We start from the raw sequence: 72,089 nt of genomic DNA on the forward strand, positions 1-72,089 counted from the left end.
GAGTTCAGCCAGTATGGCATGCAGAATAGACACCAATACCTACATTCACTGGTACCACCAGCGTCCTGGACAGCCGCCGCAGAGGATTCTGTATGTTTCAGGACAGACACCTACATTTGATGACAGTGGCAGTAGCTGGAAGTTTAAGGTTCAGAAACATCCTAGTGAGCCCGTCTATACTCTCCAAATAGATTATTTAACTCCAAAGGATTCTGGCGTTTATTATTGTGCCTATTGGTTTTATCAAGAATCACAGCATCAGAAGGGTAAAGATAAGCCGTACAAAAAGCCATTTTGCACTCTGAACCACAAGCTCTGAACTGTGCCAAAATGCAGTTACTTCCCTATTCCTCCCCTCTCAAACTGCTGCCTGCAGCGGCATAGGAAAAACAACAACTTCTCATTGCTGCTTTGAAATAGGTGATGTTAATAATCAGGACAGTACTGTGATGCTTACAGAGATCCGTAACGTCCAGAAAATGGAGAGTCCCTGTGACTTTAGGGCAGATATATGGAGCTTAGCTGTTCAGATGAAGACTTGATTGTATGGAAAGTATTCACGTGGCGTGAACACAACATGTCTGTGTGTGTGAACAAATGTTAGTTGTAAAAGGACCACTTTCCCGTCATGATGAGAACCCCTGGTGCACGGAGAGAAACATTTCTCCATGCCCTCAGTATTTTGCCCTGAGAAAAAAGAAAGATAGGGAACTAAATCAAGGAGAGAAGACCAGATGATCTTGCACATCCCCTCTCTTCCACATCCTCCCTCCTAGATTTCTCTTGTCCTCCTTTCCTTTCAGTCACTACAAACTCCTGTAAGCATCCCAGGAAGGCTAATTTCATTGACACGATTCCTCACCAAATGTGTCCAGAGAAGAGCTTCATTCCCCGTCCATGGGCAATGTCTCTGACAAGTGGAGAGTCCCTGGCACTTCAGGCCTAATTAATCCTACTTCTTTGCCATGGAATGATAGGTTTTTTTGATGTTAAAACATCATGTTTAGAAGACTCTTTTCTCACACTTTGGATTAGCAGTCAGGATTTTCAGGGGTGCTAGAGTCATGATGTGGGTGTTCTGGTGACTCCTTCTTGACTCAGCATGAGAAGTGCTCAGTCCTTGGCCAGATGGATCCTTCAGCCACAAGCCAGTGGAAATCAGTGGAAGAAAGCCTTACCTTGGTAGGCCTTGTATTCAGCCAAGGGACAACCACAGGGCTCTCCCATACGTGCTTCAACTCCTGCTGGAGTGAAAGTGACCGGCTTTGCCTGTAGCTGTTTGAAGCTCTCAAGAAAGGGCAGGATTGACTCCTGAAGGCAGCAGGCTCTTTAGGATTGACGCGAATGATGAAAGGATCAGCCGTGAATTCCCTCAGGTGGGTTGTTACATCCAAGCACCTCCCCTGGGAGTGTTAATTTTGAATGTGTATTTCTCCCATTCCTGCTTAGGTACTGGGCCCCACTTTCCCTATCCACCTTTGAGAACTGCTGCTCTGGGGCTGTGGTATTTCAACCCAAGTGAGGATTATGAGCCACTCATGGTTCAGTACCAGGAGGATTTTGCATTTGCTGCAGAAGGGAAGCAGCCTGCAAAGCTGTGGGATAGCTGAAATACAGGGTGCGGAGGAGACCTGTCCTTCTTTGAGACGGCAGCAGTGTCCCAGATAGGGCTAACTCCCTGTCCCCTGACCTGACAGGTTCGCTGAAAGCCCCCATCTGTTTGTTTTGGGGGAGAAAGCCATGTCTTTCCCTGCCATGCACCCCTCCCAAGCTTGTTCTTCTTGGAAAAATAGCAAAGCTGACTGTCCTGTCTCCTCAAAAAGCTGTCAGTTTTGAGTAAAGGAAAAAACCAGCTCCAGAAGTGAATGTTGTGTCAAGGTACAAGCATCCGCAAGAAGACCATTAGAAGACAGTCCTCATGTTACCATCGTTATTATTAATCACTTCAAGTAATTACTGAACATGTGAATGTATTTAGATTCTCTTCACAGTTGCTGTGATACATCTGTGGACAATGCAGAAAGTACTCCTATACTGTTAACTTGAGATTTCCTCGCTAAAATCAGACGAAAGAACAATGTTTAATTCGGTTCCTTGTATTCCATAGCCCTGACCATCAAAGGCTCAAAAATTGTTCCAGGAGGCTCAGAAAAACTTTGTGCTAGCTCTCTCTGCACTGAGCTGGATTACACCAGTCAACATTCAACTTCCTTGTGGACAGACAAACCTGTACCTCATGGGTGAGCAATGTCATTTAATGCTATCACACTGAAACAGTTCTACAAAACTCCTGATGACATTATGATTTTATATCATGTAGGAGAGAAACCCTTGGTACAGTCTTGGGTTTGGAAGAAGGAAGAGGCAAGATTCTTTTGTGTGAAAGGTGACTGATTGGTTGGTTTCCTTAGCAGAAACTCTTTTCTATTTAACTGATTTCTACTTCAAAAAAGAAGCCCAATAGCACTGGTATGAGTGAAGTATCATTCTAAAGCTGATTTTTCAGACATTCTGCATGAGGAAGCAGCTGGAAATGAGATGTAAGATCACCATGGGAAAGGCCCATTAGCAGGTGTTCAGACCTCAGAGCTGAACTTTTTTTTCAATGACACTCCATCTTAAAACAGATCTTAAAACAAATCTTAAAAATGGCTCACTAGCAGGTTTAAGAACATGAGAGCATGCAAATGAGTGTATTACTAGTGATGTCCTGCAGATGTCATGTGAGTTTCTCCTATTTAGCATTGCCATCTGGTCTAGGAGTGAAGGCTGTACTCCAGCCCGATGGGCATGTCACAAAGCGATTTCCTTAATGCTACGCTGTAGTTGAAACAGGGCTTGATTTTGGAAGCTGCTTTGGGTGGTGGTGTCCATTTGCAGGAGCTGTAGTCCAGGGCTGGAGGAGAGCTGCTGTGCCCCGTAATAGGTGGGGGCATTTAGCAAAGCTGCCATTGGTGCCTGGGGCCGGAGTCACTCGTTTGCTCTCATTAAGCACCTGCTCCCCCAGGCAAGGACGGATCCTTCTCCTGGCCAGTTCTCCGAGGCGGGCTTGACATCTTCCAACGTACATGTGGCTGCTGCAGGTTTTTCTTGCTGCTTCAGCCTTTTGTTCTTGTGAGTTGTGCTTGTGAGTTGCGGATCTTGTGAGAGTCACACTCTGTGAGCCTGGGGATTCAGTCAGTGCTGTCATGACAGTGCCGTTCTCTGCTTTTCTTTGCAGATGGAGCTGCACAAGGCCTCAGGCAGCCGCAACCTTCCATGAACAACAGAATGCGAACAACTGCACGAATTAACTGCCATTTTTCCGGCTCAGACTTCAGGAATACCCCCATCCACTGGTACCAACAGAAACCCAGTGAAGCTCCAAAGCGCATTTTGTATATGATAGCAGGAGACCCTGTTTTCGATGAACAGGCTGATAAAGAAATGTTTTGGGCAGAGAAGAAGATGTCGCTTTCCATCTGTACTCTGACAATAAAGCGAATAACAAAGCAGCAGGAGGCAACCTATTATTGTGCTTACTGGGACTACACAGCCACAGAAAACCATTAAGCAGTCTATACAGAAACCTCCTCAGGGCTCTCAACCACAGGCAGGCGAGGGTTTGAAAGCTCGCCAGATGCCACAGGCCCGTGTCCCAGCTTGTGCTCATGGGCAGGAACTCTTATGGCACCAAGATGTAGCAAATAACACCTGCCTGCTGCTTGGCTGTTTGAGGTCACTACCTTCTGCTGCAGGGCAGCAGAGAAAATGATGCTTGGGAATGCTTTCTGCAAGGCTTTGGAGAAACCTGCCAGCAGATGGTGGCAGGCGCCAGGGGAGCTGGAGGCAGAAAGACAGTGGCAAAAGAGGGGTGGGGAGGGAAAGGCAAGAGGCAGCCACAGCTCTGGACTCAGCTGTTTCTCTTTCAGCCAGGGCTTGCACCTCATGGCTTTTTCCAGGTGGCCGGCTGCTGAGGAGGGGAGATGCCAGGAAGAAGCAAGGGTCAGCCTGGGCGGGCTGAATGGTGCCCCCAGCCCAGCTCTGCCTCCCACAGCAGGCAGCAGCGGGCGCCTAGAGGAGACTGTAACAACAAGTGGACAGCAGTAATTTCCCAAATAAACTCCTTGATTTATGTGATGGAGAACCACAGCTCTGCCTGCTTTTGAGGGCTTAAAAATCTGGATGGGAAGAAGTGACTCTGAAGCTAACACACCTTGATCGTATCTTGAGAAAAAAGGTGACCCTTTACTCATCATGTAAACCAATCCCCTGGCCAGAAAAAGAAAAGAAGAAATGTTTGCCTCAGGAGTGGGCTCTGTTCTTATAAGGGAATTTTTTGTTTGTCTCCCATTTCAATTTTATTCAAAGGAAATTGTTTATGTTAAGTAAAAGGCCCATGAATACTTATTTAATGCATCTGCAGCCAGCATGGTTGCATTGGATGGTTCTAAAACAAGTTATTTCCACCCCTCCGGTGGGCTTTCCCACTGCTCAACTCTGATGCTGAGGTTGCTTCGATGAAGCTTGAAGGAGGGCAGTGAGAATGTGGCTGCTGAGAGTGTTTATTCTCGTGGCTCTTTTTTCTTGTAAGCGCCCTGCTCACCCTCCTTTCTGCATGCTCTTTTGTGGCCAAAAGGGAAGATCTGTTATTTCTGTTTCACATTTCACATTTTTTTTCCTTTTTTTCTGTGTAGGTGTTTGTGCACAAACCTTGCAGCAAACTCCAATATCCATCACCAAGCCAGAAAGTAAAACAGTGCTAATCAGCTGCCGTGTGTCAGCTCCTGACTTTGCCACTGCTTTTATTCACTGGTACCGAAAGAGGCTGAATGCAGCTCCTGAGCACATTGCCTACATGTCATCCAGGCTCTTCCTTGCAAATAGCTCTGATGATGGGAAGTTCAGTATTGAGAAGGATCTCTCCCAATCTGTCTGCACCCTGACAGTGAGCAAAGTAATGCCACAGGATGCTGCTACCTACTACTGTGCTAGCTGGGATGCACAGCAGTAGAAAGCCATAGGCAACCTGCACAAAGACGTGCACTGTTGCTCAACCAAAAATACCCTGGAATATTTGAAAGCATGTGGGAACATCCCCACTCATTCACCCACCAGCCTCCAGTCAGACACAGCTGCTTCACTTTAACAGCAAAAAGGGAGTTTTTGTAGGTATGGCTGGATTGCCTCTGGGCATGATTCCAGGATGGCAGGGTGGGCTAGCTAAAGGAAAGAAAAATCTTTCTAGCTACCCTTCAAGTGACATCATCTGAAGAAGACCCCCCCCCCCCCAGTTGCATTCTTCATGTGGCAGTATGAAAGGATGGAAGTGAAAATGAAGTGAAGCACTGCTCAGGGCTGCAGGTGCAATCTACCCCTTTAATGCTCCTCTGCTGGTAGAGAATCTCCTTTTATTTTCAAATTGTTTTCAGTTTGGAGCCAATCAAGCCTCCACTTATGTTACAGCACAAGTCTCTTATTCGATTTCAGTGAGGTTTCTCCTCTAACAAGGCAGCAAACCTGCAAAACGAGCAGCGACTATACAACAGATATTTATGCTTCCATTCTGCAAACAGAAAAATATCAGTTTTTATTTCACACCATTTTCATTTGCACCAACGACCAATTGTTTATATCAGAAAAGCACAGCGTTCTGGTCTGAAAGACCCCAGTGTAACTGGCCTCTGATGCCCCTTCTCCAGCACCCATTTAGCATTGGGATGTTGGCTGCAGCTCACAGAAGTGTGAAAGATCACCTTCCTGTCACAACAGTAGAAGAGCAGATGAACAAAAAGAACAACTGGCTGACATCAGCAAAATAAGAGTACAACAACAGTGGAGTAGGAATTGGTTTAATTTTCTTTGCAAGGAAAACAGCAGTGACTGGAGTGGCCTCTTAGGGTTGACTATCAATCAACTGCATAGAATAAATTCTGTATTTTGCTCTCCCTAATCATCTTCCTTTTCAGCTAAACCTTTCTGGGCTGCAAACCACATCTGTTTCTTTGTATAATAGCCAGCATTTGTAGATGCCACCCTGGGTGTAGGGTCACAGTTGCCTGTGACCAGAAGCAGTAGCAAGAGCAGCAGTACTGCTGCCAAACTCCCAAATGGGTGCAGTGTATTTTTCTGGCCTTTGGCATTCAGCTTGCATAATGGGCAGTAATTTGAGAACCTTAAATTCATTGACCTCCATGTTGGTTTTTTGTCTTCCTTTTATTGGCAGTGGACCTGAGGAAAAGTACCTGACACTGGACAGCATTTAGAAGCCTTCCATGAGCCTAAATGTAGTGATCAAATTAGCTTCAGACTCTACAATTGCTTTGTAAAGGAGTTGAACTGATTCTGCATCTGTGTGTGTGTGTGTGTGTGTGTGTGTGTGTGTGTGTGTTTGTGAGGGAGAGAGCAAGAGTGAGAAGAGGTGAATTTGTGCAACTTGTGTAAAACCTCTGATCAGACTATTAAATTTATCAGGGTTGAATCATGCTACTTTATCTCAAAATCCCCCCTGCGCCCGGAGACCCTCTCTGCATGACACTGAAATGAGTCACTTCCTTTCCTGGGCCGCAGCTCTCCGTCCTGGCAAGGAGAGCGCTCATGTTTCTGCTGAGGTGGCAGCAAGCAGGAGCTCTCAGGATGCTGCTGCTCCCGGTCCTGGCCCTGGCTTCAGCCTGGTCTCGTATGTCCCTTTTTTCACAATGGGGCAGCAGTGAGCAGTGCCAGGAAGTGCTTCGTGTTTACGCACAGGAATGAAGAGCAGGGTATGATTCTTTATTCTCATTTCTTTCCTTCTCTTCTTTCTAGATGGAGAGGCGCAAGTGCTTCTGAAACAGCACCAAACATCTGTTACCCAAGGAAAGACCAAAACAGCACGGATTGACTGTATAGCTGAGGGCATATCCAACTTCCAGGCTGCTTATATACACTGGTACCGGCATATTCCTTCCAAAGGCCCCGAATGGCTTCTATATATCAAATCTGCAGAAGAAGTTGGTTATGATCAGGACTCCTATAAGAGCAAGTATTCTGCTGCTAAGAAAGGAAAAAATGTCTGTACTCTCTCAGTAAATGACATAAATCCTAACGATGAAGGCACTTACTGCTGCGCCTACTGGGAGTCTCACAGAACTAGCAGACCATTGATAGCCTGTGCAAAAAGTCAATAAACTCCACGCTTCTGATATTTTCTCTTTCTTTGGTTGCAGACATGTCTACACAAAAGCACCTGACACCAATTTCTGCATCTATCACAAGGCAAAGAGACAGAAACAAAGAATTTACTGTACTATTGCTGGCACGAGATTTAGCTGTGTACAGTGTTATCAAGAAAGACCAAAAGGAGATCCAGAGGGGATTCTCTCTTTTGGATGAGAAGATCAGCAATCAGATTCTGGTGAAAACAAGTTTGCTGTTGTGAGATCTCCTGAAAAATGAGGCACAAGATGTTTTTATGCAGGACAAGTTTTCAGCAGTGTGGCAGGTAATAGATTTAAAAGTGCATCCTCCAGTATCCAGTAGCAGTGAGACATGCAGCACCTCCTCTATTACGTGACCAAAACCAATGTTCCTGGTAGGGACTGACCAAGAATGTGGTAATTGCCACAAGACAGAAGAGTTTCAGGAGCGAATTGCAGGAAAAGATAAAAACAACAGTGTGTCTTTCAAGGTGGTCCTGAGCCCACAGCCAAATGTAATGTTAGTAATGAGAATCACAGTGAAGCAGGTTCTTGCTTTGTGACTTCCCTGCTAATAGCATCTGTGCTTTTCAACAGCAGTCAAGGCAGACCTAACCTTGCTCCTACTTAAGCTGATGGGATCTTTTTTATGGGCTCCAAAGGAAGAGCCAAGCCGTGATCCAAGGCAATTTGGGATCCTTTGGATTTAACCAGGTACAGTAATGACAGGGCCAGCATTCACATGTCGTTGCTTAGTCATAATCTGGCTCTCTCATTCACCACTTCCCATCACTGGTGTTACCCTCCCGCAGCATGCTGACAAGTCCTCCTGTGTGACAAAGTCCCAGTGTAGCCCACTGTAAATGGCAGCAATGTCATGTAGCATCAGCTTCTCTCAGATTTTCCGTGTGTGTGTGTGTGTGTGTGTGTGTGTGTGTGTTGGGGGGCCGAGGGAAGTTTCTAATGTGGTTTTCCCCTTGTTTTCCCCTTTCTCTCCTTGTGACAAAATGTTGATTCTGATGAGTCTCATACATGTCTGAGCCACAAAGCAGCACTGCTAGTAGTGACTGAAGGCAGGAATGCTTTCTCTCGAGACCCTCCTGATTTGTCTGGCCTTAATAAAACAGTCACCACAGGACAAAACAGAAAGGCCTTAAGCCTCCCTGTATGTGGCTTCCCAAATTCTGCTGTATTTGCTGAGTCCTGTCCATCCCTGCCACAGATCATGACTGTCAATGCATCTGGTTTTCTTTCAGCTCTCAGCCTCACATGCCAAATGGCCATCAGATCTGTCTGTGGCTGCAGCAGAAGTGAGTCTCTGCCTCTCCCCAGCTGCACCTACCTCTTTCCACGTAAGGAGCTGCTGATAATTCTACACCAATTTCAAATCCAGCCAGCTCAATCAGCAGGCTACTCTTGCCATTCCTCACCCTGACTTGGATTTTGTGTTGAAAGCCCTCCTCCCTGCTTGGATTCTCCCTGCTGAGAAGAATTAGGCATGTTCCTGATCCACCTGGCTTGGGCTTGGTGGTACTCTTTTTCTCTTTTCAGTGGCAGTGAGTATGCACATGTGTACCTGAACCAAGAGCAGATATCCCCAGCAAGACCAAAAAGCAACGCCGTCTGCACCTACTGCAACGTTGCCAGAATCACTGGGACCTTTGACGGTACTGTTACACCCTCGGAACAGATGGTATCGGACAAAGCTCCAGAAAGAATTCTCTACAGTACATCCAGAAAGTCTGTTTGATAAGCAGGATGGAAAAACCAAGTGTTCAGTAATCTGAGTGGCTAGAAAATCCCTGTGTACTTTCACAGGAAAAATCCCATGCTGAGAGGAGGCCATTACCTCCTACTGAGCCTGCAGGGAAGCATACCAGCAGCGAGTAGAAAAAGCCCAGACTACAGGCTTTCAGGTGCACCAGACCACAAGCACTTTGCTATTCCTTTCTCCCCACATAAGGTTGGCTGCAGAAATGCCTAATGGCAACCCGAAGCCCTGTTCCTTGTTGACTTGGCATGTACCTAAGTCTTCTTGGGAAGCTGGAAGTCACGCAGGAGAGCGAGTGCTGCCCAGCTCATGGAAAGGAGCATGCTGCAGTGTGGCCCCTGCCAAAGGGAGCATTTGCCATGAAGTCTTTACAGGGCCCCCACCAAGATCTTCTCATCTCGGCAATATTCCCTCTGCAATCGAGTGGGAGACCAAGAAGCAAGGGCAGCAAGGAGCTCGCTGGGAGACATTCCTGCTTCAGCCTGGCTTTGTCACAGCAACCTGGGCTCTGTTGCTCATGAGCATCCAGCTGCCTTTTCCCAACTAAAGGGCTCTACAACCCCATCACCAAGGAAGGCAGGCAGCTAAACACGAGGTGTGCCCAGGCACCTGGCTGCCCGCAGGACATTACTGCCAGAGGAATTGACCCCCCAGGAGCTGGCATGCTGTCCCAGAGGGACGCCCACGCAAGAGAGAAGTCAGCTTGCTGATAGACTGACTGTCATGTGAAGTAATCTATTACTATCTGCTTTTGCCACCAGCAATCCCATTTGTGCCACAAAAGCAGGCAGTATTTGTTAGGGCAGGCTGGTGAGAAGTGCTTTCAGGAGAGTCTTGGGGTGTCTAAGGAGAGGTGGACATCTTTGGGAAGGGTGGGACTGGACATTTGGAGCTGCTGTGTGTGTGTGCTTAGCAGGATTTGCATGTAAGTTGGAGAGGAATGTGGTAGAGAGCAGAACAAAATGGATTTCAGGTTGAGTATTTGAGCACCTCTCTACACCATTCCCGCTGTGTTTTAGCTTGTCAGTAGATGTAACCCTCCGTGGCAACAAGTTGGAGAACTGCCATTAGATGTACCAGATGAGTCATTTCCTCCTCCCAGTTGCTCTGCTCTCTTTCTACCTAAAGGGCTTTACAGTGTTTCTGCCTTGAGTTCAGTTCTAGGTTTAACCCCCCGCAGGCAGCATGTTGCTGCTGCCAGTCCTTCTGGTAACTTCGTTTTGGTCCCGTAAGTCCTTTTTCCCTTCTCCTCCTCTTCGCATGTGCTCAGTTCTGAGAAGAGAATCCTCGTTCCAAAATCTGGCATCTTCATCCCATCACCCAATTTCTCCACTTTCTCTTGTAGGTGGAGATGCACAAGCAATCCCACAACAAAGCCCGGAGCTGCTGAGCAAGGTGGAGAACACCTCAGCCAGTATGGCATGCAGAATAGACACCAATACCTACATTCACTGGTACCACCAGCGTCCTGGACAGCCGCCGCAGAGGATTCTGTATGTTTCAGGACAGACACCTACATTTGATGACAGTGGCAGTAGCTGGAAGTTTAAGGTTCAGAAACATCCTAGTGAGCCCTTCTATATTCTCCGAATAGATGATTTAACTCCAAAGGATTCTGGCGTTTATTATTGTGCCTATTGGTTTTATCAAGAATCACAGCATCAGAAGGGTAAAGATAAGCCGTACAAAAAGCCATTTTGCACTCTGAACCACAAGCTCTGAACTGTGCCAAAATGCAGTTACTTTCCTATTCCTCCCCTCTCAAACTGCTGCCTGCAGCGGCATAGGAAAAACAACAACTTCTCATTGCTGCTTTGAAATAGGTGATGTTAATAATCAGGACAGTACTGTGATGCTTACAGAGATCCGTAACGTCCAGAAAATGGAGAGTCCCTGTGACTTTAGGGCAGATATATGGAGCTTAGCTGTTCAGATGAAGACTTGATTGTATGGAAAGTATTCACGTGGCGTGAACACAACATGTCTGTGTGTGTGAACAAATGTTAGTTGTAAAAGGACCACTTTCCCGTCATGATGAGAACCCCTGGTGCACGGAGAGAAACATTTCTCCATGCCCTCAGTATTTTGCCCTGAGAAAAAAGAAAGATAGGGAACTAAATCAAGGAGAGAAGACCAGATGATCTTGCACATCCCCTCTCTTCCACATCCTCCCTCCTAGATTTCTCTTGTCCTCCTTTCCTTTCAGTCACTACAAACTCCTGTAAGCATCCCAGGAAGGCTAATTTCATTGACACGATTCCTCACCAAATGTGTCCAGAGAAGAGCTTCATTCCCCGTCCATGGGCAATGTCTCTGACAAGTGGAGAGTCCCTGGCACTTCAGGCCTAATTAATCCTACTGGTTTTTACGTATGAGGGTCTAAGATCAAAGCTTGTTTTTACCACGCTAGGAAAGCTGTCATTTGTCTGACGGCTAACTGAGAAAACTGAGTTAAGTTTTATGCTTCTGAGCCTTGAATTAGAACTGAGTGCACATGGTCAATATCCTGTAAAAAGTTCTTGAAAAATGAACACAGATAACTCCACAGTGTTGGTTTCACAGCTCCACAAGCTCTATACACTGTTCTAGCTGGACTTGTTTTTATGCCTTTCGATATGATTTGAGCAACAATATTCAGCACCTTGATATAGATGTTTCTGGCCACCTTAATTATTTGAAAAATATATTGTATTAAACCTGATCTGATTTTAATTTTCAGTCTGCTTGCCTTCTTTCCTCACAGTGTGGGATTTTCTGAAACTTGGTGCCATATGCAGGCAGGAGACTGCTGTTGGATACTGTTGGAATAAGCCACTTCCTCTCTCCCACTACCCTGCATCCGTACCTATGAAAACTCCTTTTCATTTGCTTCCCAGTTAGATACCCAATTAAATGATTAAGCACATTACTGTTGCCAGCTGTTATGGCCATTTCAGTTTGGTCTTAGGAGACATTTTTCTCCTGCTTGCCTTTCTTCCTTATGTGTGTGATACTCTGCAAAAGAGCATGTTCCAAAAAATATTTAAATTCAACTTTTGTGATACTTCTCCTTTTTTTCCAGGTGAGTTTTCACAAGTAATTCCAAAGCAGGGCCATTACCCATTACCAAGCACGAAGGAAGTGCATGCCTGCACTGTTACATTACAAATCTCTCTGACGATTTTGATATTATCTTCATATATGTTGTTATCAAATAAAGAATGTTGAAGTTATGTGCAGAGTGGATGTTGGTCATTTCATTGGAGACAAGTATATTTGGTGACAATTTTAACCTGGAAGTGCATATTGTTGAAAAATGCTCTGGCCAATACATGTGTCCTCTTGCAATATGCAACATAAAGTTGGACCTGTTATTGTGCCTACTGGGAGACTTGCTGTGTTAGAAAGTCACAATACAAAAAGCCACCCCATATCTGCAATATAGACCTCTAATTATGTGAGACCCAGTCACTTCCACATTCCTTTCCTCTTAATCTGGGATTGGGTATCTGACAGATTTCTACTGTGTGGTATGAGAAACAGCAATGTACTACTACTGTTTTATATATGTATGCAATAATATGTAAGCCTAGACCTTACACAGGTGTATATTGTTAAGCATATGCATGTGCTTCATTGGCTGAAGATGTGATTACAGACTTCTAATGGGTGATCTGGAATACAAGTGGACATTAAGCCATTATGACATGAGTGCTAGTATACTTTAGGCATATATTTTAACCAGAATGTTTTCTAGCCCTGATGATTCTTCAGAAAATAAAAATGAATTTAGCATCAGTAGATGCACTGAAAACCACAGGGTTGTTTCTGCAACCATTCTTGCAGGTGCGGTCACAAAGAAAACTGAACCTCAAGAGCTGCAAAGAGGACTTTCAGGGCGGAAGTAAAAGTCCAGCATAAATGCACTATGCTTACCAGACAATTGCGAAAGGTAGAAAAGCATTCCTCTTCATGGCTGAAGATGAACTAAGAAGTCTGTTACAACCATGATGCCAGACTGCTAGAAAATGGAATGCCTGAGGGATCATCAAATTCATTCTCTGCCTGAAAGTAGGTTCTCCAAAACCCAAACTCTGATGTTTGTTGCTGCTACGCCACTTTCCCTGAGGTCAGAAGTGGAATCCTGATGAACTCCTCCAACTCTAACAGCAGTTTTGTCCACCTCAGTTAAAGGGCTCCTCGGTGATCTGCAAGGCTAGGGCTGTGTGTGTGTCCTGGCATCACTAACTCTATCCATGGTTTGAACACTATTCAGCTTATGAAAGCACTTACAGATGTTAAAAAGGTCTTACCCTAGAGAATTATTAATCTTTGTTTCTACGACATCTTGAAGCATTTCTTGATTTTAGACCTCTGAAATAAAGTTTTGGGAGCAGTATTCACCTGGTATATTTGAAACTAACACAGCTAAAAATAATTATTGTATCATAACTGATATACAAGATGATGGTTCTTTTTTGGCTGTACTAGCGCACAGATTCACTGACCTATTCACAAAAGAGTGTCTGCACAACTGCATCAGGTCAGCAGAACTGAATTTCAGACCGGGGATGAGATACATCCAGCACCGCCACAGCAGACATCATATGCCCTGCATTTGGTGATACCTGTGTCCTTCCAATCCCAGACACCAGTATGGCTAACGCTGAGCAAGTTCACTAACTATCCTGTAATCTGTCTATCTATCTATCCATCCGTCTGTCCCTCTCCTAATATGTCTAGGTCTTCCAAAAGCATTGCCATAGAGGCTTTAAAAGCTCAGCTATGCAAGGTTTACTCAACTGCCTGTCATTTCTACCTCTGTCCTTATGGACCAAGATCTTTGGCCTTCTACTATTCTAATCAGTTTTTGGCAAAAGGGCCTTGATCTCAGGTCCTTTCCATTTCCACACAATTGCCAATGCAGTTTTGATTTCCCTTAGCCGTAGTCCCCCATGCAGGAGAACTGACACTAGAAGTAGCTGAAATGAGTGACCTTCCATCTGCATCTCTCCCCCTTCACCTTAAAGTCTGTTTCATATTTCTCTCTTTCTCACTCCCATGCTCGTAAGCCACCTACTCAGCTTGTTGTGCCTGATGGTCCTTAACTCACTTCTCCTTCTCATCCTTCTCAGGATGGCCCAACAGAGAATTAAATAGACACCTCTGTCATTATTTACCAAGAAGAGACAGACCAGTCCCACCGACACTGCTACTGCGCAGAGGCAGATGTTTCTCTTTGACTGTCTTTTGCCTGAAACTCTGCAGTCATGGATGCCTTTCCTAGCCTGCCAATAACGCGTGCTTAATGCCACCTTGCTGCGCACAGCTGATGGCATAAATGAGGGAGGACAAAGCAGCTTGTCTCCCTCATGCTCAGATGGTCCCACAGCCTCTGCTAACCTGTTACAGGAGAGATCCCTCATGATGTCTGTGTGACTTTACTGAGAGGCACCTCTGCAATGGCCATTGACAAGCAGACCTCATTCGGTGCGCAGGCAACCTCTGTTTCTGAGTCTTTCTTTCCAAGAAGTGTTGGAACCTTATCTGAGCTCTGAAACTGAAATCTTGCAGCTGTATATTTCCTCCCACATTTGAACCTAAAGACTAGGCACATATTCACTGTACAGCTGCCCCAATAGGTGCAGGTTGATATGCAACAAGCTCATGTGCCACTTCCGTGGGGGACACCACTGGCACAGGGGCATCCTGGCCATTTCAGTGCGCTGGAGCTGTGTAACTGAGCTGAAGCAGCAAAATGAGGTCCCTGATGGGATGGTGGGCTGCCTCCTGCTCAGTCAGGCCGGCATTAGGGACACTGGTGAGGATCTCTGCCCAGAACCTGGCACCCCTCAGGCACTCACTGGTGGCCTCTGGGCTGGACTCTTCCCACCCTGTTACACAGCTGGAGCTGCCCTTGATTTCAACCTTTTCTCAGTGGCTCTGGCTCAAGTTTTCAAGGGTCAGAATCCTTGAATTCACAAATATTTCTCACATCTACCTGGAAACCTTCTCATCAGTTTTAGCATTTGCCAGCCTAAGTCCTTTCCCAGCCTGCAGTGTGTTTTCTGCAATTGTGGCCCCATGTGCTTGCAAACAGACCTGTCACTGGATCTGCTCAGATGAGTCACTTCCTGCTCCTGTACCATCCTGTCCCTGTCTGGGGCCCTTTTCCTTCTTCTCTGTTTCTTATCAACTGCTGAGCGTAACAAGTAAACATGTTACTGCTGGCAACTCTTATGGCCCCAATGGTTTGGTCTTGTAAGTCCTTCCTTACTTTCTTACCTTTCTAACAGGTGCTCATTGCTGCACTAGATGACATATTCCCAAATCCCTGAATTATAATTGATTATTTCTTTCTCCTTTTTTTCTTCCTAGATGGATTTGCACAAGAAATTCCCCAGCAGAGCCCTATATCCATCACCAAGTTCCAAAGAAGTGCACGTATGAGCTGTGAAATTACTAAATTACTGGAAAGTTTTGATAGCACTGTCATACACTGGTATCAACAGAAGGAAGGGAAACCCCCAGAGAGGCTACTGTACTTTTCACAAGGGAAAGCTTTTGTTGAAAGTGGCTTTCAAGAGAACAGGTACATTGTTGAAAGAGTTTCTGGCCAGGATCGGTGTGTTCTTACAATAAAAGATGTAACCCCAGACGATGCTGCCACTTACTATTGTGCCTACTGGGATGCTCACTGTGGTAGAAACTCAGAGATCATTTAGACAAAAACTCTCTCAGCATCTGAACTTTTAATGGTGTGAGACCACAGTCACTTGCCTTGTCTTGTCACTGCATTTTGGATCAGCTGCAGAAAAGCCAAACCATTTTGTGCTACCTGGGATGAATAGTACCTGTGCACAACTGTTGTTTTGAAACGTGTGCCATCATTAGCACTCTGATCATCAAAAACACATTTATCTTATTTTAAGCACAGAGAAAGTCTTTACTGCCTTAACAATTAGCATATGAATACTGGCAACTCGCTTGCTCCTTCAGTGTGGTTTGCACAATCACAAAAATGTGGCAGTCCTGGAGGGAAGCAAACGTTGAATTGATTCTGCAGTCCAGCCCCTATTCTCCCCTAGGAAAGAGAAGATGGTTAAAAAAAACAAAAGCAAAAAACCACCAAGTTGCTGAAGAAAACTTCTTGGTAATCTGAACAGTATGTTTGCCACTCCCTAGTATTTCTAAGAAAAAAACACTCTGTGTCCCCCACTGTACTTCCTTCTGGTCTACATGGAAGTGACTAAGTCCCTGGAAATATTCTTTACCTGAGGATTCTGATTCCACAAAATGCCGCATAGACCAATTTAAGTCAGAGATTTACATTTTCTTATCTACCATAGCTGATGATGTGCTGCTTATAAACTACTTCTCCTTTTATTTCATGTTAGGGAAAATAGAATAAACAGGTTTCTTTGGAAGACAGGAGAATTGCTGAAACATTTGATTTTGGTGGAGCAATTTCAAATTTTAGTGAGTTAGTAAATGGCCTTGGGTACAGCAAGCATTTCAAAGAAGAAACTGAGAGGAATAACTTTTACCTGTGCCCTTAGCACAGTATGTGCCCACTCATGAACGTGTTTCTTTTTTCTTTTTTTGATCAAGTGTGTTATTGAATACTTGAAATGCTGGACCATGACACATAATGAGCTATGGGACTTTAGAAAGAAAATCAGAGTAGGTACAAATGAAGGGTGAACACCAATAGCCTCAGTCTTGAAAGTCTTAAACACAATGTGAAGTTTAAGCACACAAGTGCTCACTGATTTCACTGAATCCTATTGGTATCTTCAGGGCTAGTCAATGGTATGACACTCGAGCTCTTAGCCAGAAATTGGTGCCATCACATGCCTGTATTGCAATTCTGTCTTTACTTACAGGATCTCATGGCAGTTTTCCATAGAGCTTCTTCTTAATTCAGTGGATAGTACTTATTTTTTGCTCTTTTCTGCCTTCCCCATGCAGCAACTTGCAGCACCCATTACTCCCATGCTTCACCTGGACTCAGTGCTGTGGACAGCACTGCTGCTTTTCTCAGGACCCTTCTCCAGTGCTCCAGATGCAGTCTCAGGAGGCTTCCTGAATCAGGTTCCATCCTCACCAGAGCAGCTGCTGTCACGATGCTCGTTTTGCAATAATGAACTCATTGTGGACCCTGGAGGCGCTTGTCCCAAGAGGTTTCACCACCGCTAGTGCACCTTGGCGTGTCACAGGGGCCAGCACTTTGGTGCAGCCAGAGCTTTGTGGTTGCCGTGGCCTCAGTGCAGGGGAGAGTCCCCCATTTCCTTCACCCGCACTGGCTCACCCATCTCTGGTGCTCCCCACATGGAGGTAGGGGGTGCATTTTTATGGCTTAATGAACAGTGTCATTGGCTGCCACCCAAGGGAGACTCCTCCTCCTCCCATGTGGTGTCGCTTGGCTTGCACCAGGGCCTGCTTCACTCTCCTTTGACTCTCAGTGGCCACAGAGCATGAGAAGCATGTTACTGCTGGCGCTGGCAACTTCTTTTATGGCCATGATGGTTTGGTCTTGTAAGTCCTTCCTTACTTTCTTACCTTTCCTCATGGGTGCTCATTGCTGCACTAAAAGACATCTTCCCAGATCCCTGAATTCCAGCTAATAATATCATTTCTCCTTTTTTTCTTTTCCTTCCCAGATGGATTTGCACAAGAAATTTCCCAGCAGAGCCCTATATCCATCACCAAGTCTAAAGGAAGTATACGTCTGATGTGTCACTTTAAAGACTTCTCTGGAAATTTTGAAGGCACTGTCATACACTGGTATCAACAGAAGAAGGATAAAGCTCCAGACAGGGTGCTCTACCTTGTAGCAGAGAAGATGACTGTAGATAGTAACTTCCAAGAGCACAGGTATACAGTTGAAAGAGTTTCTAGCCAGAAACTGTGTATTCTTGCAATAAAAAATGTAATTGCAGAAGATGCTGCTACCTATTACTGTGCCTACTGGGATACTCACTGTAGTAGAAACTCACACATCACCTAGACAAATACTCCCTCAGCATCTGAACCACAAAGTGTTTGAAAAGATCCCAAGTTGTTTCCCTCAGTGTGGAGGAGCAGCTTGGCCTCATGTGGAGGCTCTGGAGAACCAGCACATGCTCAGCATAGACTGACTTTTTGGAGACTTTATCTGCCAAAAGCTAGAGATTTCTATTGAGAAAATACAAAGTGCAAAGGGAATGGTGCAAGGCAAATACCTAACTCAAGGCCAGTCAACCTCTACATTTCAGGTTCTTCTCCTTTCACTCAAGCATGTCAGCTGTAAGGATTTCTTTAACAAAGACAAAAAAGAGCACTTCTCCATATTCTTGTTCCCAGAAATAGCTCAGCATGTTTTACTGAAGCTTTCCAGAATCTTCAGCCTGACAAAGAAAACGGAAATAATAAGCTTTAGCCTGAAGGTTTATAAGATCTTAAGCAGAGAAAAATGAGTCTTATTTTGGTTTAAAAGTTAGCAACTGTGAGAGGAGGAAGACTTTCTACTTACTCTTCCTGAGACATGGAAATGGGTGTTTTTATTCATTCTTTCGGACCTATATCATCCCCTTTCCCCATCCTTCTTGCTTATCACTGTCTGTGTTTCACTGCCCTTCTACATGGTAGTGATGCACCTGAATGACCTCCCAAAGTTGGAGACAGCGTTACCAAAGAAGAGAGCTTTCTATGTTTAACAACAGCTTTCCACATTTATATCTCATAAGCAATACATCCCTCCTAGCTACTTCCTCAAAGTGTAGTGTTGAAAGTAAGCTCAACACTAGGTGCATGCCTGTAGATAACCTATATCTGTGGATAGACATATGCTTTGGTCCTGTATTTATGGGGTGGAGGTGCAATGAAGTAACTCCAGCTAATTAAATCAGTTTTCTATTCATATACAGTGTAGATGGGGATCCTTTATGAACCAGACAACCAGCTCCCACTACCTTTCCTTTTCATGTGCCATAAACTTTTTTCAAGTGTCTAAAGACATAGGAGGGAAAGTGAGCAGGCTTCAATTCTGCATTTACTGTGATCATTTTGGGTTCTCTTTCTGCTGACAGCACAGCACGTTGCTTCAGAAAGCGTGGGTGTGGGCACAGGAGCCAGCCTTACCCTGCTGCCCACAGGACCACACCAGCTCCCTGCGAGCTGCCAGGAGCTGGTGCCCTGCTCTCCGCTCACCTGCTGTTCATGGCAATCTGCAATGCCTCTGTTCCTAGGTGGCTGAAGGGACTTTTTGCATATAATTTTGCTGCTGCAAAGTCACCCTGCTCCTCCTGGACCTCTGTCCTCTTTTGCACTGAAAAACTGCACTTCTCCTGTTTAATTTGACACTGCTTCTTTCTGTGACATACAGTCTTTCCTGACCATTAGTATAGTGAATACAGTTAAATTTTTCATTCATTTTCCCATCACCTCATAACTCTGACAATGCCTTTTTTTTTTGAACTTGGCCTTGATTAATGTAGTCTTTTTTATCTCCTTCTTCTTGCTTCCTCTTCTCTCTGACAAACAAACAAACAAACAAACAAACAAACAAAAAAGCTTTATCTTCACTTTTATCCAGTGTCAAAACACCAGTTAACCTGAAGTTAGACATCCCACTTTGTACCTCTGGTAAGTTTTTGAAATCCTCCTGCCATCTTGCATGCTGGCCCCCATGTCCGAGAAATTCACCCACAAAGGTTTTCCTCTGCCATCAAGCCCCTCTTACTAAAGTTCCCCTTTGCTGCAGTGCCCTGATACTCTCCTCGCTTGGTTCATTGAAGTGTATCTAATTGAAGACCATTAGTCTGATGGGATGAAAAAGTACTACAAAAATTTTGACTATGTATGAGGCATCCAAAACGGCAATTACAATGAGAAGCGATAGTCTGCCCTGCCCAGAAACACTTAGAGTATCTGATAGCTTTTGTTATATCCACTCGTGTAAATTGAAAGAACTTCACTCTCAGTCTAGTTCCTCTCTGTAGCCACAAACAGTAGTATCTTTGCATTATTTTGTAGTCTTTTGGGCACACATTTGAGTCTATGTGTATGCCACACATGATCCTGAAAGCATTCAAACTCGGTTTCTTTTAACTGGCAAGTTAAACATGCAGACTATTTGACTGACTGAAGCTGGGCTTCCTCAGATGTTATCTTGGCCTGTTTTGCAAGAAGCCAGTGTGCAAAGGAAAAGTCCCTTTCCCTCACATACTGGCATAAGTAAAGGTCTCAATAAGCTGGTATTACAGAGACTGGAATAATTCCAGGAGATGGAAAGATAATAACTATGTACCGAGTGCAGAAAATAAAAGGTGCAGCTTATGGACCCCTTTGCGATGCATGGCAGAGAGTGGCTTGTCGTGTTGGCTCTCCTTCATTTCCATCTGCTGAATTTTATTAGGACAGCTGAAAAAGAACCACATCCTAGTAATACTTGATGTTACATAATTGCAGGTGAGAGGGGATCTATGCCTTTGTGAATGGGCAGGATCATTACCTTGGGGCACGTATTTTTTAACATGTGCAACCGTATGGACCTCTTTTTTTGTTTAAAACTGAAGAGAAGCCTTCACCTAGTTCTCATTCTTAGACATAAAATGGAGGCATTATCTAATAAATTTGCAATTCTTTGAGAAAGAGACTTGATCTGACGGGAATTTAGATATCAGCTGAACAACTGGGCGTAAGTCTGAAACACCTGATGTTCTCCTAACAGCCAACGACCCAGCAATCCTTCCAGCAGGTTCCAGGGACTGGTTGGAAAAATTTGTTTTTTCTGCAGTGACAGCACAGCAACAGAGCACTTCAACTTATTGTAAAGTCAAAACCTAGTGTGGAGCATCTACCTGGATCAAATACTTTGGCACAGGAACCAAACTGATTGTCTCTAGTAAGTATTGTTATTATGTATTTTGTTTTTGCCTGCTAAATTGAGTTCTCCAAAGAGATAATTAAGAAGGAAAGAGTGTAGGAAAAATAATCTGTGCAAGATAAGTTATGTTTTATCTGTGATCTATGCATGGAGCTCCAGTTGGATGGGTTGATGGGCAAGAAATAGTGGATCTGGTGAATACTGTGAGCACCTTTAGAACAGTTCCTGAATACTTATTAAGGATGGGGTAGTGGAGAAATGCAGAGAAGGTTAAAGTTTAAATATTGGTTTGTGTTTATTCCCTGTGCTGCTCCAGGGAAGAAAAACAGAACTGCCTGAAAGTTTACACAGCAACTCTCAGGGTAGCAAGTGAGAAATGCAAAAGTTTCTTGTTGCTAGAGCTGGGTCAGTCTCCATTAACTGGGGAGGAAAATTGCCGGGAATGGCACAGACTTGCAGCTCCTGGCTCTCTTGGAAATAACCGGTTTCCTTTTGCATTTGCATTCTTCTTAATTCTGTTACAACTGTGCAATGGGTAACAGGAATGCCTATTTCAGTAGAGAGTATACAGCACCACTTACAGTGTGTTGCTCAGAATATGTAAGATATTAGCTAGGTGGCTGTAAATATGTCAAGATGTAAAGAGCAGAAGACAATTCAACCCAAATTTAAAATGCTGTCAAAGCCTCTGATCAAAAATGTTCTCTGCTACAATTTGCAATGAAATTGTATTTGTCGAGAAAGGTGATTTTGCCAAAGAGAGAACAATGCAAGAACTTACCAAATGCATGAACTTAGTTAAACACATTCTGGGGCTTAGTAACTTTTGTTTAGAGAGTGGGTTTTGCATTTAAGACATAGACTTCAAACTGTGAGTTTGTGGAAATCTTTTACCTCAAAGATTCATTAGTTTTAATAGAAAGTTATGTTGATCTGCAACCAGAATAAAATATTTTGGCACTGGCACTCATGCTTTCAGGTATGTTTGTCAAAATGTTTTCAAAGCTGGAACAGTGAAATGAGGGAAAAGAATGGGTTACCTGTTTGTTTAAATCAACAAATAACTCATGAATTGTCTGGATGTCCTTCAGGAATCAGAATATAACCATATGTCATCTTAAAACAGCAGGATAGAAGTTATCTTAGAGAAAACCTAACAGACTACAGATAACAGATCTTTGTTATGGAAATCCCAGGGGTAAAAGGACTGTGCTGTGTTTGGAAACCTGAACTTTCTACTCACTACAAAAATCAAAGTGCTCCTAAGACTCTAGGACTCCTAAGTCCTTGTTAAAATTGCAGTTACTGCACTGGGTCAGGTATTCACCAACCTCCCCATCAGAGAGACCTTTTCTGTAGCCTATGAAAAGAAAGTGCAGTGCAGGAGATATTGCTAAGCATTATCATACAGTGGTATGCTGATGTAAAAATATTTGGAAGTGGAACCAAGCTGATTGTTTCAGGTAAGCGTGAAATGTAAAACCTGCAACTTCTTCAATGCGTTTCAGTGGTTAGATCCTGGCTGCATGAAGTGCTCTGCTGCTTTAGCTCCCACTGGTTTTAATCCTACCGAATGCTTGGCAGGATTTCCCCCTTAAGAGCATTTCAAGGTACAGAACACAACATAATTGTTTTGCGTTTATTTATGAAATGTGGGAAATAGAGCAACTATTGCAGCATAGAAGTATAGCTAACCCCACTATCATCTTGTTTTTAAAGATGAATCTGAGTATGGCAAAGATAACCCTCAGGGAACTAAAAGGTCCTTTTGTCTTTAACGAGGCGCATTCCACTTCTGTGAAATTTCTGAGTTATTCTCAAAGAAAATGTCAAAGCTCTGGGTTACTCAAATTCTTTGAAGAGCAAGAAGTACTCATTTAGGAGTACGCCAGACTACACTGAATGACAGGAGTTAACAGAGGGATGCCCAGAATTGTCTGAACATATTCAAGGTTGAAGGGCTACTGCCTCTTCCTAGCTTTTGCAGAAACCTTTCAGTATTTGTTAATTGTTATTATTGCTACTACCATTAAGGAAGAAAGACAAACTGTGGAAACACTGAGCTTTCCCTCCAACACGTTGGACATACATACTTAATCAAAATTATATTGTCTCAGGTTAACTTCAGGTGTTTCAGTACTTGCCTATGACTTGGCTTAATTAGTCACCTGAGATGGAAACAGTTTGCCTGATGGCAATCATCAAAAAAAAGGGTATCTGGTTGGTGGGGGCTTTGACTTTGATTCCAATGCAGTCAGGGTTCTTCTTCTTGTACTGACAAGAAAAATATTGATGGGGAGTCATGTTCTGCTCAGGTCTCAGCATAATGTTCACTAATTTTCTCTCTGATTCTATGAGTTTCTTTTAGAAGAGTAGTTCACTTAGCTAATATCTGATCAAACAGATCAAAGAGGCCTTCTGCCGGTGCTTTCACTCTCCACAAAGCACATGTGGAGCCAAGGGGATCAGTTTGCACCGTTCTTCTAAATGTTCAGAAGGCAAAAATTAGTTAAGATGAATCCTGCCTAGTTAGCACCATTGATACCTTCAAAAATCCCTGCTCCTTTTTATTTTTACTTGAGGTTTCCGCTCCTTTTTTGCTGTTCTAGGACCTAAAAATTAATTAAGCAGCAAGTCTGTTTTTCTTTAAAAATAACACTCTACCCATATAAAGAGAATAAATCTGCATGGTTATTGCAATGGCTTTATCCAATGTGTAGGAGCAGCTTCAAAGTATTTGGCTCTGGTACAAAACTCATTGTATCAGGTAGGTTACGCACTGCTTTCTGTACAATAAGATCTAGGAGCTTGGTGTGGTCACACAGAATAGTGTAATTCTAGTGCCCTGGAGGGCACTGAGCTTGGCCGGAGCCTGGGCACCAGCCCTGCATAGGGTCCTTCCTACAAGCAGCCTCGCTGATTTGTAATGTGTTGGTTTAGGATCACAAACGTTTCTGAAAAGCAGAGGTGTTTCATGTCACTTCTGAGCATAGTCCTCCTTGGAAATATGTGGACAAGCGGTCTGTAGTAGTTTCCAGAGCCCTCACATTTTGGTGGGGAAAATAGACATAGAATTCATTAAAAAGGAGAACTTTGGGGAGTTGTAAAGAGGCAAATAAACAAAGTATAAAGAGGCAAAGAAATTAAGTAAGCCTCAATGTTTAGAGCTTGCCTTCATTTTCATATTAGACAATTATTTAAATCAAGATGTTTTTTAAATCATGCGGACAAATCACTCAGCATTCCAGAAAAAACTAATTGAAGGATCTTTCTCAGTTGCAGAATCAAGAAAAAATTAGAGGAAATATCATTGCTCAATTAATGCCCCAAATAACTACAGCTGTGTTTTATTTTGTTTTTTTTTAACCAGTGACAGCAATTATCTTGAAGCTGAATTTAAAGTACATATCACTGAGGGCTCTTTGGGAATAGCAGCATTAGCTGAGATTCAGTTCAGGTTTTCTACATATGTGTAGCCAAATGAATTGACTCCCTCTATTCACATGATTATTGGGAGGAAAAGAAAAAAAAAGAAAAAAAAAAGATCCTTGTCTGGTCAAAATGTTGCAAGCAGTTTCTGTAAGAATATGCATCAGTGTGAGCTCTACAAGATATTTGGTACTGGCACAAAACTCATCGTCTCCAGTAAGTGTTTTAAACAACTCTTTTATAAGTTTTATAACGGCAAAGCAATAGAGTGAAGGTTGACAGCTCTTTAAGGTATGTGGGGAGACTTGCGGTGGGTCAGGAGTATGCTATTTTATTATCTGTGATGATTTCAGAAGTCACTGGCAAACAAGATAAGAATGTTGTGTATGAACTCAGTGCACTGAGTGCTCTCAGCTCCCGCTCACTTGAAGGGGACCTGAAAAGCTCTCAGGATCAAAGTTACTCCATTCTGTGGGACCATCCAAATAATGAGAATTAAAATCTGAGCTTAAAAAAAAAATCTTATTTCTAAACCTTACTTATAAATATTTATAGACAAACTGTAGGGGGGCTTCCTTAGAAAAAAATCCTAAAATAATTGATCTATTTAAATGCGTATCTTGAACCCCAACAAAATACCTCAATAATTGCAAGCCTAACTCCAGAGTTTTATTTGTGCAATATTGTACAGAGTCACTGCCTTAGTACAGGAGAGAAAAGACAGATGACAGCTTGTGAAATAAGTGCAAATTATATGTGCGTGCTTATATATTATTTAAAAAGTAAGGCCTGTGTACATATTTAAACCTGCCTTAGAAAACTGTTATACAAATGAAACAGCAAAATGTTTTGAAAGTTTTACTAAAACCAAAAGGACAATGGAGTAGAAGTTCATTGTTTTGAAATCCTTCAGAAAGGCTCAGATCATATGCTCAGAAAAATCAGGGTTAAACCATCTTGTTGACATCAATGACTTTACAGATCAGCCTAAAGATCCATCAAAATCTACAGCCAACTCTACATGTATATTTACATCCTTTTTTCCTAAGCATACCTACAGTTTACAGGTGTGTGTATATATATATACTCACACACATAAAAATAAATATATATAAATATATATAAATATATATATATATGGAAAACTTAATTTGTTCAGTTACTGATTGTTATCCAATTATCTGTACGTGCATATGAGACTCTCCCATGCCTGCACATGTACTCAGCTATTCAGGCACTACTTTTTGCTTGAAGCTTGTACATAATTGGAAGGAATCTGGATTTCCTCAGTATAGTGATATAAGTTAGGTGTTTCATTTAAGCTAAACATTTAGAGTCTTTTAATGGTAAATGGAAAGACATTGGCACCTCCAGAAAAGGAACTTATCCCATCTTAATAGAAGTCTCTAAAACAGGCATGATGAAATGCCAACTGGAAGCATCTCTCTCTCTCTATTCAGATTTGACAATCCAAGAGAAAAAAATCAAATTAGACAATTACATTTTAGCCTACTAAAATTAGTCAGGGTAGCTTTGAAAATCTAAAAGAAACACCTAAAATAACCATGAGGTTTTGCAGAGCAGTGTCACTGGGACAAAAGATATATCATGCTTTTTTCAAACATTCACAGCTCTGGAGCAAATAAATCATTTTGGAAATGGGGTTAATCTTGCATCCCTGGTAGGTCTAATGCATACAGAATATAAAACTAGCCCCTAAATTAATGCTAGGGGACCATAAAATTGTTAGCGATTTTATTTCTGTGAAGAAAAGAAAACTCAGTCCACATCTTCATTTCAATGACATATCTCCAAAATAAGTGAAAATTCATTAATATAAAGATTATCTTTTTGAAGGTAGAAAGTCTTATGCTTTGGTTATCTTTTCTTTTGAACAATAAGTATGAAGTACTTGAAAGAACCTCCCAGTAGTTTCTTGGGGGATGCAACGTGAAAGATTGCTCTAGAATACCCGATCATTTAAAGAAAGGTAAAGACCTTTTCACAGAAATATATGTTTGTATTAATGTATTTTCTCACAATGCACGAAAACTGTGCCACTCAGCCAAACCAACACTATAAACCCTTTGCTTCTAGCTGCTGAAAAATGGTGGTGGAGATTTACACAGGCATCTGGAGGGAGGGAGTGGTGCAAGGAGGTGAACAGCTAAATCTCTTTGCTGCCTTAAAAATCAGCCTTTAGCAGTATTTTTCTATACAACAAAGGTCAGTTTTGAAATCTGCATCTAGCTCCCACTCATAGTTAAGTGTAGACAAAAATAACTGCCCATGAGCACTGGCTATACATGCACTGCAGAAGTGTATATATTTAACCAAACCAGTCTCTTAACTTTGCTCTCCACTTCTATAATATCAAAAAGTCATTTTTGTGTGGACAAAGTCTGGCTGATTTAGACTCCTCCTAATAAGACAGGCTTTATTCCAGAGAGGCAAATGAAACAGAGACTAACTTTAAGCTTGTAGAAACAGCTCACTAATCATGGTAAAATGTGTTCAATGTTCATATGTTCGTATTGAGCACTTTTCTGAAAGCGTATCACTTTCTAGAATGCTGGTACAAACAGATATGCTATTTAGATATAGAAATATTATCTGGATATAGAACTTTCTTCTGTTTTAGTTTTGGGGGTTTTTTTTTGCTTTTCAATTGTGTTAATTCATACATTTACACAAATCTAGTATTAAAGTAATAGCATATAATGTCAACTTTCCTAGTTCAGAGCACTTTGTGATTCCATATTCCTGTCCTTATCTAGATCGTTACCTGGCCAACACATAGAATTTCTTCAAAAACAATTGCTCAAACCCATAAAATTAATATCAGATTTAAAAAGAATTATTTAGATATAGCAGATCTTCATTAATTAGCAGTGTCTTATCCAGTTTATAATGGGGACATAAACCCGCAAAGATTTGACAGCTGGGTAGGTCCATCTTTAATAAGTTATTGACAAATTTTCCATTTAGTTGTCTTTGCATAAGCATTACAAAGCAATATTAAATTCCTTTTGTCAAATAAATAAACAAAGTTATTCCAAGAAATATTACTATTATTTAATAATTGTCAAGGACTTGTGGAGACAAACACACTTTCTGACAGCTGTACCACTTGGAAGGCTGCGTGGTCTACACTGTCATGTAGTTCTCTAAATGTTTTTTTAATTCAGCTTGAAGGGAAGTTGATTATGAATATCTCCAGCAATGTTTCAGTTTCTTAACATGATTCTCAAAAATAATTTTTCAAACTCCTTTTGAAGAGATATCTCATGTTTTAAATAACCAGATTTAAGTTTATTTTTTCTAATAAAATACTCCAGAAATCTTTTGTGAGATGCTTTTAAATCTATTTCATATAAACTTTAATTCTTTATCTATCAGTTGTCATTTATTTGTTTCAATTACACAAAAGGCACTTTTTCAAAGACAACCGAACAGATGCCATAAGTCTCTTTAAAAATTTCTGATTTATTAATATCCTGGGAGACAAGATGCATGAATGAAGCACAGTCTGGATGTTAGTGTTCACTGAGCAGTTTTAAATTTAAATTATATTTCTCCACACACATGGAATAATATTAAAGTTTAGACTGAACATTCTCAGGACTCTAAGCATCTGTATATTGTCTAAACAAAAACAAGTTTACAAAATTTGGGCTGTGTCTTGTCTTCTGATTTTGAGTTTGGTTTGCTGTATTTTACTCATAAAAGCCTCTATTCATTTTATTTTCTTTCAACTGATGCATTTAAAGACAAAGTTAAAAGTCTTATTTTGTATTCTCACAGTCCTGTAATTGTTTTGGAGTGGAAACAAAAACCTGGCGTGTGGGTTCATTCAAACAGTATTTAGTATGAAGTGTGTTTGAATGCCAAGTCAGAGAGTCCATTCAGCTCAGACAAGAACTTATTTTTAGCTCAAGGACAGAAACAGCTGAAATTCACACATCCTATTATCGAAAATTCCTTTTGTACATGGCACATTTCTGTTTCCATCCTAAACATTGAATAACAAATTAGAGAATTAAAATGTTTGTTAATAAGACATTTAGGTTGCTGTTCTTAAGAAATTACCCTGTGCAGCTGAGTATCCAACCTGAAAAAATTGAAAGTACACCCAGGTGAAATATATATTTCTGTACACTATTGATCTTTCAACTCTTTATTTTATTCTTTTCTTTTTTCCTCCAAAACCAAATCCAGACAAAGGAACTAGTGCACCGAAAAGCTATGAAGTCCTGAGTAGCGAAAACGAAAATAAGCTGACATACGTTTGCCTTGTTGAGAAATTCTATCCAGAAGTTATTCGGGTGACATGGACTGAAGGAGGAGATGAAGTGATAGATAATGTAGTAAATGGAGAGGTCTGGAAATCGGATGATGACCAATACTCTATTGGAAGCTGGCTAACCGTACCAAAGGAGAACAAAAACAAGAAATATCTTTGCAAATATGAGCATGAAAGCAACGAGCAATCATTTGCCCCCCCTTCCACACAAGGTATATACTACCTTTTTAAAACAGGTATTCTCCATATTATTAAAAAAGGTATTCTACAAATTATTGTAGAACTCACTTTTTCCTCTGTAATAAAATTACATAAATAAAGTGCTCCTGAAAGGGGCTGTGCTCCTTGGTGCAACCAGAGCCAAAATGTGCATCAGGAGAAGCTACGGCCAAGGAACAGCCTCATGGACACATCCCTGAGCGGGGCAAACGCAAAGCTCTGAATTAGGGCAACAAATACCCATTTACATGTATACGAGAATTTTCCCCTTCCAATCACTCTCTGCAAATGAATCCTACTCCTGAGCATCTGCTCTGAGATGTTCTTAAGCATCCATTTTTCTTGTTTCCTTTCCATGAAAGATAGATCTTAAGTGTCCATTTTTTTGTTTAATAGTATCTTCCCATTTCACTGTTGCTGTACTGCCTCTTCTTTTCTATGTTTCACTATTGTTAAATTAAAGAAAAGCCTAATTTGGATGTTTATACTCTCTTTCCAATAGATCTTACAAAGACTGCAGAGAAACAGGACTGCAATGCAACTTCTGGTAACAGTAGGATTTTTTATGGAGGTAATTAAAATGTATTTAAACACGGGAATGCAATGCATGTCATGGAAGAATTAAATGTTGTTACACATGCTCAGAACATGATGAAAATAACCCTTCTAAATGGCCTGCAGGAAATATTTTAAGTTGCTGGTGTCTGCAACTTAAAAATGTGTAAACACTACTCTGAATTAACATCTGCTGTGGGTTATAAGAAGGGTTCTCCTTCCTTGACCTTTATTAGAATATGCTACAGGTGTTTTTCAGGCTAATATACTACATTATTAGTCCACATTAAATGCCATTGTTTTAAATAACTCAAGTTGTCAAATGCTCAAAGCTTCAGCGGATATCAGACTAGCCAACTGCCCAGCATTTCAGAAAAAGACACTTTCTTTTAGTTTGAATAGGGATTGAGGAAAAATATTAGGCATTAGCATTTTTAAAAAAAACCAGAAGGACTGGAGCAAGCACAAGATTACCTGTAATCAGTGCTGGAAGTGCTAGCAGTATGTTCCTGCCTTAACAGAGAGTAACAACCTAGCAGCATTCAGACAAACAGTTCAGTTCTAAGAAACCCGCTCGACATTGAACCTGTTAGCAGTGCAGACCTGCTCGGAGGACAGGCAGACGTTGCATTTCTTTATACACTGTTTGCTGAAAGCGATGTAATTGCAGCAATGCAGGTACTGCATCGTCTTGGTTCTGCCTATCTTTCAGGAGGCTGCAGAATATTGACAGTTAAACAACTTTTCTGTGTTTGTTTATTCCAGATCACTTAATGCACAGGACAGCGTATTTAGTGTACATAGTCCTTCTTCTGAAAAGCTCCATGTATTATGTCATTGTACTCTTCTTCGTATACAGAATGAGGACTCCAGCGAAGCACCATGGAAAGAAAACATGAGATAATGATTTTGTAAACCTTTGCTAAACAGCACTTACGTTTTCTTTGCTGTAAGCTTGTTAAGTTTGCTTTGCTGTATACTTATTCACAGGGACCCCCTTGCTCCTAGTGTTACACCACCACCACCACCACCACAAATGGGTTTTCTATCATTAGTGCACATGGCCTGTTTTGCTTTACATCTAGCAGTTTTATATCAATCTCTGCTTCTCCTAATTTTTCTGAGTATTGAAATGGGGGGGGGGCAATAGGAGTAAGGTTACGTTTCTTGTATTTTAATAGGAATTTAGTATTGCAAAATAAGGAAGGTCCTCATGTTAAAAACAGTAATGCATGCAGAGAAAGTTAAGAGTTTTAATGTTTAAGGCTTAATTAGGAGCATTCCAGTGCTGTAAAGCGACAAATATTTGTTCTTTTGACTTATAGTATTTGTCTTATATTGCTTTTAAGATTCAATTAAACACAATATTACAAAATGTTATGATTGTCTTTTTAAAAGGAAGTTTAATGAGCATAAAAGCAATTCTAAGGTGCACACCTATACAAATCTAAGAAATACACTTGGCCACAGACCAGCACTGTTAAACAAATTGTAAACCTGCACACTGTATTTTTAAAGAAACAAAACAGTTGCAATGATTGTGAACATTATTTCGTTTAGAGAAACCTTTTAAAGTTGAGTAAAACCTTAAATCTAAAGCTCTGACAGAGCAAGTGTTTTCACAAAGAGGAACAATTCTCAGATGTTGGACTCAACTCCTCACATTCCAGCTCTACAAATTTGTTCTTCTCAAAATTCTGGAGAAAAATCAGAAGTAGAAGAATTTGGATAAAGCATTTGTTCAGTTTGGGGCAACATATTATCACAGGTTTGCAGATGAGGGCACGCAGTATTTACAGTAAAAGTCCACTCACCGCATCTGTAAGGATGTAGAGAGCAATAAAAGCTTTCCTTCAGACTGTATTTGTGAGGCCCATGTTTGTCCTATAATACTTCCACTGCATGAACTAAGATGGCTAGAAAACTTGATTCATTTCTCACTGCTCACACAGACTCCCCAGGAAGCCAAAGATCCTTTAAAAAAGGTCAGTTTTCTGCTTTTCAATCTGTTAAACAGGGAACACTTTTTTACATAGAAAAATAAAAGCTAGCTCATGAAGTTTGTTTTCTATTGAACAGCTAAGCTGGGGGAAAATGTTTTCTAGGGCTCACATCATTGCAAGGGAAACAAAAATAAGTCAAGCTCAGTTCTAATAATCACAGAGGAGTAAGTTATTTTACAAAAAGCATGTTGAAGTCAATGCAACTACTTACTGCAAGTTTTGTATGTGCAATGGCTCAGAGGCCCTGAAAGTTTATTTAAACAGATATATACTGTTTACACCAAGCTTTTTATTTTATTTATTTAGCCTGAATAAGGGACAAATAGATGTTTTAAGGCTTTTGGGTGTCGGGGGAGTTGTTTGTTTAGAGGAAGGTTTGTTATTTAGTGGAAAAACCCTGTAAACTGAACCAGTCAGTACTGGTTCAGAGGAGGTGGGCTGTGATCAGCACGGGTGATAAGTGAGGACAGTTAGACCACAGCCCGTCCTGTCTGCTACCACAGTATGCTTCTAAACCGTGCTTGCTAATGGAAATACAAAATGATAAAAACCACATGCCTAAATGACATGTAAAAAAATACAGTGAAACTTACCCTTCACTGTGCAGGTCGATCTAATTGCATGCTTGTGGTAACATAACATGTAAGGGCTACATCTACTGCAAAAACATAGGTGCTCAAGAAAGTCTACAGGACTCAACATTCCTGTTTATCGTGAATGCATGCCAGAGTTATATGTTATCTAGTAAGTGCAAACTTCTGAGATCAAGAGCTGGTTAACATCTGAAAGACATGTCTTCTCAAATACACATCTTGCATCCACTGACTGAGTTCTTTTCATTTTCAGTATTATCAATGATTTCAGGCTTCTACAAGTATAGACATTACAGCTGCTCTACTTTTGTCACGGAATTGCAAGTATTAATGCAAATACTAGGAAAATAGTTACAGAATCTGGTGCTTCTAGTGAAAACAAGATGACAGAATGGGATGAACTTTTGTTCTCTGTGTTAAAGCACACAGGAGTAATTTGCAAAAATTCCTTTTTTGCAGAAAGGGACTTGAAATGTATTCTTTATCTTGCTAGGATCCTTCTGTGTCCTATACTGTGCAACAACATACACACTTAAGAATACTGATCAAAATACTCTAAAATAGGTGACATGGAAAGCTACCCATGAATTCTATCCCCAGGAGACAGATCTGCATAACTGGATTATGGCAGTCTGACAACAGTTGACTTCTGTAAAAAATGTATTACTTTTCAAGAGACTTCAATAAAGGGATAGTCAATTTGAGATTCTGAAACAGTTGAGGCATTAGCACATAGCATAAAAACTGCTGAAGAATTAAAAAAGGTCTCAGAGGTATAGTCTTAGAATATTTAAAGAGACAGCTAGAACAAGTAGGGTTCCCAGAATAACATAGGCTTTGATCCAACATTTTTTCAAAATCACGATTTACTGCAGTAGCCGATTAACAAACATTTGCTCAGCTATATTCAGACAGCTGAAAACAATTCAGTTTTCAGCAGCTATGCTGCTTTGATATGACTGACAAGATTGACTTCAGTAAGAGATACTCCAGTCTCTTATAGTAAGGAGAAAGGGGAAACACAACAGGAAGATACTTGCCACTGAGTTCTGTAAAGCTGAAAACACCATTGAAGAGTTGAAGGAAAACACATGCCAGAAAACTTCCAATGCAAAGAGTGACATCTCACATTTGCTGTTTTCTGTATTAGTGAAAATATTACAGAAAGCCAGTTTCCAGCAATACTTAACTACTGCACTTAAATCAGGGAACACAGGGCTACAGGAAATAGTGAAAGGATGTGAGTAGTTCTGTTGTCAACAAGACTTACATTTTCCCTTTACGATAAAGGGACACTTGTATTTGCAAAGGCTCATTTATTCCACTCTCCTCCTTAAACCTCCACCACCAGCACAGGAGAGGTCACCAAGTTACTGCAGAAGAAGCTCTTTGTATCTTTTTGATACTGCAAACACAACAGGCAAAGAAATGACAGGGCACTAGCACTAAGACGGCATTCCTACAGGCAGCCGCAAACTAACATAACATCTTGCACAAAATCTAGGCAAATTAAAAACAATTCACGATCCCCCTTTCCCAGCCAGAAATAAAGGAGTGGTGCAAGCTGATCTGCAGCTGAACTAACAGAGTATCACAACACATTGCCCAGGTTTTAACAACATTTTTATTTTAGAAAGTGAACATATCCATTAAAAAAAGAAAATGTATGGAGTTAAAAAAAGTAAACATAAGACTAATGACAAATTTATAACAACATAAAATAATTTCACCTAGTGAGTCCCAATAATCATTAAATATACTTCTGCCATAGAGAAGCTTTACTTCATTATATTAATAGTCTTTGGATTAGGTACACAAGACAACACTTTCCAGTAATTACCTAGTCATTAGAAGATCAACTTCAAGAATCACTGAATACATCATGGACAAATAGTTTCATACCACCTGTGAGGCAACCTAATATACATATGTGGATAAGGTACATGTTGCTGAGGTATTACAGTACATCGGAACTGTTCCCTTTGCTTTCTAATGAACATATTCTACTGTTAGCAGCTCCACCAGCAAGTCAACCACAGACTCTGTTGTGAACCACAGCTTCTGAATCCCAACAACTTTCCTTGGAAATTTTCTTTCTGTAACAGATTACGCAAGTCAGGGTGAATGAAGAGCGTGAGGCAAGGCAACAGATACTGGTAACAGGGAAGATGAAAAGAAAAGTGCATCCACTCTTCCACAGGAGCAATACAACATTTTAAATCAGAAACTCCTGCTTCAAGAAGATTCATTCCTCCCTAGCTTCAAATACCATAACCACCTGTGGTGAAGGTGAAGGCATGGGGCAAGATAATTCCAAAAGAAAATAATTACTGGAATAAGGAAATTAGCTGACATTTATAACAAAAAAGGCAGCCCCAAAATGCTAAGGCACACAGCTAGAATGTAACCTTTCTGTGACATTGCACAGGAAGAGGAGGAGGGGAAATATCAGAGTGGTTTTGTCCATGCAGTCCTCCAGATGGGTAAATTTGTCCTAGACCTCAGCTAAAAGAAATGCTCTCCTTAGTACTCCTGTGTTCCCAGCTCCAGAGAAATTTCTCCTTCCCCTTCCAGAAAGGAAGTTTTTACACTTCTCATCCCTCACTGTCCTTCCAGCATGGCCAGTGAAGAAATGCTGGAGGTGTTTCACCCTGAGACCACAGCCTTTGCACTGGACTCCCCAAGAGCTACCTCAGACTCCTGCTCAGCTCCCACCAGCCTCTTGCCCGGGTTAGCCAGCATTCAAGGGCCGAGGAGCACAACTACAGGCTCTCAACAGCCAAATACCTGCCTGGCGGGATTTCCTGCTTCAGTTTCAAAGATGTTAAACTCCCGAGAATTATCTCACCATCCAAATTATTTGGGAAGAAGCTAAAAAGAAAAAATACTTTTACAGAAATGCAGGTTCTGTGCAAAGGTAATTACCTGCTTTCTCTCATTTGCTATACAACTGGTTTTTCACTGTCCTGTTTTTCTTCAGATTCTTCATCTGATCCTAAATAGGAAGGAAGGAATGTTATTAGCTAGTTTAAAGAAAAGAATTAAAAAAGACCAGCACTGATATTGGTTTAATCAAAAGGCACTTCAAAGCAAGCATTTCCCTTAAAAACACTTCCTTTTTCTTTTCAAGTACTTATCTGGTTGTCAGACTTGCCACCCTGAAGGCTTGTCATAGTTATCAAAACCAAGCAACAGCCCTAGGATCCTTCCTGAAATACTTGGCCTGCCAATGGATTCACCTAAGAGGTGCTTCAAGCCTTCATTACCACACACTCAGGACAAACTGCACACTTGTTCACTGGCAAGCAGGGTTTCTCCCTTGCTCTAGCCTGCACTTTGGAAGACACATGGTGATGACATTCGCAAAGCGGTAAGAAAGGCTGCTCTATGAAGTTAATCATTGCTGTTAACTAGCTCCCTGGCAAGAGGTCTTCTCTCAACCTCTCAACCACACATCCAGCATCTCCCTCTGCCTCACCATTACCGCTTGTTGTCATCTTCTCCTCTTCTTGTCCTCTTCTTGTCCTCAGCTCTCTGTTTTCACAGTCAAAGGGCTGCAAGGCCCACTGTAAAAAGCTGAGCTGGTCCCAGGGCTGGCCACAATTTGATACTAGGCAAATTTGGGTGAGCACCACTGACCTGCACTTCTGGAGTCCCACTCCAAGCCACACATCTACCTGTCCACAACTGAGGTGGCAGTGAGCACTGTCTGGGACTACCGATAAAATTCCCAGCCTCAGACCGTGTATTTTTATATACTTGTCTTGGGCAGCTTTGCCACAGGAAAATAAATGAGAAGAAGGAATAGTCTTTGATACAATGCCTGGGAAACTTTAGTTTTCTGCCACCAGTTGAAAGCTGAATTACAGACCCATATTCCTCCTCACAAAGAAACACAAAAAGAAAGACAAAGGGACTAAGTCTGAGCAGTTTGGGAAACAGAAAATCTAAGTCCTTTCATTTTCCTGGAATAGCATAACTGCTTTTCATATTGAGGCTGATATTCTTTAATAACTGTAGAAATTAACTGTTTCAAGGCTAATTTTGCACCTGACACTACTACAATGGCTATGCTGCAACCAAACCTTATATTGAAGATGAAAGTTCAACACACATAAACCAGTGGAGCAAAAAAGGTTATGTCCTTGTATATGTTTGTCTTCAAGAGAAACATTAAGACATAAATATATTGCAAATTCCAATAGCACCTTTTTTCCAATGCCACCTCCTGAAAGTTAGTATTTGTTTTTAGACATGTCACCATGTCAGTAGAGGTATTTATTTAGCCTGCACGAGCACGAGGAACAGTTTATCTCTAAAAATTTTTCCTATCAATACATAAGATGAATTGACTAAAAGTTGCTGTCTTACAACATGGTTTTATCTTATCTGAACACATACAGAATTTTGAAGTAAATATTTTTAATTGTGAGCTATTTCTATTGTACATCTCCGCCAGTTTTCAGAACAGTTCAGTGTTTCAGTTCAAATATTTGTATTTGACAGTTTTCCCACTTCTCATACCCATAAAGGGTGTTTAAACCAACATAATTTACTTGGCATTTGGGGCAGACGAACAGAAGGCACATGAGCTGTTACTGAGGCCCAAGTGACCAGTGGCAACTCATTAAGGTCAAAGCAATGGCAGTCATATGCTTGTAGTCATCACTTGCAATCTGAGGCAGAGCAGCTGACTGCACATGCACCATTAAGCCAGACAAACTGCCAATGAAAACATGTTAGCTCAACTCATACTTCCTCTCACACTGTATATTTCACTGTCAAAAAAGTCAGGCTGAATCCAGCATAATCCTTTGACCAGTATTCCTCAAGATCTACTGACAGGCAAAATAGATCAGTGAGCATATATGTTCAGTTTGAATCATTATTTTTTTTAATCTACATTACACCCAGAGATCGTGGCTGCTGCATAAGGTTTTAGCAATTTCCATGTGGGAAAGATGGTAGCTTTATCTGGAAGCACAGAAATGTTCCCTGACTTATAATGTGCTGGTACAGCACAGCATTATATTCGACATTGTCTTAATCCTAGATGGAGCTGCAGGCCATCTATTATGCAAAGACAATCAGGAACTATATATAAAGGCAGCCTTCAAGCTGTCAAAGGTATCACCAACAGTTATATTTTTATAATGCAAGATGGCAAAGACAGCTGTAAGCATTTAGCAGATATTAAGATTTTAATTCTCGTACATGATAAAGCACAACTTTAGAAGAGACACTTACATTTTAGTATAAAGAGACTGACATGGGATTTTGGGGTTCACATTGGGTCCTCAAATAAGTCAAACTGAAATCCACTCAACTCATGAAGAAATTACCTATTTTCTCAAAATACCTACAAACAAATTCTTAAATCTTGTGGTATTTCCATTTATTTTTGGGCTTACTCACCTCTTACCTCAACTGGAATGAAGTGCACTATATACAGATTTAAGGCATAACTAAAACTTGTCCTCAAAAAATTTAACATATGCATGGCTAACTTTTTTTTTTTTTTTAAATAGAGAGAAGGGTATTTTTGTTGTTATGAGAAAGGAAAAGAGCCTTGGATTGAAATTTCAATTTGTTTTAAACCAGTTTTCTTTCAGGTTCACTGACTGTCCCACAATATGGCATAGTTCCAAGCTTAGGCTGGAATAAATAGTGGCAGTTCTGCATAAATAGCATTGCTAGCAGGATAGAGGGAGCAGAAACAAACAATAACCACCCCTTTCAGTAGCAGTACCAATTTTTGTCAGACTATCTGCATCTTAAAGCCAGTAGTATACTAAAATTCGACAGAACTGACTTTATCCTTTGAAAAGTCTAAACTGCTTAACTAGAAGTTTTCCCCTAAAAATGGAAAGGGGCTCAGACATGATTGTGTAAAACTGATGCAGTGTATTTGGGTTCTCTTTATGTTAGATTATTTATAGCAGTGTAAGATTATTTATGGCAATGTATAAATTATTTTCAAAGTTTTAAAATGCTGTGTAGGTTGTTTTCTGTATTACTCTTGAGAGAACTTAATTGGAAATGGATGAAACAGATCTAAAGCAATCAAGTTCATGCATTTAACAGGTTATTTGCCTGCCACCTGGACTCTGGTAACTGATCAGGTTATCTTAATCTGACCTGGCTGTGAATTAAAGAACCACTGATGATGGCTTAATCCAGCACATTTTATATCACTTCTGGGGAATGTGAGAAGGCCCACTAAGCGTATTGTGATTCAGTTGATAGGTTGTAAATTAACTAAATTTTATAAAAGAATCCCTCATTTTAGGATTGTACAGTACATTTCTCATTTCAAAAGAAAAATACACTTTTTCTCCCTTTACACCCCCCCCCTAATACTCTAAAGGGGGAAAATATGCAGAAGTTTAATGCCAACAAGAAAGAGTATTCACTATGCAAACATAACTACCTGCTACAGATTCAGGAGGAGAATAGAACTGCCCATCAGAAAGGACTCCTGGGTGAAGAAGAGCTGCTCGCTCAGAGGCATCCTGTGCTATCAACAATCCTAAAAGAAAAAGAAAAAAAACAAAACAGGCTATTATCCATAGTATTTTAAAGAAAAAAGTCACAGTAAAGATTAATGTATTGTATTAGCATTCCTAACAAGTTACTGCTATTAAAAACAGCTCAGAAAAAACAAATCATTAATCTAACATTAAAGACTTCCATATAGTTTCAGTAAGCTAAAGAGAGACACTTCAGCCAAACAGAAGTACTGTATACATGAGTGAAAGAATCCTTCCTCCCACTATACGAAATTCCATGGGTAGGATGCCATATGCAAATTCATTAATATAACCAGAACTCTGAAACATATTTTTAATGCTAGATGAGCTGCCACATGTAATCAAATAAATGTATTTTCTCACTTTGGCTCCTTATTAGGAGGCAAAGTAAACTCCCCATTAATAGCTTGCTTTCACTTAATCTGTCTCAACAGGCTCAGTTTCATCTAAAAAAAAAAAATCAAGAAAATGCAATGAGTTAAGAGAGGTATTCTGATGGGTATAATAGAGGAAAGGGAAAAACAAGGGGAACTGGGGGAGAAGGGAACTCATCTCACCCTTATTGCCATCAACAGCTCTCCCGGTAACTAGCAGGGTAAAGATGGCATTTTAGGTCAATATAAGACTATCAAACTTCCATCCTTTATTCTCTGCCACATGAAGATTGACAGGGAAAAGAAATCTTGATGTTTTACTGAATCAGGAGAGCTACCTGAGGTAGCTAGCAGTTATAAAAACCTAAACTCTTTCCAACTCAAACCATTTCCACATACTAATTTATCGTATTAATCAGTTATGTAAGGTAACAGCCAGAAGAAACCAAATATCAGTGGCAAGAAAGCACACGGAAATACTACAGTTAAGTAAAAATCACTAGGCATGAAAATTGGATGATACAATCAAATGTATCAATCAAATGTATAACCCTCAATAATTAAGCAATACTGTAAAAATAAGCACTACATGTATGAATGACCTTCTCCTCTGTGACCTGCTCAGTGTCCAAAGGAGACTTCTATATGTTACTTATATTTCCACTCTGTCCAAAAGAGGAAGGTTAGTCTCTATATGAGTCACAAAATATTAAAAGGCACATATTGGGTGGGAAAGATGGAGAGATGGAAAGAAAAAACAAACAAACAAAAAAAAACAGAGGACTTATCCCCTTCTTCTCAAGGATCAGAATCTGCCTAAGTTCCGTTCAAATACATCCACATCATTTTACTAAGGATTTCATCCTTTATTTAGTTGAACTGTTCACAGAAGCTCAAAAGGAAGCATTCAGAGCTGGAAAGCTTTTTCACTGGAAAGACAGTTTTGTTTTAAGTTAATTTTTTAAGAATCAAAATTCTCCAAGTTATGAACATCATTGCATTAGCTAGAAAAGCTAGGAAATTGGTTTTTAACACAACAGTAAGATGGAAGAGAGTCACATTTCCACTCCTACTAAAGAGATGAGAGAAACGTACCTGGTCAAAAGCAAGAATTATTATGAGCTGTCTTCCCCGTCTGCCTCAAACTAATTTAAGACCAAGCAAGGCACCATAGAAGCACCTGTGTATAAGAAGTACCACACAATACAGTCCAAACATGCCTATTTTTTGTCTCATTTAATTGCTTAAAAACTGCATTTTTCAGGGAAACCCTGCCTTCTTTTTGGAACATAGAGTTCAAATATAAAGCACATAGTTATAACTTTAGACTGTATTTCTAAATAAATGCTATCTCTCTCAAGCTTAGTGATATTTTCTTTTTTTAATTCCTATTAAGTCCCACATGGATTTACCAATAATATCTGAATAATATCTGAACTTATGAATATTATTTTTATCAATTACTTGATGTGTATGTGTCAAATCTTTTCTTAGTCTATGAATAGTATAAATTATGCAAAAGTTCCTGAACTGATTAGGTTTCTTGTCTACTGAGATGAAGTGGGATGAAGCTGCACTTCCCCACCTCCCTTAAAGGAAAAAAGAGAGGGGCTACGCTAATTTTTCCTTTCTTTAGGCAAAACCTAATGTCTTTATTAAATAAACTTTTTTCTAGGAGTGAGGGGAAAAGTGGAGGGAAGGGGACAAAGTAGAAAGACTATGCATTTCAGAGCACCAAGACCTGGAGACTTCCATTCCCATTTCAAGAATTTGTTTTTAACCTAACAGGCAAAACATTCCTCGGAACAGTTTCAGATTGTATTTCCAAAAGCGATGCACAAATAAAAGGTTCTCTATACAGTTACCCTCCAGCTGCTGAAACTAGACAGAACATCTCTAGCAGAAATCTATACTTTCTTTTCCTCACCACCCAAGTAATGTTCTCTTTCACTAAATCAATGAGTTTCCTCTATTTAGTTGAATGCATTCCTAGAGTTGGATGACCTGTTGCCTCATCTTGAAGAGGCTGAAATTCATACTTGCTCTGGTCTCATTCTGTGCATGAAGCAGACTCTCCACAATACTTCTTCATGTTCCCTTTCCACCTCAAAAGAAGAGTTAGTGACACAGAGTTAGTTATTGTGTCTCTTCTTCCTAGAAGAGGAGCCAGTAACTTCTTCTGTATATTACCCACAAAATAAAATTTTACAAGCCCAAACCAGTTAAATTTTCATGCCTTAACCATACAAAATCAGATATGCTCCTGAGTGCTTGACAAATTACTGATCTGGCTCTTGTAACTTTTAACTTGGCCTTGCTAAATAAATTGAAACTCCACTTCTTTGAAGGCATACACATTCCCTTCAAGAAAAAGAAAAAATATACCATATGAATAATTTTTCCACAGCTCTTCAAAGTTCTTGAGTAACTGAAAGAAGCATTCTTTTGCCACGTAGTATGCAACTGAATGTAGCCAACTGCAGTGACTGAGGGGAATAACAAAAGCTTACTGTTTTCTTCTTCTGCTTCTTGTGGTAACACTTTAAAGTCCAAGAACCAAGTTTCAATCCAGGCAAGTATGAAGGATATGATGGGGAGCACATAGCCAAAAGCACCCTGTGAAAACAGCTTGAAGGAAACAAAACCATGCATTACAGAAATTATCTTCAAGAATCCTGCTTCTTCAAGAAGCAAAAACAAACAAGCATTTGATTAGAATATATACCTGTGAAATAATTACTTTTGCTAATAAAAAGGCACTGGTCACTGCTGTTGTAAACTGAAAGAGACAGGGTAAGAACAGTTAAGACTAATAACTGGATTTACTTTCTTAATTCTGCAATTATGTATCAGTTGCAGCTTTAAAAATATTTACCAACAACAGCAAGATCATAGATTAACAAAACTTATCAAGTACAGTTAAGTTAGTAAAATAACCTCCTGAATATGGACATCTCAAAATGCTTATTTTCATTCGGCAGACAGACAGTTTAGATGCTATGCAAATACTGAGTTGTATAAATTGTGATCTTACTGTATAATGAAGATGCAATATTTTATTCACCAACTCCCCTAAAAACAATATCTATTTGAGAAAAAGCAAATAGCTACTATTCCAAATGCTTTTTGATACTATTCACATCAAAGCAATCATTTCAAACAAGAAAGCATCTTTGCATGAGAAAATCTGAATTAATATTGTAATTCACCCTCTCATGTTGTGAAAAATACCTAATTTTTGTTAAAGACTTAATATTCCTATTTCCTATTTGAAAAAGGGGAAGTGAGATAAAAAAACAGACCTTGTGTGTGTAGAAAAAGGCAGTGGACAAGTAGTGTGCACTTAAGCAAAGCTTCTAACTATATTAGTGCATTTGGGTCTAGCACTTTAAATAATAACAAAATATAACAAGCTTCTGGTAAGTGTAATGGGATTTTAAGCTTAGTGGCTTCTGCACAACCTTCAGTGAAGCTTTATATATCTATTGCTTACCAACACGATGGGTCAACCCTCACCAACTCATAACCAAACTGCATCAAGTTGGAGGATGTCATTGGAAGAAATACTCTAAAGCTACACAACTATGAGTAAGGCGTTTTGAGATGCATGCACTTTGAAATAAAAATCCCATCACAATCAGAGTAGCAATTACTATTACGTATATGCTTGTGTGCCATGCTAATAACTTCAAAAATCATGACAGGCAATCTCAGACTACTAAACAGATTGCATGCTACTCAGTTGAAGAAAGTTATACATGGACATATTCTACATGCACCTACCATAATGTAAGGAAAAAACCTCTAAGGTTTACAGTATACTGAGCCAGCAATATGCATTTCATATTACAAGCTGCAGTATTAACTTTTAGGCAAACACACAGATGAAAGCATGAGTTTGTCATTAAGCAGTTTTGCATTCTTTCTCATCCACATAGCACAGCTGCATTAAAGATATTTGTTCCAACCCACTGAAAGAAATATCATTGGCTATAGTTCTAAAGAACTTCCTTTCTAAGGGATGCATAATCCACATTTTGCCTCAGAACAAGAAGCAATACAAGCTCAATGGCTGGTATCCAAAACTCTCTAAAAAGTTAAGAATTTGGGAGTTAACACAGAACTGTGTATCTGGTACAATAATGACAATTCCTCTTCTTTTTGGAATACAGTTCATTATTTCCAGTGCATGTATATTTCAAACTTCAATTAAGAAGTCAGAGGTAACAAGGGGTTAGGCATACATACTGGGTTCAAATTAAGCCTTCGATTTGTATTAACATAACACTTAGTAAGGATCACACCCACCGTGCTATTAATTTTTGTCTTTAAGCTGAAAATCTTCCAGAACAGAAGTTTTTAATCTGTTACTACTTACTGTACAGTGAATTTATATATATAGCATCAAGATGATTCTTAACATACAAACGTTAAGAGGCATCTAAAATTTGTCTAAGTTTGACCCATTCTAGTTAAAACTCCATTATGCTTGGCTGCTACTCACAGCTATTGCCCACCAATGGCGCAGTCTGCACATTGCATATGCAAGTATTAACACCTTAAATCGAAAGACTGCCAGTAGCTATAGAGAAAGGAAAAAAATATTTGTTGGTTAATTCAGAACACAGAAGAACCACAAGATTCTCAGCTCACTGAAAATACTAGCTGCTTATAAAACAACTTAAAACAGGACAAACCAAGTTCTGCTATTAAAAAACAAATTTGAAAGTAGATTTGCTTATGAAGATAGAAATAGCATATCATTTCCCATTTTTAAAGCACACAGTTGATGGCATCACTGACATGCTTACATGGCATCAAATATGCAAGCATGTGCAATTCCACAAATGTAAGTTAGAAATGTAAGAAGACTTCATAAAGTATGTTTATGATCATTTTATCAAACTGGAATCTAAGCAGTTCAATCTAGACAGAGTTAATCCAGAAAATACCTTAAGTGTCACTGTACATCTCACTAATCTTTCTAGTGTGCTACTGTACAAGAATACCATTATAAATTGTCAAGACTTCAAAAATGCATGGGAGAATTAAAAAAAAATTTTCTACTCATTAAATTGAAAGTATTTACTGAAATCTCAACATTGCAAATATCATTTATTCTTTATGGAGATGCCTGCAGTTGTTTTATTTTCTTACAGCCCTACTTTTTCACAGGTAAGCAAGTACTTAAGCATAGCTAAGAAGCAAGCCGTTCCAAACATTCTCCAGTGAAAGAAGGTGAACTACAGGATTTGTTCTAGGCCAGAGAATGAGTTAATAGCAACAGCCAGATCAGATTTCTGGATCAGGGAGCCTCGCCCTCTGTTTCTCTGTTTATTCCTCGATTTTAGACCGCCTCTAACATTTTTTAAAATATACGCTCACGATCTATAAAACGTAAAACAAACACTGGAAACTGGAGAGCACTGTGTTTTGGAAGGGGGGGGGGGCAAAATGAAAGAAATGGCCAGAGGCACAATGAACCCATTTAATATTATGCAAATATCTACGTTTTGAACATTTGTACCAGAAACAGAAGAATTCTGCAAATGATTTGTGAGCTTACATGGGATTTAGATGACCTAGTCCCTTCCCATGGAATAAAGGTATATTACTTGACATTAGATGTTTTTAACCCTTGGTTCAACTACAGGCAAAATAATTGCCAGTGCATCCAAATTAACAAAAAACACTTTTTGCTTCTGCAGTTATATATGTCATGGAGAAACTGCCAGCAAAATAATGGGAGATAAAGAGAGAAGCAGCATAGTTTGCTAGCTTATAAATCTTTCGTATCCAGTGCCTCATTCTATTTGACACAGTAAATGGTCCAATGCAGAGGAAAGGACAGATTTTTATACCAGTTTCAAAGAGATATTCTCAATATAGATATTAGTATAAAATGATTTATATTAAAACAACTCATCTCTGCAGGGCAAACAAGACCTAGTAGAATTAATGCTCACGCAAAAAGATGGGGCCCTTTATAAGATCTGCAGATAAAGAAACAAGTTTTGCTTGGAGATCAATAACTCAGTGGTTCATACATTGCAAAATGCACTGCAACCACAGAGCTACAGCCTAGCTGAAAGACAGAAAAGTTTCCTAAAGCAGCAGAGCTCCTTTCATGTCCCTAAGGCACTTGTGCATAGGAAAGGAGAATCATACTTGTCATCTGATTTTAGTGCAACATTAAAAATCTGTTTCAGTTAAAACCCAGGAATCTGGGGAAAAAAACTGACCTATACAGGCAAACTGGGAACAAGTCTCTCCTCATTATGAGGGAATATTTCTGCGGAAGAATAAAAGTGTCAAGTTAAACAGAATGTTTTTACAGCTAGAGGACTACTGGTCTTTTTCTCCCCTTAATGAATTATCTCTATGTTAGATCAGTCTCTCATTCTTGACCAAGTTTTTCCATCTTTTTTCTCCCAAAGTAGAAGATCCAATTTAAGTGTGCCTAAGCTCCTCTATCAACAGGCTCCATGAGCACTTGCAGTTAAAGCAGGGCTGGGCAACCCCAAGACAGGTGAAATTTGGCACAATTCCTTCTGCTTTATCAAGAAAAGACCAACCCTTTCACAGGACTCAAACTGGGGCACATCTAGGGAAGGAGGAAAGTGGGAAGACTATATTCTTGCCTTTTTTTTTTTTTTTGAGAACACTTACAAATATATCAAAATATGAAGAAGAGTAGTCATACTGCAGGACTTCTTTCTCTAAAGTAGTCTCAATGCCTCCTTTTACCTACAAAGGAACAAAGACACATAACAGCTCTAGAACAGAACTACTGAAGCAAAAATACTCACAGATTTGAAAGCCCAAATTAAAAGTTCCCCATCGATGTACAAAAACGCCATGAAATTAAGTACAGAGGACGCACATGCTAAGTATCAACATCAAAACTGTTATCCTCATTTGTCTTTCACAATTACATACAGTTTCAAAGTCAAAATATTTAGGATTATTAGTGTTAATAACCTGACCTATTCAAGTTACACTTCAGACTATCCTAAAGTAAAAGCAAACAAGCTGTTGAAGGAAAAAGAGAGGTTTAAGTCTAGGTTCTCCTATACAAATTCACCAAGAGTTTTACATCTCAGAAGGGTCAAAACAGCTAATATGCTGAACAGAAAGCCACGCAAAAAGCTAGCTTTAGTCACATACTGACAACCAAAAATACTACGGTTTTTTCTTTGATGCTTCAGCACTTGAATTCTAGCTATGTTACTGAATTCATATTCCAGCTTTTTTCCAGAAAAGCATACATGCTATTGATTCTACAGAACTGAGCAAAAAATACTGTAAAAAAAATAAAGCAGCAGCAGCAGTTTGGATCATTAGAACATTCCCCCACAAGTAACTAATATGCAAGTTTAGCTCTTTCCTTTGCTTGAGGGAATCTGAAACTACATCTTCCTTAGTCGCAAAGTTTTTTTGGTGGAACTTCTCATCACCTCTCCTGTTCAAGCTGTGCCAATAAGAAAATAATTTAGGATGTATTGGGTCAGAGAACAAGAGGAATACAGCTTAGCTGGGAGTGAAGAACCTTCCTGTTCATACCCTATTCCAAAGACTGCTTTTAACACTAAATTAGATAACTGAGATTAGATTTAGATTAGATACATGAAATATGTAATGTACTAGAAAACAACAGTAACAGAAGGCTTTAATACTGTTTGACTACCACCATCCTTCTAAAGGAAGGAAATACCAAAGCATCACAACATACACTTACCATGTCAAAGCAGTACAGTCTAAATGCTTCCATACTCTTTTCTCAATTATACCGCTGGTATTTTTGAGTTCTTTTCTGGGACTATTCACTCCAACCCCAAGTTTCTTCTGTTTCTTCAACCCTCCCTTCATTTCACCCCACCTCTGGCTAGCTGACAAAGTTATTTTTACATATTGCTTTCTCCTGTTTGCTCTGCCATTATCAGGAATCATCATCTGTTTCCAGCATAGATAAGAAAGACATACTAGACAGAATATACTAGAAGATGGAGGAAAATGGTAACTAGATTGCTCACATGTTTTGGGGAAGCATTTATTAGGAAACATAAGGAAAGATGCACACAAAGTAATGTGTAGGACACTGCTCCATGGCACTTCAGGTCTATTTAAACAAGGGTTGCCTGGTCCTTTCTTTCTCCCTGATCCCAGACATGTTGTCTCAGCCCTCTCCTAAGGGACCAAACAAAGAAAAGACAAACCAAAGAATAAGAGGACACAACACATCAGCACCAACTGATGACTGGGACCTGAGACAGTTCAGGAAATTTCTCAATATGCGGCTGCATAAGCACCCATGCTAACGCAAGGATGAACAGAGAACCATGACAGCCCTCATTTAGGGTTTGCTCAAACTGCCATGGAGATACTCCCTTAAGTGTTTAAACAAACAAACAAAAATTATGCTTAAGCATTTTAAGCACTTTGGATAACGGATGGCCAAGGGAAAGCATATTGCTAGTATATAATGTAACTGATCTTGATTTTCATTTTCCCTATGACATTCTCAAGCTACCCACTGATTGTTGCTCCTACCAAAACAAATTTTGGTGACTCCACTCTGTAGCTTCTAATTCATAAATAAATAATAATAAATAAAGATCTAGACCTGATAGATTTATTCAAACAATATTTAGAGAAACTCTGGTGGCAGTTCTGAAGTCCCATTAGTTATTTATCAGTGAAAGGCATAACGCAGTACTATTTGACTTCCCTATGAAGAAAACTTAGCTAAACAAAAACAAAACTGATCAACCAAAAAAAATTTCAAACCATACGTCAATCTCAGCTATCATATGATATGGCAGTCATGATACCATAACTTAAAGGCAAAATCTATTTTTTCATTCTTGCTGACTTCTGACACTATAGGACATAGAGTTCATAATAATTTTTCTTTAAATAAAGTTTTTTCACAAAAAGAAAACTGCTAACTCCTGGCATCTTGATGTTCCTTAATGCTGCAACATTCAAAATAAAACTTCAGGAGTCGGTAACATTTTCTATACAGAGAATCCCAAGAGACATGCAATCAGATTCTGTTCCTCTTAGTCAAATAAGCTGTCGAGAAACTGGCCTAAAAATGCATCAGAATGCTAAGCTTCATAGGGTCAGATCAATAGCTAAAAAGCTGGTTATCTTGTAAAGGAATGCTGACCCCCCCCCCCCCCAAAAAAAAGGATGTTTACTCAAGATCTTTACTATCCAAGAAAGGGATTCCTCCTATTTTTCTTCTGCGTTCTTTCTTAAACATGTTCTTCAGGCTATAGTTTAAAACCTAGCTCAAGAACTAGGATGCTACTGATCAACTAAAAACAAACAAACCATCCTACTGTTTTTTGGAAATTTCATGAGAACAAAAATAGTCTTGTTTTCCTAAATACAAATGCTAGACTTAAAACAACGGTAGTAACTGTGGGAGTTTATGTTGTTGTTCAAATGCACCATGCCATAAGCAATGTATGTTACACTAAGTTTGGCTTAAAGAAAACACACCACTGCAAAAGAAAAACTTTGGCCATTGTAAGTTTTTTCATGGACTAACACCTCAATGAATATCAAAGACTTTCTGAGCTGCTGAGAAGGCGGCAAACTTTAATCCTGTTAAAATTCACACCTCTTACCAAATTTAAAGAAGTTCAATAATGTTTTTTGTTTACTTGCTGCCTGAAAAGGTCACTGGATTTCCAATAGTTTCTTCAGTTAGTTAACAGACTGAGTTAGTAGATTACAGGAATGTCAAAAGATTTAATGACATGAATAAAATAAGGCACGTATCCAGTGACTAAAAGTAGGTTCAGGTAAATAGATATTATGTTCATGAAAACTAAAGAAGAAGCTACTTTAGTTTAAACAAAGATACAAATAGCACACATTTGGCATAGAGAAGAACAACTTACTAACCATTTCCAAAATGAATTATCTAATAAATAAAGTCTAACAATACTGAAAACACAACTCACATTTAACTCTATTATCCACAGCAAGGTTACGAATAAGAGATCAAACGTAACAAACAAACAGAAAGTCCTTCTGACATCTGAAATGCCTTTCTTCTCTCTTCCTTCATACGACTCAATTCTTGCCATCAGCTGCGCTGGGTTGATGGAATGGACGTCCCGCAAGGAAGGACAGGATTCCACACTGCTACTGTGAGCATTTTCTGCATCATCTGGCACCCGATTCATCCTCAGTTTGCTTAGAGTAGTCTTCTTCCTGTTTCACCATCACTAGAAGGCTGATCCATATAGGAAGAATTTCTTTAAAACAAAATAACCCCCCCCCCAAGATATTAGTCACCAAAAACTCCACTAAGGAACTTCATCTTACCATGTCAGATTTCTTTTTGCTAATCAACAACTAAGAGCATTTGGCAAGTAGATTCTGAAAAATGTTTCTAAAATAAGACATTTCTATGGTCTCTTCATCTCTCAGAAGATTTGCGAAACAGAGAATTAATGTTCAATTAGACAGCTGGGAATGAGGGAGCACTGTCTAGATTTAGAAGGCTGCAATCTCATTTTAGTTGGATTGAGCATTGAACAGGCATAAGTAAAAGGTATGATGTTGTGCAACAAGTTACCTATGTTGATTTAAACACTGCTGATAGTAAGCTAATTTAAAAGAGGTCTTCCACATAAAGTTGCTGGAAAATGGCAGTGTTAGGTATCAGCACATCCAGCTTTGTCACCAGTGAAGAAACCAGAAGTCCATTAAAATAACTGAATACTGTAAGAGTCAATGTATTTACCCTAAAGAATGATATTTGATCTACAGATAACCACAGCTGCTATGACAGCTTATACTGCCAGACTGGTCTCTGTGCAACTCAGCAGTAAAAGGTAAAGGCAATTGCATTAAGTCTCCGTTGACTACAGGGTTTTTTTTAAATATTCTCAGGCTAAATTTCTTATAAAACTTGCACAGTTTTGTATATGATTCACTATATTAGTCCATGGGAACCTTTTCCTAATTAAAGCTTCTAGGAAGTGTTAACAGAGGAAGTCACAAAGGTTTCAAGAAAACAGACAAAATTTAGTTTTAGGCAAATACTCAGAACATAAAGCTATATTTCCTGCAATATAAATCACATCAGACAAGCTTCCGTAATGCTTGGAGCATAATTTTCTGCAAGTCAAGAACCAAAATTTCATCCCTTCCTGAGTGGACTAACTTTCAGAAATGGCAAAATAGACAAAAACCTTTCTGGTTCTTTGATTCCAAGTAACTACAGTGTTTCAAACCCAAATTGTCCAAAGATGCAGAAAGTCAAAGCACAAGGGGAACAACAGATGGGAATCTGTAAACGCAACACCAGGCAAACATGAGGATATAGGGACGTATGGAAAAAGGAAAAGTGGGGCAGGGCTTGGCCAGGGCACACAGATCACAGCTCAGGAAAAGGCAGACAAGCCAGGCATGATCAACATTTAGTTCAGGTCACATGCAACTTTCAGGTAGTTCAAATCAGCTCTTCTTGGGCTACATTGCAAGAACAGTAACAGACCCGTACCAAGACGGAAGCCACCTTGTCAGTCAAGTTTCTGACTGAAAGGAATAAGGTATCGGAGGCAAATGAAGCTGGTATGACCATGGCATTCTGGGATCCAGCTACGAGCCGAACCAAGCTCAAGACTAATAGCAGGTTACTACCATCCTGCTCCTGTCTGGGAATCAATTCCAGACCTCTGCTGCCCTTGGCTTTCCAAAACCAACCCATAGAATACATCTTTTAGTTCTCAATCATAAATTATGGGACTGGGAAAGCTGACAGGCCCTAAAGCAGGGCTTAACCTCTTTTCAAGAGGTTTTAGCACAGTACGCATGATGAGAGAAGTTAAGAAGTGGGAACATGGGAGAGGGCAGAGGGATTGTTGTTATAGTCCACTCTCTCCTGTTTCAATATTTTTTTCAAGCAGGTCTAGAACTGAGCATCTTCATTACATCTCACAGTTACTCTCATGTTTATCCACCATGTTTATCACGGTGGGAGGAGGTGTCAATTTGTGCAATGACTATTCCCAGTAAGTACAATCTCAACTCTAATATATGCTCCCTCCCTCCCGAGTCATATTCTTATTAATAGTACTAACTAGTATAATAAGGGAAAACTAATGGAGTTTATTAAAACTATCAGGATCAGGACTGAAATCCTTCCCTGCCCTCAAGTCTAATAAACTCCAGTAATACCTGGAGAGAACTAACCCATGGTTATCAATTTATATTTACAATTAATAACATTATTTTCACTCAAACTGATGCAAGCAGATACACATGTATCTCAGAGATACAAGATCACAACTGTATTTCTCTTTCCTATCATTATACTATCCCTGTTCTTCTATTTCATCTTCCTTGTTTTAATTTACTTTTGTTATACTTATGCTAACCGACGGATGAGCATCAACATAGATTACTACTTTTCTTTCAAAAGTAAAAAACACACACAGTAATTTAACCGAAGAGACACCAGACGTGATTAGCGGTGAAAAAAATAACTTAATCAAAGGGTTATCAACAGTTCAGCAAAATTGAAAGTAGCATGCAGAGACTATATTAGAAAAAGGAAACTATTTTGTGTTAAAATATCAGAGGAACGATATTTGCATAAAGTAGTTACATAACCAGAGTAATGCTGTGTCATGATTTCTGCTGAAACCTATTGAAAAACTACAGTGTTTTACACAGTGGCATAACACTACAGTGTTTTCTATGTATGTTATGATAAAAGGACTTGTATTACTGCATACACTCCCTGTTAGTCTCTGGGAACACAATATGTGGCATAATATTTATCTTTAAGTTGCAATGCAAGACAGTTTCAGATAATTTTAGCATACATTTGTATAACATAAAACAACAATTATGTGTAAGCATAACAAGGAACATAATACCTACAGCTAAATGTTCCTAAAGTTAGCAAATTCTGAGTCAGCAGCTTTTCCAAGGAGTAAGACCCTAGGGAGCATCCAATCCAAGATCCAATGTGGGCAGTATCCATCACAGGTGATGAAGGGCCTGCCACAGATACTCCAGGATTTACTGATTCAGGACAGAAGACCACATCAGACTCGAGTCCACTAAATGTGCTCCAGAAGCAACACAAACCCCCGGCGCTCAAGAACTGACGTCTCAACCCATTTATTCCCCCACCATCATAAACTCGAACATTATTCTTTATATAGGCACAGTACACAAATTGCTTTAGCCACCACCTCAGAGAGGACATAACTGTAAAGACTGTTCTAGTACACTAATATACAGAATCTAATAAGCCAAGTATATACGGTAAAAATCTGTATTCTTCTCCAGGAGTATTAGCTTAATTCTCTCAATCTGTCTTTTGACAATTCCAACATAAATCCAGATTAAGAGCCAAAAGAGGTGAACCCAACTCCTCTGAAGATGATGTAATGCTTGAAAGAAAGAAAAAAAGTCCCAAAGAGCCTGAGACTGCCTCCAAAGCTTACCCAGACACACTTCCTAGAAATGAACCAGGAAGGTTCTGCTGACAGTCTTTCTTCTTTTTAGGTAAGTCAAAGAACTCATTTTCATGAAACCAGCTTGTCACGAACATGTTACTAGTGACCTTCTGGAAGCCATTCCACTTCTCCCTTTTCTGAACAGTGTTTATATCCTCTTCAAGCTGCACTCATTCTGTCTTTAATCATGACATATCAGTGCCCCAGAAGCATTTAAAGGTCTAAAAGTAATCTGTTCTTCCCAGCAAGCGTTCCTTAGCAAACACAAGGGAATATTAAAAAAAGAAAAAAAAAAGTACACATTTTGGGAAATGTACCACCACAATTTTAAAGTTGATTCAGCTACTTGGTATTATAGTTTGATCTGTAAATTAGAGAATTTAGAAGATGGAAGCATCTCCAGATGCAGTCCCATCTTGCAAATCTGGGTATTAGCTAAGCAAGAACATACATTATAAAGCCCTTGAATTTCAATACCACTTTTCTGAAGACTGGTCGACAACCTGCTGCTCACTGACATGAACAGCATAAGCAGAATAAAAAGATAAATTCATACAAAATCTTGCTGACATGAGGTGGGCACATAATTACAGAAAATGGAGAGAATAAAAACTCGATGTTTTGTGTAATCATAGAATCACAGAACTGTTGATTGGAAGGGATCTCTGGAGGTTGTCTAGTCCAACCTCCTGCTCAAAGCAGGACCAGCACAAGACTAGGATTAACACTAGATCAACTGAGGCTGTGTTAAACTGAGACTTGAAAACCTCTGACAGTTTCTCTGGGTAACCTGTTCCAGTACTGCACTAACCTCCTACAAAAGGTGGTTTTCCTGCGGTTCAACCCAAACCTCCCAAACTGCCATTTGCAGGGTTGTCCCTTGTTATGCCACCTGCCACTACAGAAGAGAGTGTGGCTTCATCAGCCCCTGCTTTAAGACTAGAGTTTAGCCACATGTATTGGTTTTCCAGAATCCAGGTATAAAAGGAAGCCATAAAAACAACAAAAAATAGACTGACCATACCAATAATTTATCTAAAATTATTTTAAAGCTCCCATTTCAGCCTTCCCTGGACTTTCAGTGTCAAAAAACTAGCTAACACCTGTTGGGAGGTCTTATTGACATAATTCTGATATCCAATGATGCTCAAAGGCTTAAAGAATAACTTAAAGACATCTGCCCTTCATATATATAGCAGTAGCCCTTAGGGTCATGAGAAGTTGCTTAATGAGTGAAGTAGCATGTAGTTTATAACACTGCTTACTCCTCAACAAGTTAGATCACAGACATAGCATCTGAACCCTCAGATAGATGAAACATGAAAAATAACTGATGCTGTAATTTTTCAAATTGAGCCAGCTTATTTGCTTTCCTATCAACTACTTCACAGCATATTTGAGAATTTTAAGACTACTCTGCTTCCTTCCTCCACAGATTTTTTTATTCCAGTTAAAGTATGTAAAGTCCATAAAAATATTTTGATTTTACTATCTCTAGTTTTGTAATAGGAAGGTATAAATGGTTAAACCATATCAATAGGCACACCACAATACTGGACTTGTTTATTCAAAATCAAAATCTGCTCAGTGATAGAGAACTACAAAATAGCGAAATGCAAGCTGAAAGAACAGTAGTTAACCTTTGGAAAGGAGACTAAAATAGGAAAGTTATGTCATTTCAATTGACATGTGACTTTCTAAGTATCATTCAGGTCTCATTGTATCATCAAAAGGCACAAAGAAAGAAACAAATCATTTACAGAGTTAAAACACACTGCCTTAAATCAAAATCCAGTGGGTTGGTCTAGAGAGAGGGCAAGACTTAAAACTCATGTCTGCATAGTGCATCAAGAGGCCCAGGCTTTGAACAGTGAGACTGAATGGTATAAACCAACATGAGGGTACTGATGACTACCTGAGGAACTCTTAATATGAAAAATAGTAGCACAGATACCAATTCTGGTAACTGTTCAGTACAGAGAAAGCTTTCTTCAAACAAGAAGTCTGTCTTTTGTTGTCCCTGACTTGCACAGAACTGTATTTCCTTTACATTTCACTTGTCTTTTGTGTTCCCTTCCAGCTCTGTTCTCATGAAATTCCTGCAAACTATGAAGCATGCCTTCCTGCTTTGGCTATATTATAGGGTAAGTCAGCTCCACTATGATCTCTTGCACGTTCTCTTACTCCAACAGAGATTTCATCTAGTTATACAATTATTATATGATTAGGGATATACCATAACTTACAATCTATCCTCTACACAGTGAGTTCCTACTATCTATTAACTAAAAAAGCATTCCAGATACTGTTGCATTCTACAGGTGTTAGACATTTTAATAAAATTAAGACCAAAAAACTGAAACTGATGTATGACCACAAAATTCAAGAATAGAAGCACAAAATAGAGTGTATAACTTTGTTGGAATTCCCTGGATTTTCAATTAAACAATGTAGCAGTAATTACAAGTTACAAACATGCAATCCATTTAAAGACTGGAAAGCCTTCCAGTTGGAAAAGCAGGACATATTAGCATACAGAAGAGTTTGGATTCTTCTGAAAATTCAGAACTACAGTAGTTCTGCTTGACTTTGAAGTTCTTACCTATCCTTCAATTCAAAAGAATTTCTCATCCAACATGCAAGATGAATACACACAATATACTTGAGGACAGCTTGCACAGCATACAAATTATACTTATTCTTACATTTACATTGCGCATGTGGTTTCATCTCAATGAATCTTGAAGTAACATATCACCAAAATTTTGAAAAATATGCTACCAAGATGTCTAGATATCAAACAAAGCAAGAAGACCTATTAAAATTGCCTTGCACAGAAAGTGAATGCAAACACTTTTCTGTACTTGTGTGAGCAGAGAGAAAACTAAGATGAAGTCAAATATTTGCTTTTGCTAATGATTAAATACTAAGTTATTTTGTTTTGCCTTATTTCCTATTATTTCTTTCATGTGGGACTTAAGTTTTATTTTCTATGAAAAGGTTATGCAACTTAAAGTCATGCCATTTACTTGGCCAAGAACAGTGTTTGAAAGATATGTAGACAACTCATCTGTTTTCTAATTTCCCTGAGCAAGACTTTTGCTCAAATTACTATGCTCTTGTGGCAACCTAACAAAAGTAACTACAATTACACAGCTCTCACATACCTGCTATACAATATTTTTCCAAAAATACTGGAAGAAGGTGTGAGACAGTGCAGGGGATAGTTCACAGGCTAAAAGAAGAAAAAAAAAAAGGAAGAAGAAGTAGTCAAACTTTTGGGTCAGTGGGACATCTGAGGGAACAGCAATATCATCCTTCCCCACCCCTGGAGAATCAGCCTTACGGATTCTGAAAGTCAAATCAAAGTGCTCCAACCTTGGACTAATTTTTCCCTGTGGCTGAAGAAGGCCTGCTAGTAAGCACTATGCTGCAGAACACCACTGTTCTTGACTATCGCTCTAATTCTTGCTCTGTAAGAGCTGAGAAAATAGCAGAGCAAACAGCTTGTAAACTTGGTATCTTCAATGTCTTATTTTTATCCCCATTACCATTTTTACCTCTGGGTTCTTTTGCTTAACAGCATGTCCCAACTTTTTTACTCTTAAAATGAGCAAGCATGGTTTTGTGCCTGCATATGAGCATGCTCAAACCAGACCTGGGAAATGGGACATGAGATATCAGTCCTTCAGATCTAAACCAAAAAGACTTTGAAAATACACTCCATGCTGGAATTCATGAAAGCCTTGAAAACATATTTGCCAGAAATCACAAAATGTCTTAAGTACAGCTTTTGTTTAATCAAGGGTGTGATTTTAAATATGCAATTATAATCTATTTTGAAAAAAATACTAAAAATTGGCATATAAAAAGGATGCATCATATTACATTCTGAAGCTGTATCTTAGAGAATGTCTTACTCAAGGCATTTAACCACTCCAAGCTACAAAACTGCAATGCATGCATTTTATCACTGTTACTGTTAAGTCCATAGAACATATAAAGAATGAGAATTTCAGTTACTGAACTGATAATATATCATTCCATTTGAGACCAATAAACTCCACTTGAAAGTATTCAATTATTTAATTAAATACTAGGTTATTAATGTTTTCTAGTCTTGCCAAAGACCTGAAACTGCATCAGGATTTTAAGCTAAACATAATCAGTTCCCCACAGATGTACAAGCGTAATGTATAGTATTTACATATATTTTATAAAAACATATACACACAGCAGTAACATGCAGCTGCTGCCTGTTATTAAAAAAATTAAAAAAATGCCACTGATTTCCTGGCAAAACAGGAAAGGAGGAAGAGTGGGCATAAAGGGGAACCGGTACGATGACAGAGAAAAGACAATTAGAAAAACCTCTGCCAAATCTTGTCTTAACTCATTTTCTTCACAGCTATTTCCTGCTCTTCTGAAGTTTACTTTGTGGCTCACCCAACTTCAGCTCATAGAAATAAAGATCGCATTGCAAAATTTACTATATTAAGCACTAAATACTAAGCAAAAAGAGCTTATAATATATTTAGTTTGCCAGAGTTAAAACAACTGTAGGCCAAATAAACCTACTTTCAGGTATCAATAACAATTATATTTTATTACATCAGCATTCCTTTAGAGTTCAAGAGTTTCATTTTATATTTAAAGAGACCAAACATCTTACTGATTCTTTGAAATATCAAGCATAATATTGGTTTACTACATAGGACACTCATGGATTTTTGTTTGTTTGTTCTTCTCCAGCTCAACAACAGGTCAAGGGAGGTTATTCTCCCCCTCTACTCAGCCCTGGTGAGGCCACATCTGGAGTACTGTGTCCAGTTCTGGGCTCCCCAGTACAAGAGGGATGTGGCACTGCTGGAGCAAGTCCAGCGAAGGGCCACAAAGATGATTAGGGGACTGGAGCATCTCTCTTATGAGGAAAGACTGAGAGAGCTGGGCCTGTTTAGCCTGGAGAAGAGAAGACTGAGAGGAGATCTTATCAACGTGTACAAGTATCTGAAGGGAGGGTGTCGAGAGGATGGGACCAGACTCTTTTCAGTGGTGCCCAGCGACAGGACGCGAGGAAATGGGCACAAACTGAAACACAGACAGTTCCATCTGAACATGAGGAAAAACTTCTTCACTGTGAGGGTGGCAGAGCACTGGCACAGGTTGCCCCGAGAGGTTGTGGAGTCTCCTTCTCTGGAGATATTCAAAACGCGCCTGGATGCAATCCTGTGCAACGTGCTCTAGGTGACCCTGCTTGAGCAGGTGGGTTGGACTAGATGATCTCCAGAGGTCCCTTCCAACCTCAGCGATTCTGTGATTCTGTGATATGCCCAGGGTTGCTAGACAGAAACTACTTGGACAAGAAAAGCTCTTGTTTTGCTAGCACTGAACTGTGAGAGTCTTCATTAAATACTTCAGTCATTTTATTCTTAAGTATTTCCTAATAGGAAACCCTCAGGACTCCATCACCTACACAGCTATTCCACAAAATGGTGGAAAAGCTTTCTCCGGGCAAACTTGGTCCCTGGAAATTCTGTAGAGCTTTTAAGAAATACATTATTTTAGAACTTGAAGCCCATTTAAAAAACACAAAACAAATTTTTGAAAGCTTTTTCACTCCATGAATGATTTTTAAGTAGATACACTTAGAGAATATTCAACAAAAACCACATCTGCAATGCTTTATACTGTCTGAGCTAAGCTGGTGGAAGTTGATAGTTAACCATGCAAAAGCACAGTCTGCTATTGTCACAATCAGATTTCCATTACCACTTCACCAATCTCTTCTGTAAAGGCTCTGGCATTATCACACGTGCTGACTTAAGTCATTGAATGAAATCCATTAATCCTGCTTACAAGAAATTAGGTTTGGCCCTGTAAAATAAAGTTACTGAAACACATATTTAATATGATGATCTGATGAAGTTTAAAATGGTAAAAGTCTAAATACATTCCCTCAAGTGAATGAAGGTATAAAATAACGGTGCAGAATGCATTTCAAAAAACTCATGCATATGCACTTTTTTTGAGAATTTAGGAAAATTATAACACCTCAAGTCAAGGAAACAGCATTCTACTCCAAATGCACCAAGAACACCTAATCCATCTCAACTAAGAGTTAAATAATTCACAACTTTCAGTGTCGTTAAGAAGGTCAAATATTTCTTTCTGTGAATATCAAGTAAAGAAAACATTCATCCCAAAAAATCTAACATGCAAATAACATAGACAAATACTTTAAGGATCTGTTTCATAAGACAGACCACTGGTCCATTTTACCCTCAACACTGCCAAAACACCCTGTATCTAACTTATTTCATACAACAAAGTTGATGAACAATATCTACTGAAAATAATTTTATCCAGGGGCTTATAAACAGAAATGAAAGACAGTCTTCTCACAATGCTGGATTGAGCAACAATCCCCCAAAACACAGACATTTTCAGAACAAAATGACAGCACTCATTATCAGCTAATGCTCAACACAATCCCATATCACACAGTAAAAGCCAGGGTGACAAACATACATTAAAAAAAAGCATCCTGTTAACGCTGTACAGAAATACTGCGATGATCTTAGTGCTCTAAGCACACTAATATGATTTTTTTAATCTTTCCTCAAGCTTACTATTAATTACGTATTTACTTATGGCTAACTATCACAAGACTGAGAACTGACTAACAGACACCATTATAAAAACAGTATTACTGGATTAACAACATTTCTTTACAAATAGCTTTTTCATCAGCAAGTGACTTTAACTGCCAGTAAGATCAAACTGCTATAAGGTTAACCAGTCAGATCACTAGACATGCTAGTCTAGCCCTTAAGAAACATGCAAAATGCAAAACGTTACATTTCAACAGCTAATAATGCCCTCGTAATTCAGATTAGATACTAAAATCAGGAAGTCTCTCTCCATAATTACCTGAATTCAGCCTGACATGGAAATTAAACCCTAACGTAACATCTCCCTGGGACGGAAACTAGAGATCTGCACACCCTAATTGTTGGCAGGGTTATCGGTGAGACAAGACGCTGCGCTTCCACGAGAAGATGCGCTTGCTGAAGCCGCACCTCAGGAGGGAAAATAGAAACACATAAATAAATAAATAGATAGATAGATAGATAACTAAATGAAGAGATCCTCCGACTTTTGAAGCCCACAGCCAAAATGACCTTCTTCCCCCGCCTCCTCCCTCCCAGCTCCGCACAGGCGGGGCGGGGCGGCGCGGCCCGCCCCCACCCACCCCTCCGCGCCGGGAAGACGACACAGCACCGCCGTGATGCTGGGGGGGGGGGTTAGCACGGACACCCGCCAAGGAGGAGCTGCCGCCCCCGAGGCCCCCCCGCCGCAACGGCGATGGGGGGGGGGAAGGGGAGCGGGAGGCGGCAACGGCCGCGGCGCGCGCTCGCTCGCTCCCCGCACGTAGGCGCGGGCGCGGCCCGGCGAACCGGGCCCTCTGCGCCGCCGCCCGAGGGCCGCCCCTCCACGAAGAAACCCACTCCCTCCCCTCGGCTTTATTCCTCACCCCCCCGCACCCGCGCTGCCGGGCAACGAGGGGGCGGCAGCGGCGGCGCCTCTTACCCCGGCCGCGCCGCTCCGGCCCGAGCGAGAGGGCCCCAACCGCGGCGAGCCTCAGCTGCAGGCCCTGGGGGCTGCCGGGGAGGGGGCGGGGCCATGGCGCGGCGGGGGGCGGGGGTATGAGGGGCGGGGTCATGACGCGCGGGGCGGGGCTACGCCCGCCGCCCCGCCCCCCCATGGCGGCGCGTGCCTGCCGTCAGGGCGGGCCGCGGCCTGTGGGGGGGCGGGGGAGAGCCGTACACATGTATTTATGTTTTATTTCAGTCTGAGGACAGCGATTAACTTGTACCCGTGAGCTGAAGCTGCGTGAATTAGGGGATTTCTCTGTCAAGTGCTCCTCAAGCGTGCAAATGCTTGGTTACGGGCGCTGGTAACAGAGATGGGGACATAAAATTAGATGTTAACGAGGCATTAAAATATCCCCAGGATCGCCTCAGTAACTTGCTGCTGCTGCTGCTTGCCCTGACCCAAGCTGTTTTCCATTTCAGCCTGGCCTTGGTGCACAGGTTTCTGTGAAGGCTCGGCGGAGGGATGTCTCAGGGCCAGACGTAAAGCTGTAAACAGCCAGCGTGTAATGAAACAGGCACACCTGTATGTGGACGATGAGTGTTGCCTCCTTCAGAAAATGCCCTGTAATCTGGCGTGGAAAAGCACTGCTACAGCCTGCCCCTGGAGACCCTCTCCTGGGTCACCCAGGGCAGGTTTTCTGCTGTTGCACACAGTCCCTCTCAAAAGCTGACTGCAGGCCTGTCTTAAAACCAATCACTAAAAAAAACTACTTACTTTTTGCTCTTACTACTGCTGTTAGAAAGATAATACCATCCTTCAGGAATGACTGCTTGGTCTCAACATTTGGTGATACATGTGGGAGTCAAAAATTGCATTGCAACGCTAGTTTACCTGCATCTTTATTAGAAGAGCCAACACAATATGTTTCAAGAAAAAAATAATATCTTGCTTTGGCTTGTGCATTTCAGTAGTAGCTTTATTTAAATGTGAACACCTCTAAATTGTAATCTGCAATCAAAACAGGCAGTGAAACTGGTTATATATCATTGGCCTAGATTCCACTGAAGTTCCTGTGTCTTGTTATGACACAGATTACACAGAGCCCATGTATTTACACCAGGTTGGTACAAGAAAACCCAACCATCATTAGAGTTGTTGCGAAAATGTGACAGAAACTCGATCCACCAACCACCTCAGAAAACCATCCCTTCCTTTGAGGAAGCATAGCCTCGTCCTTATCAAAGCCCAAAGCTTATGAATCACATGGGTTGCAGGGTTTGCCTGCAATTAAATGTTCAGCTCAGCAGAGCTGAAAACATATGCACTGAGCATGTGTAATATCAGGTACCATATTGTGAATAATACCTGAGGTGAATCTCTTCGCTCTTGTTCCACGAACCTGGAACTTAGGATGAAATGTCCCAACCACTACTGCCTCTCCTTAATAAAAAGGGAGAGAAATTCTGTTACCTAAGAGGAAAATCTTGCAAGATCTTTTTGGTGCTAATCATATTTTCTTATTCAAAATCTGTAACCATGAAGTCATTTTGTGCATGTTCTTTTTATCCATGTGAGTTTACTTTGATTGTCTTTGTATGGTCTTTTTTCAGATTTGTTGCACTGAAAAACTCTTAAGGCTTTCAATCAGGTAGCTATATTTAGGACGTAGTGTTGCTTTTATACAAACGCAAAAAGAAAGACTTCTGAATCTCTACAGCAGCCTGTATTTGAATTATCTGTCTCCAAATAGCTTTGAAAGAAGTCGTTGAAGTCTAATGCATTGTAAAAGCAGAAACAGCTGCCCTCTGCCACTGCATACATGTAAACATATATTGAAATAAAGTGTGGTTGACATTTAGCTGAACAGATCAGTAGCATTATTTGTGAAAACACATGAAAAGACACTGTAAATCAGGCCTCATGAGCAGCTATCAAACTATAAAAAGGCCCAATGTTACATCTTGGAAAATACAACCAAGCTACATAAATACAGCATAGCTACAGCCAGCTATAGCCTATGCAGGCTGTGTGTAACCATTAATATCACAAGTAAAGCAGAACTTTCAAGATTCCTGCATACACGTGACCAAATATTCAAAGGGAATAAATTAGTATAAACCAATAAAGAAGTGTGATAATTATAAACAGCTGAGACTCAGGTGTGATGTCTATATATATTCAAAGAACTAGCCAGCTAGCTGATTGATGGTAAGGAGAAGATATGGTTGGAAGGAAAGGGCTAAGTAGAAAGGGATTATGTGGCAGGGCCAGAATGGCTATTCTGTTTTGTAGTTATGCTAGATTTGTATCACTTAGTGCAACTTCTCTGTTTCCTCAGATTTCTTCTTATGTTTGCAGCTCTCTTAAAGTGTTGGTGATAACTGGGAGAGGTTAAGCTAAGTGGGGTGATTGCCTTTCAGAGAAAAGAATAAGGCAACTATAGAAGACAGGAGGAGGGGTAGAAGAAGGAGTCCTAGATCAGATCTAGGAGAGAGGAAGTAGAGATTAAAAAGATAAGGAGAATCTTTGTATTAAGGTAATAAACTGATGTCTGAAGTCCTGTCAAATTAATGTTAGAACCACTTCTTCCTCCTAGATTGCTTATCCCCTCTCTTCTGCTAGCTTTGTCAAAATACTCCCTTACAGAATCTCACTGGGAAAAAAAAATAGTATTTTTCCTACCCTTCAGGGTTCATAGGGGGAATCCTGATGACTTAAAAACTGTTTCATGTCCTCCTGCATGGAGTCAGAGACATTAGTTCTTACATTCTTCAGGGAAATTCAAATAAACTTTTTGAGATGTCTTTACTAAAAATTCTTAGTAATTAAAATGTTTAGCACAATATGCCAAGGCTATGTAAAACAGCCTGAAATTCTGAGAGCCAAAATATCTGTGGTCTTGTTGGTGTATCCCACACAGTATTATTCCTGTGAGTCTTAATTTCAAATCACTTTAGTGGGCTAAATGGCAGCTTAATTCTGAGAGCTGATAATCAACTTCAGCTCTTGGATAAGAAATTGAGATCTCTATGGATTTACGCTCAGTAACCACTCATAACTTTAGACAGATTAAATTATATTGAAGGTGTCTTTGAAAGTCCTTATTTAGGATCAAATTTAACCTAATCAATCTTGTGATTGCAGTGCTAGCAGTGAAGATTTGGGGCATATGAGCTGAGCCCGGGATAATGGGCTAGTTTTCCCAGGCTGTGCAGAGAGATTTTCTAGCATTATGTGGATTTGAATGTAGTGAGGGACAGACAACATTAGTTTATGTAAGGATTTTGCAGTTTCTTGGGTAGCGCTTTAGTAAAAGAAGCATGTCTCTCCTTCCTGATGCTGAAGTTTGAATGTGGGCGACTGAATTTTGTGTGCAGGTAAAGGAGCGCCTGCTTCTCCTTCCAAAGAAGGGAAGCAGGTTGCTCTCAGGTGCCAGACAGCATTCCACTTGCATTGCTTCCCTGGGCCACGTTCACGTGCTGCTGTTACAGGGCGTTACGGAAAGAGTGTCTGTAATCTTCTGGAGCAAGAGAAATGGAAAGAGAAGCACAGGATCAGGACTCGACGTAACTTAGAGTTCAATCTTACAGAAAATATTAATAATTTTTTTTAATGAAATGATTCAATAAAAGTAGATGAGCAGCTCAATGTAGGAACTGTAACCTTACCCTGTGGTAAGAAAGTGACTAAGTGAAACTAAGAGACAAACTCTAACCATCTGCCGGGCATATAAATTAAATACCTTCTTTTCTAAATCTTTTATAAAATGACACAATGTTATTAGTGCAAGCGATAATTGCTGCTTAATATTCAATGCAGTAGCTGAGCAGCACTATTCAGCATTTTCATAACAATGCCATATTTGAAAGTCTAACATGCCACTTTTGCAAGCACTTTTCTTCGTGCCATGAAAGTAGATACCTCCTACTTATTTTTGTTGTCTCAAATGCTAAAAGCCCATAAATTTCTAATACACATGAGTCAAACTTTATAACCCCACGTTCTAAAGAGAACCTCTGCTTCCCTGGAAGACAGACAAACCAAATATCCCACTCTCTCTGATGTTAATGGGATCTTTATTTGACTGAAGCCCACAGCAGTGTACTTGTCAGCTCAGTAACAACAGTTTCCTTCTCTGAGCTCTTGCCTATCATCAAAATGAGACAAAACCCATCTTAAAGATAAGAGCTTATTCACATGGGGAATAAGAAAGAAATGCTTGTACTTTAGTTTTAAACAAAAGACCACTTTGAATTTCTGTTAGCTTTTGGAAAGTGCTTTGAGTAGACAGAGTGCTACAGGGTGATTTCACAGCTGATTTTTCATTTTTGGCCATGTACACTCATATTTTGACTTTCTGCAAACTCTACCTTATCTTTCTTAGGCATATAAAATTTTCTGTTAGTTTTCCCTTGTTGACTCCTCTCTGTCCTGTTTCTGTGCATGACTTCTTCAGATTGTGCTTCCTTCTTTATTAATATTGAGTTCCTCTGTCCTACTAAAAGCTTTCTCACCCACTGTTCGAGTTTACTGGAAACTTCTGAGAAGAACATAAATTAACAGTTTCAAGAATTTAATGGGTTTTTACATTTTTTTTCCTAGAATCTGATGTTAGGTGGAAATAAACTTTAAAACTGTTCATGTGTACCCAAAACTATCCTACTATCTTTGTCCGAAAACTTCTGTATGCTCTCCATATGCTATTCGGTACACAGAAATTGTTAACTCATCTTTAGCTAAGTTTTGGAGCATAAACTGCAGTAAATTTTCTATTCTGGATCTGTTTTATTCCAGTTTATCTGGTTTTCTATATTTCTGGGTTTAATTGGCCATTGATTCCACCTAAATGATTTCCTTTTTGCACAGAAACACAGAAGTTACAAAACATAAAAGTAACATCAATCTCTGAAATATGCACATATGCGTACAGAACCAAATAAACAACTGGTAATTTCGTGAAGCTAAAAACCAAAGACATCATTTTTCTCATTCTTGTGACCAGACTTATCGAAACTAAAACGTTTGCATGAAAAAATGAGAACTAGCATAAAATTAGAAAAACAAAAAACAAGGTCTGAGGTTTTAAGTATGACCCTTTGATATATTTTATTTTGCTAAAAGAGGAAATATTTCCACATTACTCTGCAGAAACTACCCTGTAAACAAGACAGTTTTTTTCACCAGATCTGACGTTACCCAAAAAGCATAGTGCTAATTCTGCAAAGCCTGAGACAGCAAACTAGCAGAGGTTGTCAGAAGTACAGCTGCAGCCTTCAGTAAACAACTATACAGATATTATCAGTATGAAGTACTCCCCACATCAGTTAAAACAGAGATGGTCAACACCTCAGTACAGATGATCAATACCTCTAGATTTTAGTCTTAGATGGTCACCAATATACTATACATAGTACCTGTTTCCTGGCACATGTTTCTCATGTGCATCAAAGTACTTTAGCTCCAGATTATGTATTTGATAATATTTCCTGAATGTAGATAAAATAAAAAAAATTTTGCTAAGGAAATAACATGTATGTTTAAAACACTGTCAGTTCTAGAGAGGTCAACAACACCAACATATTCTTTCTGCTAAAGGGTTACTTAAAAAGGACAGTTTGACAAAAGTTGATCAAACCATTTGAAGAGAATGCTGAAATAGCTGCAGTCCATTTTTTCACCTTAAATGACCATAGAGTGAGTTGGTGCCTCTAGTTCTTGTCTCGTCCCTCCTCTTTCTCTCTGTTTTGCTTTAAGGATGTTCTCATAGGAACAACACTAATGTCTAGTACATTGTTCCTGTCTGAATGACAAATATTTTCTGAACAAAACATTTGTGGGGGATTCTGAGTAAATGGAAAAGAAATCACTAAATTATGCAAATAAAATAAGAGAGAAGCAGAATTATGCAGCTGGCAAGGAAACCTGGAAAATTCAAATGACTAAACCTTTTACTTTTTTTTCCTCCATGCTAAAGCATGTGACCCTCTAAGTGATACCAGATTTTAAAATACCTGCACTCCTTTCTCACAGAGCAATATACAGAAAAAGTAGCGTCATTTTTTTTGGCTGCAGAAACACCTTTTTAATTTTCACTAATCAGAGTTAATTAAGCTTGTGTATTCTTTTGACTCACTCCATGAAAGAAGTGGTCACATACTCATTTCCATCTCTTTTACTCCTTTCCATCTCCTTTAGCATGTGAGAGTCTCTCTCTCATACATTCCTTTCCATCTGTTTTGTGAAATTCCTGCGCAGTTTGGGTTTGTCTTCTAAAATAATATACAGTACATGGGCCTCACGCGATGTAGCTGGACACATTTTTAGTTGAGTATAGTTAGGTTCACTCTAATTTGGGATTCTGTTTTTGAAGGTACTGCTCGGGAGCTGTGGTGTGTGGCACAGCACCTACTTCTTCAGGCAGGTCCCCAGCAAAGACCTGGTGGCTAGAGGTGGATACGAAGCATATTGGGGACACATGCAAGGTGCACAGGGAAGATCTCCCCAGCTGAGTCAAAACCTGGTGATCTCTGACGAGGGATCAGTGCAACCAGGACTCTTGTCTGTTCGGATAGCAGACTGTCTCATCCTGCGCACAAACTCGGGAGAAATGCTTTTTCCTCCATCGCTTTCTGGTGAGCACAGAACAGCCATCAGGCATGAGGAAGGTCAGGCGAGGATGGAGGAGTGGTTCCTGCCCCAGCTCCTGGCAAGGGGGCATACTCCCTCCCCAGGATCAGACCAAAAAATCAGGCTCTTCTGGAACCTGGTGTCACAGCTCATCACCCGATCTCAAATTTGTCTTCCCCAAATCCTGTCCTCCTCCCCTGCGGCTGTGCCGCTCCGGCAGCGCTGTCGTGAGCAATGAAGCCAGCCCCCTCTTCTGGACAACCAGATTTCTGCACTTGCTTGTCTTTGATTTTTGCAAGTAAATCCCGCCCCCCCCCCAAAAAAAAAGCATGCCGTTTTTTAGATGACTGCTATGTTACGATAATCAGTGTTTTCTCAAGAAAAGAAGATGTGATTAGTCTGTAAAACTTCTAATCTCAGGATAAGGAGATATGTCTCTAGTCATTGGAAGAGACCATGAAACATTAACTTGCAAGAAAATGCAACTTCTCTCATCAAATAAGACATATCCTGAAAAGGAGGAGAGTCAAAAATTCATATAGCACAAAAAATCTAGAGGCTGACAAAAGGCCTTCAGATGAGTGAATTGTCTTGTCAGCATTTGTTTGTCTAACAGCTAAGCAGAAACACTGCTTTAGAGTTCAGCCTAATGCTTCTGAAGCACTGTACCTAAAATGAAGGAAAAAGAAATCTATAGAAGGAAAGTTAAAAAATGGTGTATGACCCAGTGCAGCTGTATTTGAATTACTTCTTACAGAGGCTTTAAAAAAGAACGAGAAAAAAAACCCACATTGTTTCCATTTTTTTTCCAGGAGTGTTTCCTCCCTTCCAAAAGATAACACACTGCAGGGGAAACTCCTTCTTATGCAAGCATCTTTTTTGTCAAGAAAGGTATTTTCATCATCTATGTCTCAGTGAACTGCAACATTCAGAAAGTAGGGCAGGATGCAGTAGATAATAAAGTTCATGTGCATTACAGACATTGAAGGTTGTTAAAGGATTAAAGGATGTTTTTAATTAGCAATATATATACATGACATGCATTGTATTTCATAATATTCTGAGCCAGTGTAGATTAATTCGGATAAAGCAATTGTTCCAGCATGCATTGTGAGCATTAGCTTTCTTTACACACATACTAGAGAAAGATACTTCAGATATAAGAGTAGAGGCCCAACCTTATTCCCTTTTATGCTGAGGCTGTGTTCCACTGTAATTTAATTACAATAAATGGTACAGCAAGTTTAAATATCCTAGGGATTTTTATAGTGATATTTTGTATAATCTTATATGGATATATTTTGATAGTAATATACATGAGAGAATACCATTTGTATAGATGATAAATACATGAGAGAATATCAGTTAAAGCAGAGGCAACCAGTGTTGATCAGCTTAAAAAGATCTACCCTTAGTTTTAGAAAACTAAACTTTTCTAGAATTTAGACAAATGTTGGTAGTAGTAATTCTTTTGATGTACTAAGAATTCTTAAAGCTGGTGAATAAAGTTCCTAAAAAAACTGCTTAAAGTGACTGTAAATATAAATTGTTAATAGTTTAAGAAACTTAATGTTAAACCAATTATTTCAGTTGCAGAATTATATGCTAGGTATAGGTGCTTAAAAAGGAAGAGGGATAGCTGTTCTAATGTTGAATTGAACTTTACCCATCACTACAGAAAAGGGGAATGAAATTCTCACATTTGTCATATGGAAGTCTAGAATGACCTTCTGTTACAGTGGGAAATCCCTTCCATTATGAACAAGGATTGGTGTAGTGCAAGCAGCTGTAGGCTGCAACATCTGTCACTGAGTTGGTGGGAGATGAATTTGATTTTTGAGATATATTTTGATTGATAGTCCAGTTAGGTTACACAGCCAGTTCCCTTTCCAGTGCACATGAGAAACTCTTGAATCATTATCTCATGGCACTGAGCTCACAAAACTGTGTTCCCTGTAGGGACAGGCTTTGATTTTGAACTTGTTTCTTATTAATTAATGGCAATGCTGCCAGGATTGTGACTTCACTTGCACAAGCCTCACTTCTTCAGGAATACCTCGTCGAACTTTTCCTTGAAACCCTCATGCCCTGAGCAGCTTTACGTCTTGCCACACCTCGGGAGGCCATCAGAGAGCTGGTCAGTGTGTCGGTCCTGGTTCAAGGGCTCATGGAAAAGAGTCCTTCTTCCTGCCTCTGCCAGCTTCTTTCCTGATTTTTACAGTAAGGCCATGCCACAATTATAATGCATTCCCAAGTGCATTCACGCTACACGTTGTTGCTTCCTTGCTGGGAAATATTTTCTTGTTCTCTTTCTTTGATTGCACACGAGGGAGAGAACCTTGCATTTGATTAATTAATGATCATTTGTCTCGAAGCTGGCATCTGTTGCTGTGCAATGGTGTTTACAGCTTAAGCCTTTCCCACATGGGGCAGCAGCTCTGCCAAAACTTGATATCTGATCGCATGTGGCAGCAGACGTACTGGGCACTTGCTCCATGTTACCACTGAGCCCTTTGGGATTCTGTGGATGCACTGGCCAGTGAAGGAACATGGAGTGTAATTCATCCCATGCTAACTGCAAATCTTGGGAAGTTTTGGAAACCATCTACACCTCTGTTTTGTTAATCACTGTATTAGCAGGGAACACTTCCAGGACCTTGTACAGGAATATAGGACTTAAAAGCCACTCTGTTGAGCATAAAGGTGCAGGCAAAGTTGCTGTGTTTGGGGATGATAGCCCGATTTCAGGGGGTCTGGAACAGGAGCTCCTAGAGGTGTTTTTCGTATGGAGGGATATTTAGTAAGTGAGGCATCAGATGAAGAGCTAAGTAAGTGAAGTGCGGATCAAGAAGATTAATGCAAAAAGGGCTTGGAGAAATTCATGGACAACAGGTCCATACACAAATATTAAAGGGACTAGGTAAGGATGTACCATCTAACATCCCCAACCACATAACTGCAGATGCTGGAAGAACACAGGGGGAAATGAACCACAGAAATCTTTCTTCCTAAAAATATTCTTCTATTACTACTGTTGGAGACCACAGTAGGCTACAGGGACCATGGCTCTGACCCTTTTTTTTTGCATGCTTACATTCTTAGCTGCCAAGTGTGTGCAGACAGCTCAGGCAGAGGTTTAGAAACTGTCATTTGCTCTATCAATAAAGAGAAAGTCCTGATTTGCTGTGTATATGTGGTCTCTTCAGAATGACAGACCTGTTGCCTTTCCCTGCCTTTTGTTCACAGATGACAGGTACATGGGATTTGGGTTTTGGCCTGTTGAAACTACACCAGCTTTCCGCTGGCCTGCAGAGTGAAGAGATCGGTCTCCACTGACTGTATCTGTGTGTGGGTTTGTCAACTGAGCATAAAGATTTGATGGTTCATCCCTGAATTTCACTGCTGAAGAACTTCTAGTTAATACCAATGCCAGGGTACAGTGGCAGCATCATATGTTTATTTTTCTGGACTTAAAAGCTATTAACTAAAATCCTAAATAAATAGACTTCCAACCACTACATTCTTCTCTCCTTCCATTCCAACAAACAATGCAAAGAGAAAACATGCCCAGCCTGGCACTGCAGAGCTTTGGAGTAAGATAGGATAAGTAAAAGAAGTGCTGTGAACTGAGTGCAGTATTTCCAAGAAACAGCCACTTGCAGAATCAAATGCCTCTTCTGCCCATTTGGTGGTACCTTTCTTTTTCCTGCCTGCAAATTTCCTTATAGTTGAACTGAGATATAGTAACTCAGTAAATCCATAGTCTCAGTCCTTGTGAGCCTCTTTTTTTCTCTTTGCAAGTGCTGTTCTCAAGCTCTCCTTCACTTAAAGGGGAAAAATATCCATACTGTAGTAATACTATTTCTAATACTATTATGATAATAATATCAATATAATACAGATGCTTTATACTGGTTAAACTATCAGTATTCTATCTCAGCTTTTGAGACAAAAAACATTAAACATTTTATTATGTGCTAGTATGCATCTACTTTAATAGAAATTAGAGTAAAAGAGGCCCAGAGTCAGATTTCTTTGGTGGCTGCTGCCAGGTGATATTTTCAGAACTAATGGAGAAAGGTGGGCAAATATGCATCCCAAGAATATGTAGGATATTTCTTCAGAAAGACATACTTAAAGGTACCTGTTGTCCAAACCAGGTAACCTTCAATGGTGGTCTGAAATAGTCTAGGTGCAGCCCAGTCACTATCTCAAACCCTTATATTTGCATTATCTCGCGCAGTGTTTCTCTTCTGCTGCCCTCCCTCACCCAGCATCCTCAAACCTAAGGGTTATTGAGCAAGGCAAACTCCATCCCCAGCCCTAGACACAGCCCAGAAATAGCCCAGAAATAGCCTGGCTTGTTTTGCCAGCTAAGACAGAAGGAGATCGAGGGAGCAGCCTTGGGTCTAAGAGCCCGCACCTTGCTTCCAGCCCCTTCCTCCATCAGCAAAAAGGCCTTCAGAAAGACCAGGAAAAAGAAAACCTCTCATGGAAGTCACTCTCAATAACATCTGAAAGCAAGAGAACAGCTCACATCACCCCTGGAGAAGAGAGGAAGGAAAAAAGGGCTCCGGGATACATGCTAGACGTCCATATACTTGCATGGTGGGATAGCATGCACGTCTTCCCTTCCACCATCCGTCACCCCCAAGGGAGATGCGGTGTGAACAGCAGGAATGGACACCTCAAATGGGGATGGACAGCTTTGGGATTTAGTCCCTTGTGTCTGAGAAGCTGCTTAGGTTGAGCTCACTTGTTTCGGGTGTGGAAAGCACAAATCAAGCTTGGGACCTTCATAAGGAAGAAAGCACTGCCGCAATAGCTGAGCATCTCTACAGGCCGGTGCACAGGACCAAGCTGTGATTGGAGAGGTGCACAGATGTGTATACACCTCTATCAGCAAATGTATTATCTATAAAATTTAATTTAAAAATATTAAATAAATAGCTGTACAGGTGTGCTCCCATTCAAAACACGGGCAGAGAGCTCTCAGGGCTGCAGTCAGAAACAACGGGCTGTGTCTGGGCTTACTGGGTGCAGGGTTACAGCCTTAAAGTCTTTCTCCAACAAATGTTTGTTTTCAAAGTATTATCTGCCTTAGCCTCTATGAAGAAGAACTAGGATCAGTTTGTTTGTTTTTTTACTGGTCTTTGGGATCTAATCCTAGATTTTTTAGCATCATGCAGGGAAGAGAAACAGTTCTGCTCTGGCTGAAGCTAGTGTTTGCTTTTAGAAAGATTTTAAAAGAGGGAAACAGTAACAAACACTGAAATGGGGAGATGTATCAAGGCCAAAGTAAGCTTACTTAATGTCTCTGTGGCCTAAGACATAAATATAAGCCAAACCCTTTCTATTCCTAATTTCTGCAGAGATAATTTATGAGACGTTTAGGAATAATTAGAGAAGTATTTTAATTTCTGGAGCCTGTGGAGATGTGCGAACTAGTTCCCTTTTATTCTGAACTACATTAGTTAATTCTGAAAGTCAATGAGAACAGCTCACTTGGCACAAACGCCATTCGATGCTGTCGCTTTTGGAAGGGGGATCAGAATGCATCAGGTGTTTGGCAATGCACTTTGAAGCGGAGA

The 72,089-nt window shown here is 40.1% G+C and overlaps 2 protein-coding genes across 8 annotated transcripts; one reads left to right on the plus strand and one right to left on the minus strand.

Moving 5' to 3' along the window:
- Positions 1-15,122: 15,122 nt before the first annotated feature.
- On the plus strand, positions 15,123-31,948 carry TARP (TCR gamma alternate reading frame protein). Its single transcript, XM_067291240.1, has 7 exons — positions 15,123-15,165; positions 17,568-17,888; positions 19,698-19,704; positions 23,500-23,540; positions 28,421-28,717; positions 29,227-29,295; positions 30,045-31,948. The coding sequence occupies exons 1-7, from the start codon at positions 15,123-15,125 to the stop codon at positions 30,176-30,178; spliced, it is 912 nt and encodes a 303-aa protein (XP_067147341.1). The 3' UTR covers positions 30,179-31,948.
- A 1,533-nt stretch (positions 31,949-33,481) lies between these two features.
- On the minus strand, positions 33,482-59,955 carry STARD3NL (STARD3 N-terminal like). 7 transcript variants are annotated; one of them, XM_067291242.1, is made up of 11 exons: positions 59,866-59,955; positions 59,206-59,354; positions 51,692-51,835; positions 48,757-49,053; positions 45,449-45,526; positions 43,284-43,361; positions 41,505-41,558; positions 41,290-41,407; positions 38,306-38,404; positions 34,801-34,870; positions 33,482-33,971 (listed from the first exon to the last, which is right to left on the minus strand). In XM_067291242.1, the coding sequence occupies exons 4-10, from the start codon at positions 48,979-48,981 to the stop codon at positions 34,818-34,820; spliced, it is 705 nt and encodes a 234-aa protein (XP_067147343.1). In that variant the 5' UTR covers positions 48,982-49,053; positions 51,692-51,835; positions 59,206-59,354; positions 59,866-59,955; the 3' UTR covers positions 33,482-33,971; positions 34,801-34,817. The 7 variants fall into 7 exon arrangements, with proteins under 7 accessions (XP_067147343.1, XP_067147342.1, XP_067147344.1 ...); XM_067291241.1 differs by lacking the exon at positions 51,692-51,835; XM_067291243.1 differs by lacking the exon at positions 51,692-51,835 and having other exon boundaries at positions 59,206-59,342; positions 59,866-59,952.
- Positions 59,956-72,089: the final 12,134 nt, after the last annotated feature.

This window comes from Apteryx mantelli, chromosome 2, assembly GCF_036417845.1.
Source record: "Apteryx mantelli isolate bAptMan1 chromosome 2, bAptMan1.hap1, whole genome shotgun sequence".
Classification (NCBI taxonomy): domain Eukaryota; kingdom Metazoa; phylum Chordata; class Aves; order Apterygiformes; family Apterygidae; genus Apteryx; species Apteryx mantelli.

Coding starts and splice junctions, on each gene's coding strand:
- STARD3NL (XM_067291244.1), bottom strand. CDS start 48,981: ATGAATCGGGTGCCAGATGATGCAGAAAATGCTCACAGTAGCAGTGTG. Junction 38,405..41,289: donor AGAAGCAGAAGAAGAAAACA/GTAAGCTTTTGT, acceptor TTTTTCTTTTAG/GATTGTTGATAGCACAGGAT. Junction 34,871..38,305: donor TCCTCCTGAATCTGTAGCAG/GTAGTTATGTTT, acceptor CTTCCTATTTAG/GATCAGATGAAGAATCTGAA.
- TARP (XM_067291240.1), top strand. CDS start 15,123: ATGTTACTGCTGGCAACTCTTATGGCCCCAATGGTTTGGTCTT. Junction 23,541..28,420: donor TACAAAACTCATTGTATCAG/GTAGGTTACGCA, acceptor AACCAAATCCAG/ACAAAGGAACTAGTGCACCG. Junction 28,718..29,226: donor TGCCCCCCCTTCCACACAAG/GTATATACTACC, acceptor TCTTTCCAATAG/ATCTTACAAAGACTGCAGAG.